The sequence below is a fragment of the Carica papaya genome, chromosome 7, assembly GCF_054855325.1.
Source record: "Carica papaya isolate Zhongbai chromosome 7, ASM5485532v1, whole genome shotgun sequence".
Lineage (NCBI taxonomy): Eukaryota > Viridiplantae > Streptophyta > Magnoliopsida > Brassicales > Caricaceae > Carica > Carica papaya.
This window is the reverse complement of record NC_142315.1, coordinates 13,821,254-13,893,342: the sequence shown is the minus strand read 5'-3', so window position 1 is coordinate 13,893,342 and position 72,089 is coordinate 13,821,254. Positions and strand designations below refer to the sequence as shown.

The window sequence follows — 72,089 nt, the reverse complement described above, 5'->3', positions numbered from 1 at the left end:
GTCTATCAAATTGTTAAAATCTCCCAAGTATCAAGTGACTAGCATACATAGGTACAATGTTACAATATACCTCATCATGATATTCTCCGATGGAGAATGACACTATGACTTGCTTGGTAACTTGGGCTTTACCGCACTCATTCAACCACCGTAACCGGTAGGGAGCCAAATGCTTGATGCATGTTAACCCTACTCTTTTTACGAATAGAGTGTTTGCCACATTAGCACAACTACCATTGTCAATTATCATTCCACATACCTTACCATTGACAAGACATCGCGTATGAAAAATATTTTTCCTATGCTCGTTGTCTTCACTCCTAATTTGCACGTTGTGAGCTCTTCAAAAAATAAGAGCATTACTCCCAAGTAGAGTATCTTCGATGGACTAAGACATAGTGTAGTACCTGCAAGAAATGTTAGTGAAAAAAAATACATTCTCTCCTTCACCTACCCTCATGTTTACTTGACAATCTCTTAATTGACAATTTTTTCTATCGAGTTGAATGTTTGGAATAAGAATCACTTGAATCAGATCTATATGTTAGTCCTTACGACACAACAAGAAACCTTAAAATGATCTGATTTCTATGGAAGCTTATAAATAAGCACACAGAAAAAGAAACAATGTGTCTCTTGTGTATTAAGCAACTAGTATCAATTAGTCACTTAATTTTGTAATAAAACAAATGTAAAATAACAGAAAGAAACTTAGATCACAAAGATTGACAAGACAGATTGATGCATAGGGATCCGATCAATCCTTATGGATATAATTAAAAAGTGTATTTATTTATACTACCCCCAATTTCTCAACTATGCTCTATGATTGGTCAAGTTTTTTTATGCAATGCTGATGCAAAATTATAGAAATGCAATTCGAAAATTAAACGTGGACAATGTGCGGAATGAAAACAAAATTTTTCACTCACACCCTTAGGGTAACATACTTTGCCTTTGATTTTTCAAAGGATTTTTGTCACCAATTAGGCTGTTATTATGCTTTTGTGATGCAAAATGCAAACAATGTGTTAATTGCCTTATGGGGTGCAATTAAGATATTTTTGATGTTTTTTATATATATAATTTTTTTTGAATAATAAACACAAACTACTTGAATTAAACGAATATATATGAATTCAAGTAGGATGCAATACGAACAAATCAAAAATTAATTTGAATTGTTAATGACCAAAATGTTAAAAGCAAATAAAGACATATTTGGATTTCTAGGAGCCTAAGCTCTAATAGTAGGTGACACAGGAGGGTATGGGAGGATCGAATCAACTCTTATAACTCACTTAACGTATATAATACTGAAATTATAACCACTTAGATAACTTCCTCCCTCTAATTGAATCTACAATCCTATAAAGAATGCAAAAATAAGGAATAGGAAAAATAAACAAGGAAAGAAAAAATTCAATGGACTTACTGATAAGTGATCCCTGATTCTTAACTCAACAAGACTTCTGAAGACTCCTGCTTTCCCAAAGAACTTGAAAAAGATACTTTAGCAAAAATGGTAAAAAGAAGAAAAACCTAAGCTTTCAAGAATTTTCTTAAATTAATTGTAATTGGTGTGTTTACAACTTATGGGCAAAGCCTATTTATAGTCTTTTTTAGGCAATTTAGATGAGTACAAACACTTGAGATAATTTAATAAAATAATACTTTAGATAAAATTCTATCTAAATCTAGAATAATTACATAATAAAATAATTTTTCTATTACAAAAAAATTAATTAAATAATCATAAGGGATATATTTACAATAAAATAATAATTAAAATATCCTAATACTTATCTCATGTGATTTTCATGTAAAACACATGTGGAAATTAATTTAGGCATGTGAGATTTAATTTAAAACATGGGTATTTAAAAGTGAGTCCCAAAGCCTTTTAAAATTTTAAAAAATAAAATATTAAATAATTAAAAGAATTGGGAGAGCTGGTTTTGGGGCAACTCGATCGAGTTGGGCCAACCGGCCCACTAGAGTCACGTGGGAAAGGCCCGCGAGAATCGCGAGCTAGTGTAGTTGGGCTGGCCTCAGGCCCGTTGCTAGCCTGGTCGCGTGGGGCGGCCAATGGGGGCCTGCCGACTGCAGGTCTTCCTCTCTCAGGTCGTGATTTGCGCGCTGGACAGATTTGTGGGTCGTGTGGGATTGCTGCGGGGCGTGGGCTTGGGCCATGTGCATGTGCCCTCATTAAGCATGGATCAGATGGCCAGCATACATGCGGGCTAGTGCGCGCATGTGGGCTACCCCTTGTGCGTGCGCACATGTGTACGGGGAGCCTTGTCTACACATGCGTACGAGTCTACCTAAGACGTGGCATGGCCTGGCCTTTTGCCTTTGGGTTTGATCTTCTTGGTCTGTGGCCCACTTTGACCATAAGACCTTGAGGTCTTCTCGAGTTGGGCCTAAAACTTGGGTTTTCTTTCTATTCTTCATTACTTGGGCCTTAAGTCTTCTACCTTAGACAAACTTGACCCATCTCTCATAATAATCCCAATTTGGAAAGTATTCAGAGATAAAATTACTTTCCTGTTTTGGGCATTCCTTATTGATGTAACATTGCATCTTTAAAAGTAATTCTGAGCTGTCTAGGATCACATCATTCAATCATTTAAAATCCTTTCAAATAGATCCTTTTTAGTTTGAAAAAGGCCCTAACTTCGAAATTTCTTTTTAAGGAAGCCATAATTTAATAATTTTATTTATATTTGCATTTCATGGTGAATTTTGTGATTCTTAATTTAATTAATTCAAACATTTTTTTAAAATATTTCTCTTTTAATTAACAAAATTTACTTATTTTTAAAATTTAGGCTATTACCCTTCTAATTGCACCAAGATGGCTACCAACTATAGTAACAATACATTGATGGCAGCTGTTGATAGACCATCGTAGTTGTAAGTGTCGAGCCATTGGCATTAAATCGTTGTTTTTACTTGTCCAACCTCCCTCATGAAATTGCAACATAAGAGGAAGCCTTTTTTAATTCCTTGTATCTAGAGATTATTTTGTCTCATTCTCTAGCGATCATTAATACCGTAGAAGAAAACTTGTTCAAAAATAGCTCAAATCCACCTCCTACTTCATCATTGTGTCCTTCTTCTTCACTCCTTATTTCCTTGTCTTCTTTATTCATGATCAATCTTATTAAGATACTTTATAACTTCTCTTTTTAGATCCTTCATTGACTATGGTTGCAACTATTACTATTCTATTTGCAAAGGTCAGTGTTGCTTCTAGTGTAGTCATGATATTATTATCATTATTGACGTGTAGATTATATCCAAGATGTTTCATTTTAGTCAAGGTTTCTTCCCATAATAGCCCTTTTAGCCTGTTTTCTTGGTATTTTGTGTTGCAGCTAGTTCAAATCTTGATTAAAGCTTAAACTTAAACTTTAGGCCATAAGGCCTTGGTATTACTATATTAATTATGTTAATATTGTTATCCTCATTGTCGATTATCGTAACTATTTTTCATGTTTGTTATCGGAGATAATGACCCTTATGTTCACAATGACTATGGTCTACCAACCGCGACCACCACATGTTGTTGTTGTTATTATTGGTCAACTTAGTGAAGTTGCAAGAGTTTATTTTTTCTATTTTTATAGTTTTAATTTTCTTTATTAATAATTGTAGCGCCCGAACCGAGGAGGAAAAAAAAAAAAAAAAAAGCCACGTCGGCAGCCAAGTCTACAGGCCCGGCCAACCGGGACCTGCCACGTGGCAAAACCACGTCGTTCCAAAAAGGGCCACGTTGACGATCCGCGTGGGCGCGATCGGACGGCCCAGATTAAAAGGCAAGGGGTTATAAATAGAACCCCCACACCAGACCACAAACCCTAGCCGCCTGCCGCTCGCCGGAGAAGACGAACCAGAAGCCGGCCGCCGCCACCCGCCGCCGCACCGGAGGAACTTCCGACCGCCAATCGAGGTAAATTTCGTACCCCCGACTCGTTTTTCCACGCTGATTCCTCCTTCGGTCAACTTACAGAAAATAGAATAGTGAACACAACAATCACACGAAACAGAAACCGGAAAGGGGCTCATCAGAAGAGGTTGTGGGTTTTGGGCCGCGACGGCCCCACCGGGCTTTGCTCACAATTTTTATATCACCGTGATCACCACTCTTTTCTCTACAGGTTGACCAGAGCCGAATCACCAAAACACGAACCTCGTCAGAGAGCCGCCGCACCCGAGAGCGCCGCTGCCGGTAAGCTCCGTTTTTCCGAGATTTTTTGGCCCCCCGAGGGCCCTAGGGTTGTTTTCTCGCAGGGACCGATGCGAGTGTGGCCGAATTCGGCCAAAAATAGCCAACTCGAGGCGAATCGCCGCCGCCAGCGGCGGCGCCGTCGTCGGAGCACGGCGGAGCCACCGTGCCGGAGTTGCGATTAGGGCCGAAAGGGGCCCTGGGCCTAATTTGAGATTCTTTTGGAACACGTGCAGGTACCAGAAGTGCGTTTCAGTTCTCAAGTGTCTCTTCCTGCATATGGTTCTGCCATAAGACCTTGATGAATGGAATTTCTTGATTGCAGATTACTCTACTCTTCCGGTCTACAATGCCTACTGGTACCTCTTCATAGGATAGATATTCCTGGAGTAAAAGGCGTTCATGGGATAGGATGTGTGAGGAGTCCAGATTGTACTTGCGTAGCATAGATGCATGGAACACATTATGAACCTTAGATAGCTTTGGAGGTAGTACCAGTCTGTAGGTAGTCGTACAAATCCAGTCTAAGATCTCAAATGGTCCAATGAATCAGGGATTTAATTTTTTCCTCTTGTCAAACCTACTGATCCCTTTGAAAGGAGTGACGTTAAGAAACACTCAGTCACCTTTTTCAAATTTCAAATCCCTCTTTCGGGAGTCTACATAAATTTTCTACATGCTTTAAATTGTATGGATGTTCTTCCTTATTTTAATTATCTTAGCTGTAGTCTCATCTACAAGATCTGTGTCGAATAATTTTCTATCACCCGCCTCTTCCCAATAGATTAGCGATCTACATGGTCGGCCATACAATACCTTGTATGGAGCTATGTTGATGTTTGCCTGATAGTTGTTATTGTAGGCAAACTATATCAGAGGTAGGTGATCATCCTAATGGCCCCCAAAATCTTAAATACAAGCTCGGAGTATATCTTTCAGTGTGCGAATAGTTCTTTCTGATTGCCCATGGTTTAAGGATGGAATGGGGTGCTAGGGGACAATTTTGTTCCCATGGCTTGCTGAAAACTAGACCAAAATCGAGAAGTGAATCTGGGGTCTCTGTCGGATACCACTGACACTGGAACTCCATGTAACTTGACTATCTCTCGAACTTGGTGAGCTAATCTAAAATTACACAAATGACATCATGTCATGGGTGTACTTTAGGCAACCCTATTACGAAATCTATTGTGATATATTCCCACTTTCACTCCGATATCGGTAATAGCTGAAGTAGCCCGCCTGGGCATTGATACTCCGTCTGGGCATTGATGCTCTGCCTTAACATGTTAGCATACTAGACACTAGCAACAAAGTCGGCTACCTCCCTTTTCATCCTGCTCCACTGAAAACGGGATTGCATATTTTGATACATTTTAGTACTTTCGAGATGTACGACGAACTTAGAGCTGTGAGCATCTATCATGATGTCTCTTTTTAGTTCATTATCATTTAGAATACACACCATATCCTGAAATCTGAGCAATCTATCAACAGAGACTCGAAATTCTGGACGTACTCCCTGTTTTGCATCTTTCTTGAGGGCAGCTATTGTAGAATCTATTAATTGTACTTCTTTTATTCTCTGTATCAATTAAGGTTGGACTATATTATTGATTATCTTCCAGTGGGTCAAGCATGCAACTTTCTTTTTAAGTCTTGAAGTCGTACCTGTTGTACGGCCCCTATTACCCTGTACTTTTTTTTGTTTAATGCATGAGTTACTACGTTGCCATTGCCTGGGTAATACAAAATATTACAATCATAATCCTTGAGAAGCTCTATCCAATGCCTCTAATGCATATTCAAATCTTTCTAAGTGAATATATCTTTCAAGCTCTTATGGTTAGTAAAAATCTCAAAAGTCTCCCCATACAAATAGTGGCGCCAAGTCTTTAAGACGTTGCTAATGGCAGTAAGTTTTAAGTCATGGATGGGGTAATTTTTCTTATGACTTTTCAATTGCCTAGACCCATATGAACCTTGTCATGTTGCATCAGAACACAACCCAATCCTAAGTAGGAGGTATCACTGCACACTGTATAACCCTTTATTTCACTAGGTAAGGCCAACACAGATGCAGTAGTCAATCACTTCTTGAGTTATATAAGGCTCTTTTCATAATCTACGTTCCATTCAAACTTAACATTATTCTTTGTAAGCCGAGTCAACAAAGTGGTTAGACTAAAAAATTCTTCTACAAACCTGCAGTAATAGTCTGTCATTCCCAGAAAGTTATGAATCTCTTTAATCGAAGTCAATTTCTCTCATTCAAGTACTGACTCAACTTTTTTGGGATTCACTGATACTCAATTCTTTAATATGATGTGTCCTAGAAGGGTAGTATGCTCGAGCCAAAAACTACACTTGCTCAATTTGGCATACAATTTCTTCTACCTAAGAACCTATAAAACCTGAGTCAGGTGGTGAGCGTGTTCCTTTCTACTTTTTGAATAGATCAGGATATCGTCGATAAACAAAATGACGAACTGATCTAAGAATTGTCTTGAAACCCTGTTCATCAAATCCATAAAAATGGCTAGCATGTTGATTAATCCAAAGGGCATGATCAGGAACTCATAATGTCCGTACTTGGTTCTGAAAGCTGTCTTGGGAATGTCCTCTACCCTGATCTTTACCTAGTGGTAACCCGAACACAAATCTATTTTGGAGAAGACATGAGCACTCTATAACTGATCAAAGAGATCATCAATTCTGGGGATGAGATACCTAATCTTAATCGTGACTCTATTTAATCCCTTGTAGTCAATACACAATCGTAACGTCCCGTCCCCTTTCCTTGTAAATGTGACTCCGGCACCCCAAGGAGATACACTATGCTAGATGAACCCACTGTCCTGCAATTTATCAATTTGTTTTCTCAGTTCTTCTATCTCGATATGGCTTATATAGTAAGGGGCCACCGAGATAGACTGGGTGTCAGGCTGGAGATCTATGGTGAATTCAATTTCTCTATCCACTAGCAGTTCGGGTAGTTCGTTAGGGAACACATTAAAACAGTTTCAGACTACTAGAATCTCTTAAATGCAGACTTCTTTCTTAGGTTTGCCTAATATAGAGAAGACAATAGAGTTAAACACTATGAAATGAGAAAATTACATTTAAAATTTTTATTAACTTGTAAATGGCTCTTCGTTAGGAGGATTGAATACAAGTTTCTTATTGAAGCAATTGACGGTGGCATGGTACGCTGCTAACCAGTTCATTTATAGGATTACATCAAAGTCTCATGTGTCAATCTCTATTAGAGCCACACTTAATTTTCTATCTACTATGTTTATGATACAAACTTTATATATATCCTCCCCATAGTAGTGTCCTACTTCTAGAAGTGGACACAAACAACACATAAACAAGTCTTCCGTTGATATATTTAAATTTAATGTAAAAGTGTATGAGACAAACGAATGTAAAGCACCAGTATCAATCAAAACATATGTAAGGTGATTACAGATAGTGTACGTATCCTGTATCATATCTGGCTTGGCTTCAGCATCCTGTTGAGTGTGGTTATAAGCTCTTCCCTGGATAGAAGGTCTGGCCTGATTTTGGTTCTACGAGCAATCTCTCGTGTAGTGTTGGATACTTTCACATATGCGACAGATATTATTGAGATGATAGCAGGGGCGGCCCTCATGATCCTTGTCACATTTCTAGCAAGTCCTACCGCGTCCTATTACTGGAGTCTGAGGAGGAGCCTGAGTCACTGACCTAAGCCTCTTGTTATGCTAAACAGATGCAGTGGATGCTGGTCTACGGTGAAAAGCTGGGGGTCTGGGATTTTTCATTACTGGGGGTAAGATGAGAAGGTTCCTTTTCACTAGCTGTGCCTTGGCCAGAACGGCTGAATAGGTACTGAGCTCAAATACGTACAGTTGTTGTATGATTTCTGGGTGGAGGCCCCACTCGAACTTCCTTGTCTTTCTTCTTTCATTCATCATGCTCTCAGGGAAATATCGGCCCAACTCTAGGAACCTTTGAGCATACTCCAACACAGTCATCTTACCCTGGATTAGGTGTGCAAACTCTATCTCCTTCAAATTTCGGAGGTGCTCTAGGAGGTACTCTATATTGAAGGTCATCAGGAACTGTTCCCAAGTGATTGGAACAGGCAGGGTGGCCTGCTTGACCTGCCACCAGCGGTCTGTCTCTCCCATAAACATGTAAGTGGCAAGTATAACCTTCTGTTCAGGAACTACCCCAAGAGTTGTGAAGGCCTTCTCTATCTCAACTAACCAAAACTCGACCTCTTCAAAAGAGAATGTCCCTGCAAAAGTAGATGAGTTTAGTCTCTTATACATCTCAATGTAGTTTGGGTCGATCATGGGTGGAACTGGGTCCCGTGGAAGAGGAACTAGATTGTGCTGGAGAGGGACTAGGTGGCCCTGTGGTGGTGTCGGATGATATGATGGAGGCACTAGATTGTACTGTGGAGGTACCAGACAGTACGGTGGAGGAGCAAGGTTGTACTGAGGTGGCTCCGGATCTTCCTGCTGCAAGGGGGCTCAAATTGTGGTTGCAGGGGTGGGTCAGGCAGCTTCCTCCTTTCCTCTCAAGCCTGCTGGGCAAAGATGAGTCTCTCCAACATCTCAAAGAGTCAGTCGACATCCTCTCGAAGTGAGCCATCCTGGACTGCTCGGTTTAGTGGAGGTCTTCCTCTCATCATTTCTTGTACCTGTATTTAACAAGAAAATGTTGAGTGATAGTTTTGTATTTTGTGTTTTTAAGTCTTTTATAAGGAATGGTTCTGAGGAACGCAACTTTGATACCAACTATAAAGATCCAAAACCCTATGTAAAATAAATTTGAATTAAAGATGCGAAAAAGTATAATAACGTTATGGTTTATATTCCTTATACATAAATTAGAATGCCCAGTAGGGCGACAAAAATGTCTATTTCATAGCGATTCATTAAAAAAACAAAATAAACATATGAAAATAGTAAATAAATATTGTAGGGAGGTTAACCTCCACTAACTCTTGATAGGATCCGAATGGCACTTACTCACCGCCATCCTACTAATTAGGATATGAATCTTAATCTTCTTGATCTAAAATGGTTAATAGAGATGATCTATACTAGCCCAATAAGAATATCACACTACTCACCGATACAGAAATTGAATGTTAGTAAAAAAAACATAAAATGACTAATTGAGCTCTTAATTTAAGTAAGTTCATTTATCATATGAAAAATCATTTATTGCATACTTACCGTTATGAGATTTCTAAAATCAACCTATAAAGAAAATAACTCAAATAATATTATGATTTATTATACAAGAGAGTTAGAACAACAACTTTCATTTTTATTTGTTTATTGGTACCTCTGCGGGTCCATAAGGATGTCTCTCTATGCATGAATCCAATATCTAACCTTGTCAATTAACCGGTTGTCCCCATATCCCCATTCGGTATGAGCACCAAAAATGTCATCTCTTGATACCTTGTTTGGTATAAGGGTGGATTGGGTCGTCTCCATACCTTGTTCGGTATGAGCGACAAAAATACCATTTATCGATACTCCATCCGGAATGAGGTAATGTTCACGATAGGGTTATCTATGTACCAAGTCTATGCACCATCTCCCAGAATATCCAGTAAGACAACCATTTATTAATTCACATAATCAAGCCATTTTTCATTTGTATATTAATTTCACATTTCACAAATCAACCGTAAATCACGCAAAACAAGTGATATATGTGTCAAGAAAATATAACTGAATCATTTAACTATTTCAATATATTATCATGTATTTAAAGCTGTACAAGTAAATAGTCAATGAAACAGGACAAATAATTAACTAATCGGTTCTGCCTCCATTAGTGACATGTAATTATTCTCAAAGTTTTCTAAATTTCACAAAATATAATATTATTGATTATTAAGCTTCAATTTCATAACAGGGAATAGGGTAAGAGATTCTTACCCGAATCGATGTTCGAAACACCGTACTTTTTACCGCACCTCTTGGAGGTCCCCGAATTTCTTGAATTTTTCTGCGGAGATTAAACATGCTTCACGTACCTAAAAAATACTCTAAAAATCCAAAATCGGTGTTAAAAATCTCTTCCGGCCAATTTCGAGATTCCGACACGGCAGTGCCGCCGTGCTCTAACGACAACGCTGCTTTGCCTCGGCCTTGCTGTTTTTGGCCAGTTTGGGCCGATTTTGTCCGACCTTACACTTATCCTTGCACAAAAATACGTTAGGGAGTCTCGGTTGGCTGAAAAAATCAGGAAACTGAAACCTATCGGTGGTGGGGTCTTCGGGTGCGGCGGCTCCGCCAGCTCTCCTTCGCGACCGAGATTCCTCCTTTGGTTAACCTACAGAAAATAGAACGGTAAATACAATGATGAAAAAATTACATGAAACAAGAACCGGGAAGGGGTTCATCAGAGGAGGTTGCGGGTTTTAGGCTGCGGTGGCCCTTCCGGATTTTACCCGTAATTTTTGGCTCACGCACCGTTTGTTTTGCTCCAATATGGCCACAAGGGTGCTCGGAATCGAATTCCAAGCGGGTAGGAGAATTTTTACCTTTTTTGGTGGTCGGAGGTAACTTTGGTGCAGCGGTGGTCGACTTCCTTATCCGGTGTCTGGTCCTTCTTCTCCGACGGGGGGAAGGGGGGACTGGCGGCTAAGGTTCGGATTCTGTGTGATGCGAAATATTTATATTCATCCTGCGTTAAACTGGATCGTACATCGCAATCGATCTCGTCTTTCCGATCGCTCCTAAGGAGAAAACAAATCTAGACTGTTCATCGCGTTTGATCTCGATCATTCAATCGCACTTAGGGGGAAAACAGATCTGGATCGTCCACACGCGCGGGATCGATCCTTGGCCATCCAATCACGGGGCATACAGATCGCTAGCGTGGTGTCCCGCATGGCACCGACGTCAGCGTGCTTTGCCACGCGGCGCGCTCTAGTTCATCGAGGTTGCTGACTGGGCGGTCCTACGTGGTCGAACTTTTTTTATTTGCACTTTACCTTCTTGTTTTCAATTTTTTTTTTTGAAAAAAAGACCTTAAAATCTAAATTTCCACCTTTTTTTCCAAAATTATTTTCAGTCTCATCTCTAATTTATTTGTTCTCAGATATAACAAAAATTAATTTAATTTAATTTATAAAATATTTTTTATATATTTTTAAAATACTAAAATTTATTATGGGCTAATTTTTATACCTGGGTATTACATGTATATTTTTAAGCTCGCTCGGAAAGCTTTATTTCTAAAGCTTTCTGTTGAAGCTTTAAAATATATATACACATATGCCTATTTACATCTTAAACAATTTTTATTTTATTATACTTTTTGTTGTTTTAAAATTTTTATTTTATTTCCTTTTTTTAAAATTTTTAATTGACAAAATATAATAAAAAAACTTAAGGATCCTCTTTTTGATTTTGATCAATTAAAAATTCAAATAAAATTAGAAGATGAAATTCAAATAAAATTTGATGAATATTAGTAAAATAACAATAAGTTCCATATGCTTCACTAATGTTCATCAAGGAAGAAGTTTTTCAATTTACCTAGGAGATCCAAAAGTTCTTGAATCCACTAAGAGAATTAATATTCATCGAAAGATAAGATACGAATCCATAGCGCCTATGAATTTATAGTATTTTAGATATTAATCCTAAAAAGAAATCTAAAAACTAAATTAATTATAAACAATAATTTTCAAAGTTTAAATATTAAATTGTAATTTAAAGTTTGAATATTAAAAATTATAATTATTACTAAATTAATAATAAATTTATGGTAACATTGAAGGGAACAAATCCACCTGCAAAAAGTGAGAGAAGGTTCTCTAGATTTAACTTCTGCATGGGAAAAAGGTGACATTAAAGCCCAGCAATAAATAGAGATGGTCTCAATTTTTTTTTTCAACAAAAAATTAAACTTGAAAAATAAAATTATTTTTTAAGGAAATTATTTATTTATTATTATTATTATTATTTAAAAAAATAATTATTATTTGTTATTAGCCCTGGCCTAAAAGAAAAACCTACTGAAATTTCTTACTATATTAATAGTAATTATTAGTATGACTATATTATATTTTTTATTTAAAATATCTAATAAAAATTAATATAATTAAGTTATTAAAATTTAAGAATTATTTTTTATTTATATAAATATTATTGTGTGCTTCACGTGTATATTGGTTTGAAGATTTTTTAATTATTTTTAATTAATAATATAAGATCAAAAGACAACTTCTCGTGACTATAATTAAGATCCAAATTATCATGTTTGCTACTTAGGAGTATGACAAATGCTTCTCAGCCACTTCAAGTATTCTGAAATTATTTTCTCAACTCTTAGAGAAATCTATTAATTTAAAGATAAAATATAAATAGTTACTGTTATTTATATATTTTTTAAATATGTATAATAGTCATCTATAAATTTTTAATTTAAAATTGTAATATCCGAACTCAAAAATCAGTATGGGATAATTTTTTTATTTATAAAAATTATATAAATAATTTATTTTATTTTATTTCAATTTAATTTTAGTGAATTTTTGAAAAAAAATATATTAGCGACAAAATTGAAAACAATTTTGGGGAGAATGGGTAAAATTTTCAATTTGGTGAGTGTTTTTGAAAGAAAAATTAAAAATATGATATTAAATCGTAAAAAAAAAGGTCTAACCACGTGAGACAGCCCAGTCAGCAATCCGAGTAAACCAGAGTACGCCGCGTGGCAAACAGGCTGACATCGGCACTACACGGAAAGCCATACGAGTGATTTGCGTGCCTGGTAATCCGACGGTCCAGACCTCATCTCGCGCGCATGAACGGCCTAGGTGCATTTCCTTTTTAGATGCGATCGGACGAACGAGATGGATCGTGATGACCGATCTGGATTCATCCACGCCATCAGCCTAAACCGAAAATCATCGAATGGTCATCCTCGCTCCATGTTGACATAAACGGATGACTTGGATCGAAGAGGAGAAGAGTATTTAAACTCCTATTTACAGGAGAACCTAACCCTAGTCGCTCAGCCCTCACCGGAGAAAAAGAACCATACATCGAGAAGGAGGCCGACCCTCGACCACCACCGACCGCCGAAAAAGGAAAAATTTTCTCCTCCCCACTTATAATTCAATTCCGAGTCTTCTTGAGAACATATCAGAGCAAAAGAGACGGCAGGTGAGCTGAAAACAGAGGGTAAAGTCCGGTGAGCCGTCGCAGCCAAAACCCTAAACCCTCTTCGATGACCCCATTCCTATTTTCCATTTCACACGAATTTTTGACCATCGTGTTCATTGTCTCTTTCTAATATTGGTTAGCCGAAGAATAATCTTAGCCGCGAAGGAGAACCAGCGGAGCTGTCGCATCCAGAGACCCCCCGCCGGTAGGTTTCGATTTTTTTTATTTTTCTGGCCAACCGATACTTCTTAACATATTTTTTTGCAAAAATATGTTTAATACCAATCGTTGGCGGTGAAGCTAGCGCCGGCGCATGGCGGTGAAGCTAGCACCGGCGCATGGCAGTGAAGCTAGCGCCGGCGCACGACGATAGCACCCTACCGGAACCTAAAAATTAGCCGAATTTATTTTTAACATCAATTTTGAATTTTTCGGGTATTTTTGGGTACATAACGAATATTTTGATTTTTGCAAAAAAAATTCAGAAAATTCGGGATCTACTAGGAGGCGTAATAGATAGTATGACATTTCAAAATATCGATTCGGGTAAAAATTCCTCACCCTACTCCCTGTTATAGTAAATTGAGGCTTAATAATCGAATATCTTGTGTTTGTGAAAAATTAAAAAAATCCTAAAAATAATTATAGGTCACTAGTGGTGTAACACCCTAATTCTTTTATTATTATTATTATTATTGGAATTATTTTTATTTTATTTTATTTTATTTTTTTATAATTGATTTATTATGTAATAATTATATAGTTTTAAATTTAGTTCAATTTAATTAAATGGAAATAAAAATAATAATGATGATAAAAATGATAAAATTATTTTTGGGATTTAATTGAAAATAATTTTGAGAAAAATAGGTGAAAATTCGGATTCTAGAGGTATTTTTCAAAAGAAAATCGAAAATCGGAGGTTAAAACACAATTTAGAAAAATTACGCCACGTCAGCAGCTCGGTTAGCAACCCCGGCCAACCAGGACACGCCGCGTGGCAGAGACACTGACGTGGGAGGCCACACAGAACAGAACCACGTGGGCGATCCGCGTGCGCGCGATCGGACGACTGAGATCCGTTCCCGCGCACACGGATGGCTCAGATCAAAAGCACGTGCGGATGGCCCACATTTCAGCGTGCGGACGGCCCAGATTGAATCAGGCATGGATGGCCCAGATCGCATCGCGATGGACAGTCCAGATTTATTTTCAATTTAATCGCGATCGGACGGTACAGATTAAATCATGATGAACGGCTTAGATTAAAAGGGAAAGGTTATAAATAATCTCATTCACACCCAACCCCAAACCCTAGTCGCCAGAGCCCTCGCCGAAGAAGGCAACCCAGCTGCTGGGGAACCGACCGCCGCCACCCGCCGCCGCACTGGAGCACTTTTCGGCCGCCAAACGAGGTAAAATTTCTCTCCTTGGCTCAAATTTCGATGCTGAACCCACATGTGGCCAAATCAAAGCTAAACCATCGGCCAATTGGCCAGAAAACGCCGCCGAAGCCCAGCGGCACTGCCGCAGATTTTCTTGATTTTTGCCTCCGATGAGGCCCTTCCTGATTCCTGTTCGATGTAATTTTTACACTACTGACCATCGTCCTTTCCTCTATAGGTTGACCGGAGCAAAACCCGAAATCGTGACTCGCACCAGAGGAGCCGCCGCACCCGAGAGCTCCACCGCCGGTAAGTCTCAATTTTCTGTATTTTTTTGGCCCACCGAGAACCCTACGTGTGTTTTCTCACAGAACTAGTGCTAGTTTAGTTGAATTCAACCGAAAATAATCGAAAACAGCCAACCCGAGGCGGATCGTCGCTATGTGCGGCGGCGCCGTCACCAGAGCACGGCAGAGCTGCCGTGCTAGAATTTCCGAAATTAGTCGAGTAGGCCCCGGGTCTGATTTGGAGTTTTTTGGGGACATGTGTAGGTACCGGAAGTGTGTTTCAGTTCCCGAAAAAAAAATTCAATGAATCTAGGGACCGCCCGTAGGCGCAGTGAAAAACTGGTCTTAGACTTCGAATCAAGTCCTTTCTCTCACCCTATTTCGTATCACGGCATTAAAGCTTAATAAATGATAAAACAATATTTTATGAATTAATGGATATGTATAATTAATTAAGGTTGCTAATGGGCCTGAATCTGATATATTTTCAGTCAGTTACTGTTTTAGTTATTTTATAGTTTTAAAGGCATTATGGTGTCTGATCTATTTATTTTATAGTTTTGAATGCATGAATCACTGTTTACTTCACTATTGCTTGATTTTGTGAATCCGATGATATACCTATATTGTTGGATGCTCGTTACTGCTTTAAATATTCATGATTATGTGATAAACAGAAAAGTAAGAAAATAATATAAAATGTATGTGAATGGATAAATGGATAAGTTGACAGCCTCACTAAATATCCTGGGAGATGGTGGACGGACCGGGTCCATAAAGAACCCTACCGGGAACATTGTCTATCATACCGGACGGGGTATGGAGACTTTGAATGTTTTGGTGCTCATACCAGACGGGATATGGGGACGGCCCGCTTCACTCTCATACCGGACGAGGTATTGAGGTTTATGATTTTGGCGCCCATACCGGACGAGGTATGAGGACGACCCTGTAGTTAAGTTATTAAGGTGAATGGTTCACGTGTAGTGGGGACCCCTATAGATCCCCATGGATACTGGTAGGCTAGTAAAAGAGGAAATCTGTTACCTGATTATTGAAATATTAAAAGTATGACATGTGTTATGTTACAGAGTGCGTATGATTTCATCATATTATAATGTTATTATTTTTATAAGTTATTTTCATGAATCTCACTGAGGTAAGTGGACAGTAAAGAGTTTTATTATTGATAAATGAATTTGTTATAAATTATGCTCCATTGGTCGTTTTTGTTTTCTACCAATCTTTACTTCTGTAACAGTGAGATAGTGTTACATCTTTACTGGAGTAGTGTAGCTCATTCCTTACTTAACCATTTCAGATCAGGAAGACTTGGTTCCTAAGCCCGTTCCGCAGGAAGACGGCGAGTAGATACCTAAAGATTTGATAGTTTTCCTTATAGTATTCATTTCTAGTATTTACTTTAGTTAGCTTATTCTTTCATATGTTTAATACGTTTTGGTTATTGTATAAGGGATGTTAATCATAATATTTTATTTCGCTTCCGCACTTAGAATTTTTATATATACGTTTCTTTTTAATTTCTGGGGCCATTACAAGTGGAGTCGGAAATTGGTTAGTGTATGATTGCCCTAACTCATCTATGTTACCTATTTATTTCCTTATACTACATAAATTGCTCATTGTTCCAGTGTATAATTTAAATTATTACTTTTAATTTGCTTTCTCATTTATTGATTGCTAATCGTAATTTTTATCTGATTAACTAATTTGAAATAAAGGCCTTAATTACATTCTTACTTATTGAGGTATGAAATTGTATTGTTTGTTTAAATGTCGTTTGATTGATTTGTGAATATAAAATAAGATATTGGTATGCGATTGGTGGTTATTTTTTGATGGAGATCTATATATGAAAAGCTTATTGGGTACCCTGAAAAATGGTAAACGGACCCAATACATAAGAAACCCTACTATAGACATTACCTCAGTGGATGTGGCTTCAGTCCCATATCGGAAGGGTTTGAGAGATGTGGTTCATCCTCATACTAGACGGGGTATTGAGGCAATTGTGTATTTAGCGCCTATTACCGGATAGGGTATGGGGACGACTGGGTTAATTGACAAATCTATATATTGGGTTCACAAGTAGGAAAAATATCCCTATAAACCACCAGAGGTACCAGTAAGTAGGGAATGAGGTAAGTTTACTATTATCGTTCATGTAAATGTATCATAAGAATGATATTCGAATTTATTGACTTCATAGATTGTTTTTTGAAAACTCGCAATCTTATATGGAATAAACAATTTCCTTTATGTTAAATAAATTTACTCAAATTAAAGGCTCCATTAGTTGTTTTATAATTTTTATAAATCTTCAATTTTCTGTCTTGGTGATTAGTGTGATATTCTTACTAGACTAGTGTAGCTCACTCTTCTACTAACCATTTCATATCAATAAGATTAAGATTCAGATCCTGATCAACATGAAGGTTGTGACTAGATTAACCTCCTGGTTAGTGGAGGTTAACTCCTAGAACATTTATTTACTTGTTTTAAACCATTTATTCGTTTCTATTTACAAACTGTTGTAAAAGAGATATTCTCATAATCCTATTACGCGTTCCAATTTACTGTGTAAGAAATGTAAACCTTAATATTATTTTTTGTTTTTGTATTTAAAATATAAATTTATGTCCTTTAAATTCCGGACTTCTATAAAAATAATAATATAATTATAATAGATAAAATATAATTGAGGTAATAAGAATTATAATACTTATCTACTTAAATTGATAATCATATGTGTATATATGTATAAAGCCTTTGATAAAGTATAGGCCATGACGGTCTCAATAATAATTCACAAGGCCGGGACCCATAATGACTACTTGCTAATAACCAAATTCAATGATGGATTGCTGATGCTCTGACCCATCATTCTATATGAAATATATATATATATATATATATTTACTTTTTAATATATGGAAATATTTTTAAAATTTTAAATTATAGATTTATATAAATATAATGGAAAAACACAAATGCATATTTTTAAATATCTTATTCTGTTCCGTATATCTTGTTATTTCTAATATATAATTTATTTTTTTAATATAAAGAATTTGTACATGATAAGAATTAGAAAAAAAGTTTTTAGTTATTAAAATAAATAGCTATGAATTTGTACATATCTCTTGTTACATATTATTTTGAGGTTTTATGAATTTTCAAATTCTGCAACTCGTATATGTTCATACATTTTTCCTTTTTATGACTTCATAATTTTTAATTTAATTTAATAATCTCATGTCTTCTTATAAATGAAGTTTATAAGAAACTTTATTACATGATGAATTTGAAGAAGAATTTTTTGTCATGTTAGGTTTTCTACAATATAACATATTACATTTTACTCAAGGTTTATAACACGTTAGCAGAATGAATTCATCAACAATATTTTCTTTGAAACAGTTTTAGTTTCTTATTTCAGGTATAATCTATGTATTTTTACTCAATTAATTTATTATACTGATTTAAATTTTTAATAATTCTATTATTATTATTGTTTCGAACCTCTACTTAAATCTTTGTCCACTAATAGAATTGTGTATATATATTAATGATAATAAAAAACATAAATTAATGGACACAGAGACTTGATCTCCCTTTGCTAATACAATCTCTATATATAGAAAGAAGGAAACTATACAAAGAGATTAATTAGGAAATAAGACTAATTAGAAAATATACAAATTAAGTACATGATTACAGAAACCTATTAAGGAACATAATCTGTCAAAATTATAAAATTAACATCACTGCAATTTTAGCTAATTATGTTGACAATTAACATGACCATAATTATAGCTAATTATGTTGACATTCCTCCTCAAATTGATGTTATGTGTCAACAAGCAACCATTTGGAACCCAAATAATGATGAAAAACGCACGTCATGGATTTTGTGAGTAAATCAACAACTTAATCTTGAGAAGGCACATGATGAAATTGTAGAATCTGTTCTTGTACAAGTTCACGAATATAATGACAATCCACCTCAATTTGTTTTGTACGTTTATGGTGAACAGAATTAGTAGCTTTGTGAATAACACTAATATTTTAAACATAGGGAGATGAAGACTTATCATAAGAAACACCAAAATCTAGAAGAAGCCAATGAAGCTAAACAATTTTTGAACCAATCGATGACATGGAGTGATATTTTGTTTTAGTTAAAGACTTAGCAACACGATCTTGTTTCTTGCACTTCTATGCAATAAGTATTGAATCGAAAAAGACACAATAATCATTAGTAGAACATCGTGTATCAAGCCACCCAGCATAATCAGTATCAGCGAAGGCAACAAGCTCCATAGATAAAGTGGAAGGAAAAAAGAGACCTTGACCCAGTATATCTTTTAGGTACTTAATGATTTAATGAATAGTAGAAAAATGTAACTTGTGAGGACCTGAAACAAATTGACTCACCACTTAAACTACATAAGAAATATCAAGATAAGTTGTTATAAAATATATGAGATTACCAACAAGACATCATAACGAGTAGGATTAGACAATGGTTGACCATCATCATTTGTTAATTTGACGTTGAGCTTCATTAGTATAGCACAAAATTGGTCGTTAAGGATATTGGCCAATTTGATTGAATCAGTAGTATACTTACATTGACATAGACATACCCCATCTTTAGATTGTGAAACTTCCAAACCCAAAAAATAAGTCAATTCCCTAATATCTTTCATGTAAAATGAGGATTGAATGCTTTAACTTATCAATATCATGTTGATCATTACCATATCATCCATATTTACAAATAAAATAATGACGCCATTAGAGGAATGAGAGGTGAATAATGAGTTATGATTGGAACTTTATTGAAAGCCAGCTTATGTGAACTCAGATGGCTTGGACTATTCAAGCAAGCAACCAAGTCAAGAAAGGAAACAACCCCTAAAAAAGTTAAAAGCTCATGAGAAATCTCTCCCCACCCATAAGAGACTTTTTCCCATTGAAGATAGATTTTTTTCTCTAGAAGGAAAGTTTCATTTTCTTCTCCATATCTTTCTCAAGTGGTAAAAACGAAACCATGATCAAGAAATTTTGGAAATCCCATCAAGAGGGAATCAAGATTATATCTTTTAAGTTTCCAAGTTAAGATCATATCTTCCTAAAAGAGCATATTCACATATGAAAAAAATTAAGGGAGATCAAAAATGGATTTTAGATATTTATCACAAGATTATGGATGTATTTGTTTTCCTAAAGAACCTAAATATTTTTATTAAATTAAGAGATCTTCTTTAAATTATAAGATCTTTCTAAATCAATCAATCCTTCAAGAAAAGAGAAAACTAAATCTCCAACCTTTAAAAGAAGATATATCTATGATTAATTAAGATATTTTTCATTTAGAAAAGTTTCTTTATAGGGAGATCATATCTATCCTATTTTAAAAAGTAATTTTTTAATTTTGGCAAGTTTTCTATTCTATTCTATTCTAAATTTATTTTCCTATGTAATTTTACAATTAATTTAGAAGATTATTTTTCTTATTATTCATACGGTCTACACTATAAATAGGTTATCAATTCACAGTTTTATTAATTCAGATTTTGAAAATAATAAAATTAAAGAGCTTATTTTCAACTAAGTGAGATTTTCTTTAACTTTCTTGTTGAGTGGGAAATTGGTGTTTACTAATCAAGGTAACTTGTGACGTTTTCATTATTCTATTTTCTTGAATTGATTTTAGGTTATCAAGATTTTTCTTGTGACGTTATAATCAATTCATTTATCCCTATTATCTTCATTTTCACTATTTATTGAGTGCTGGTCAAGTAGGGAAGATTTATTTAGGGTTTTGAGTTTCTTGTTGCTAATTTATATGTGAGATTTTTGATCATGTTAGTTGATCATGAGTTCTATATCATTATATATGAGGTTTTGGATTGCGCTATTAATCCTGGGTGAAGGTTTCATGTACACAGTTCCCTTCAAGTCACCAGGAAAAAAAGTATTTTTGACATCCATTTGATACAAAAATCATCTTTTTGTAGATGCAACAACCAACATAGTTCGAACTGTGGTCATCTTAACAATTGAAGAAAAAGTTTTCTCATAATCAATACTGTATTTTTGTGTGTATCCCTAAACAACCAGGTTGATTTTATACTTGTCAAGAGAACCATCAGACTTGAGTTTAACAGTATAAACCCATTTACTACCAACTATTGAGGCATCAGAAGGAGTGGGAACTAAGTCCCAAGTCTGGTTTGCCTCAAGAGTCAAAATTTCCTCATCCATGGTACTCTTCCAACACATAATTTCTGTTGTTTGCTTATAAGTAGAAGGTAGAGAAATGGAGTCAAAAGTACTAAGGTAGACAGTGAAAGGATCATACTATTATGGAGAATAATCGTACCAATTTGGAGGCTACCTAAAATTATAACAAGAGGACCGACGTGGTTGAGGTGAAGTAGGAGAAGGTGGTGCTAGTGATTAAGGAGCCGGAGCTTTCAAAAAATGATCAAGTTGAGGCATTAAAGACCTATTTTCACTTGTCCTTGATGAGTTAGTTTCTAAATTGCTCTCAAGATTAATACAATCATTTGAAAATGGAGGCATAAAAGAAATATATTCACTATAGGAGTTGTAGTAAAATGAGAAGAAAATAATACACATTTTCAAAAAAGGTTACATGACAAGAAATACACATTCTTTTTGCTGCAAAATCATAACAAAAATAGCTTTTATGTTTGTCATTGTAACCAAGAAAGACGTATTTAGTAGACTTGGGATATAACACCCCTAAAATTTTTTGCATTTAACGTGCATCAAACTCCGTTATTTTGGGTCTCATGGCCATTTAATCTTAGTTCAAATGCATTTTCTTGGTCCTCTAAAAAATAACAAGTAGTAACACTTTCAATAGTAGAAACAGAATATATAGAAGCTACAAGTTGCACTACCCAAACAGTTTGGCTATGAAGGATGCTTAGTAAGTTAAAACATCAACAAGATAGTACAACGACAATCTATTGTGATAATAAATCAACTGTTGTCTTAACAAAGAATCCAGTATTTCATTATCGTAGCAAATATATCGACATCAAACATCATTACATACGTGACTTGGTAAAAAATAAAGAGATTGTGGTCGAGTACTATACATCTGAAGATCAAATCGTAAATATTTTTAAAAAGTCACTTAAAACAGGTATATTTATCAAGTTAAAGAAGATGTTGAGATTAATTAAATCAAATTTAAAGAAAGATGTTAGAAAATTAAACTTGACTTAATTAACGTTGAAAAATTGAACTTGAATTAATTGACAATAAAGTAGGAGAAGGTGAAACACCAAAAAATAAAAGAGGAAAAATGCAAGAATGACAACAGTAAAGAGAGGAACGACAACAATAAAGAAAAAATGTAAACTAAAAATAATAAAGAATGGAAGACAAGACGACAATCTTTCTGCTTATATAAGTAGTTTTAGACACAAGAAAAATACAAAAATGTGTGAAGAAAAAAAATAATTGGGGATGTGAGGTAAAAAAATTTATTAAATAAGAATTATTAGTTTCAACAATCTAATGTATAACAAGTTTGGGATATGAAAATTTATTTTGTGATTATTGTAAAAATTATATTTTTCTATCGATCAAATATTAAATATTTGTTTAATTTATAAAGTTATTCTCTAACCAACTATAATAAAATTAAATTACCAACAAAAAATATACATATAAGTTTGTTATAATTGTTATATATATACATGATTTAAATACGAAACTTCTGAAGAGTTTTTCAACATTATTGATTGTTTGAATACATAATTTTAAAAATAAAATTTTGTTCTTGCTTACAAATTAAGAATTTGGTAAATAAAATTCAAATTCTTTTTTGGTTGGATTCGTTGCCGTTAAAAACTGTGTAGACCAATGTTTTTTTTTCTTAAAAAAAAAAATTAATGAGCATTACTAAATATTTTTATATATTAACGCAAATTGCAACTGCAAATTACAGACTTTACAGTTGCTGTCACAGCTTTTTATATTATATATTTTTAAAAAATTAATATATATACACACAAACTGCAGTCTGCATATATTTATATATATATATATACATAGTAACTTTGTATATAAATTATCATATACATAAATATTTTACTTTTTCTGAAAAACATATTTTTACAAATTGCAGATTGAAAGTCGGATTATTATTGGTGTCTGAATCAAACAAACTGATTTCAGTCTGGTTCTCTGATCTGAATTGGACAATGCGCATTTGCACTTAATTTACTGCAATATGTGCACTAATATATCTTTCTAATAATATTTAATTTAATAACATATTTTTTATATTTATCAATCCACATAAATAAAAAAAAGGTCTTAAAATAAATTTATATAAATAAAATGTATTCATAAGTATTCTTATAGTTGTCTGATCATTTTGGATTTCATGAAGATAATGAAGAACTACTTAGCCTCAAAGTAATACTTTATTTTAATGTAACAGGTGTAGTAGTATATGTTGTTGATACTTTTTGACTTAATAGAATATTTTTTATAAATTTATTAGCAATTTATAATTCTTTTATTCATAAAAAGATACTAAAACAAAATTGAATATATATTCAAGATATCGTTTGTAACCGTCCAAAATCTCATCCAAAATCCTAACTATACACACACCATATAATAATAAAATAATTTATAAAAATACTTAATGCAATAAATTTTAAAATAATAAATGTACATCTTTTACATAATTAACTCAAAATATCTAATATCTATGAGATTTATTTAAATTCTAAAATAAATATTTGTTACAAAAAAAATAATTAATTTTAAGTACTGTTCTAATTAAAATAAAATAAAATAATTTTCTAATAGATCTCTCATTGTTCAGGAGTGGGATTCTGATTATCCTAATTTTAAAAAAAAATGAATAATGAATAGGATGAGTTTAATTTGCTTAATAAGCATTAAATGCCAACAAATAATAGAGTAATCTATCCAAATTTGTAAAAAAACATAAAATTACTAATGTAGCAAAATTAAAAATACATTTTTTTTTCTTATTCGAAAAATACGTAGTATCAACACCCTAACTCTGTCATCAAACATTTTAAATCAGTTCATTCAATACTCTCAGGATTCTACATAAACAGTTTGGTAAACATTGAAACTCAATATTCCGATATCATAATTGAAGACATGCACAATTCAGTAAATATAATAATTTAGTATCACAATATCATAATCTAATACATAAATAGTTTAGTAAATACATAATTCAGTATTTCGTAAAGTATAAACATTTCAATGAACATCAGAATCTAGTATTTCAGCATCACAAGCTTTATACATGATTTACATTCATTCCTATTGGTCTATCTCTTATTAAAAATAGTTTTATAGTGCAATGCAATTTTTTTCAGTATTAACAAGAGTAGTAAAGATCTCATCTACCACGTGAATATGTCACAACTAATAGTTCACAATTCACAGTACACAATATATAATTTATAGTTTCACAATACTTATAATTTCATCGTGTCTGGCTAAAATTGCATTCACGGGTAGGGTTTAACACAGTTATACGCCAAAGGGCTACACACTCCCACCTTCGGTGATATCAGTTAAATGAATTTTTCACATCTTTTAATATTCTTTCTTTATTTCAACTCACTAATAAATTCTTTAATTTCATGATTTAATACTTTTTATACCTACAACACACACATTATAAATATTCATCACCCTAGACTCTTTTACATACACTTAACATATTCACAGTTAACACATAAGAACCAATACATATACAAAATCAGTTACAAAAAAGATTATAGTTGTGGTAGCTTGAAAATATCTCTAGGTTAATTTCTTATATTTGATATATTTAATTTTATTTTATATGTGTTTGAAAATATATAATTAAGTTAAGACATAGTGTAGAGTCAAATGAAAAAATAATAGATAAGGATGAAATAGCTGGAATAAGCATGAAGAGGCATGAGAAAATGTGAAAATATTTTAAATAAAGTGATATAATGAAAAGTGATAACTATTAGACAAAATAATATAACGAAAAATGACAACTTTTAGATGAAGTAATATGTGAAAAGTAGTAACATTTTAAATGAAATAACATATGAAAATATCTTTTAAATAAAACATCATGTGAAAAGTGATAATTTTTTAGATAAAGTGGCATGTTAAAAGGCCTTTTAGATAAAACGACATATGAAAAGTGGTAACTTTTTAAGTGAAGTGACATGATGAAATGTGACAACTTTTAGATGAAATAGTATGACAAACTTTCCCTCGTGACTCCCTATTCCTATAAATAGGGGATACGAGAATGGAGGAAGAGACATTCCGAATGAGAGAAAAATAGTATGAAGCATATAGGTGAAGGAAGAAAAGAGAATACGAAGTGTGTGATATTTGAGAGCATTTTGAGATTTTAGATAAAAAGCTTGAGAAAACTCTGCTAAATTTGTGAGAGCAGAGAAAAAAAAAGAAAAGAAGAATAAGGTTCACGATCAAAAGGAAGCTATAAACTATTAGAAAGATAAGTTTTTTCTTAAGTTTTGAAATTCGGTTTCTCTTTGATTTTTGCGATTAGTTTTTTAGAATAGTGTCGAATATTTTTGAGTCAAAAAAGTGACTAAAAATCATCTCAAAACTCTGTCGAATTTTTAGAGAAAAAAATCATAAATAAAGTTGTAACTCTGCCGAAAATAGGACTATGACTGTAAGGACCTAAGGTAAGTGGATATTATGAATTCATAACCTACATAGTTTTGAAGTATTTTACGTATTTTCAGTATAAAAATGTGCACATGTTTAATTTGTTTTCTGTATTTATTAAGTATTTATTTATTAAAGTTTTATTTTATTATAAATGTTATTTCACTTTGTATTTTCAAAATGTTATTTTTATATGTGTGCATCACTTATTATGGAAAAAAGTTATCTGAAAGCACCTGCATTATACTAGGCTTCACTCTAGTCGTACATAATCGTTTCGTGTTCAGGTGTATTGACGAAGTGATAAGTGTGTGGTATACATAACCATTCTGTGTTCGAGTGTATGGAAAAACAATCTGATCTGCGTGCCCTAACCGTTCTGTGTTTGGGGGGTTAGCAGTGTTTCAAAGTACTAATGTATGTCGTTCCGTATTCAGGTACATGGAAAACTAGTGATAAGTATCTGTGCCTATGCATAATATATTATAACTGATTGATCCTCCATAATAGTGATGAAGTATACAACATGCATCTGTTTTATGATTTGTGTTTTCATCTTCTGATTCGTATATGTTTTGAAAAGATTATATGATATATGTTCTGTTGTGTGTAAAGAAACTATATATTGAGCGTACTATATTGTGATTTCATAATATTACTTATTGGGATATTTTATTTCACCCCTCCTATCACCCTCTAAATACAGAAGATACCACTGCAGAGTGAGCGGTGATACATAAAAAATATCTGAAGCCTAAACTCTGATATTAAGGTTACTATTTCTTATTTTTATTTAATAATATAAGTAAGAAAATTTAAAATCTCGTACATATGTTTATGTTTTATATTTAAGGAATATAACGCTTCCGCGACTCTTTTATTATTAATAAATTTAAATTATTTTACTTAATTGAAGTTTATATGATTTAAAAAAATATGTTCTGGTTATTACCTTATACGACGAGGTGTGTCACAGTCCGTAACAATGACAATTCATCATTAATTTTAATAATAAATATAAATAAGAACACAAAAATCAGTAATAAAATTATGTCAAAATTATGTGCTAATTTATAATTTAATAATAAAATTATTAATTTTATTAAAACGTCATAATTTTAATTTCTTAAACAGATTAAACTATATTTGTAAATATTTATGCACTTACCTTATTTTCGTTCTAGAATCTAATTCTTGAAAAATTTTGTGAATGTGAAATCTACTCTGTTCACTGTGTGTTTTACTTCAGTCAATAATGTACCCATATTAGCTCGTAAATCACATTCTACATTGTCTAAATGAACCATCAACCTAAGTATAAGCAGATATTAATTAAATTTAAAGCGTTCAAGGTTTTCGGGCTTTGAAACTCATTGTGCGTACCCATCGGAATCTCCACACGTGCCACCACACGTCTCACTTGCGTCATACGTGCCACTGCCGGACCACCATGCGTCACCGCCAGAACCGCCACTCGCCGCCGCGAACTGACAAAAATACCGTAGAATGCGTCGCGCATACTGATCCGGCACGGATCCGCTGAAAAACGCGCCGGAAAGAGCCACAGATCATGAAATCACGTGTCGACCCGCAGCGCGCTGATCGTCTTCTCCGGCCACGCACCGTTGCACGTTCTTTCTCACATCTGGTCGCATATCACACCTCTCTGTTGTGCCGCCCTTACAGAACTGGTCCGCACAGCTCCTCTTCCGCCGACAGGTAAGCCGCGACCTCTCTCTCTCTCTCTCTTTATAGCCGGAGAAGAGCAGAGTCCCGCACGACTCTTTCTCTTTCTTCTCCGGTTGCCATCATCCTTCCTTCTTCTTCTCCCAACCAGGGGCGTGTACTTCTCTAGCTCTCTTTTTTTTTTTCTGTTTTGTTTCTTTTATTATTATTATTATTTTTTTATTTTTATTTTTTTGACACCCAACCCAGTTACGTCTTTGAATAACAATTAACATAATTTATTTTATTTAAAATGTATGAAGATTTCTATTATATTATTATCACATTTTCACCAAAATTTTATAGCAGATATCTTATATAGCATGTTTACAATTGTATCTAAAATATAATTATTTTTCAAGATTAATGAGCTACATGTTATATAATACATTTTGATATTACCTAATATGAAGTAAATTCTAAAAAACCCTTAAAAAAACCAAACCTAAAATCTTGCTTAAGCTTAAGCTTTAAACCAAAAACAAAAAGAAAGAAATTACAAGGCATCAATAGAATTCTTTGTTTAGTATAATTATGCTTTCTTCATTAATTAAAATAGAAGTACATCAGAAGTGTGATAGTTACGTCTCAATTTTATTATATACTGTTCAATTAATTACTAGAGAAAATAATTATGATTAGTTGCCGAATAACGATTACAACATCGATCTTCCTTTTAGTAACGTTTCTCCTTTATTTCTTAAGGAGTGAAATAATTAATTGATTAATTTTGTACTTTTTGACCTTTGAATATATAAAAAAAATAGTTTTAATATGACGTGATATTTTGAAAATTTTTAGTTCGGTCCGCACTATGAAGAATTACGGCACCATAACAACTCATTCCTACTTTTTGGTAATATATCCCATAGAGTAACACCACCCAACATAAATCAGGAAGTAATTGTCATTCCAAGCTATGTTCAGCCGCACATCTAATGTATGTATCCCCATATGGTACCATTCACTTGTAAAGTTCAACCATCATGTTTTGTATTTTAGCCGTAAGGAAAAGAAAATATTCATACAGCATGTATACTAGCTCGATTGTGTGTGTTTGTGTGAATATATTAAATCATGTACTACTGCATCCAACTTTTTCCATGATCTCTGTGTATTAGGATATGTTCCCTGTAAATCTTGTTTCTGTTCCTGCTTCACTGGATCTGTTATAAAAACAATAATGAGCTATAAATTTCCAGTAAGTGAAATTTAGAATTCTAACCCAACGAATTGAGATCAGTATCACCCATATTCGGATTATCCTCATCACAATCCCCAATTCACATTTCGGCAGAGCTCTCACAACCCTGCTACCCTCTTTCACTCACTCCTATTTATCTTCTAGAATTCCTCTACTATCAATTGCTATTAACACAACTCACTCCCACGCATAACCCAATCTCTCAATATAGCCACAACCTTTCATGTAGTTTTCTTTCCAGAATGCACTCCCCATTGCCACCATATGAATATTGTATCCCTGTCTATACCTTACCATCCATGGAAATTACACATAGCTACTCCATTCCTGGAATTAACACTGCATACACGGCAGACTTTGAAACTCATTTGCACATATATACATTCAAGACTCACATATTCTACATAGCAAGGTACCCATGCATTTCCAGATAAATGACAGACAACCCCTACCCTACTGAGATCAATACTGCACGGCCACCCAGGGCAATTTGCTCTGTCGTTCTTCCCTTGAAATGACATACACACCACATGAACCAACAGCAGGCCACACATGCTGCTTCCACTAGAGCACAGATCAGCAATAAAGATGGCAAATAGGATAATACAGAATTTTAGATGTAATGCACAAAATTATTATTCACTCGACAACCACAAGGTGGCTACTCTCACACACATCAACTCAACCCGACAGAAACATGAATTATCCTATCTAGGTTTTAGTTTTCCCCTTTACAACTTTTAGCCTCAAAATTCCCTTATGTTCTATCTCCTTAGTTCCTATTCTCTCCTTTCTTTTCCTCATTGCTAAAGAACAAGTCTCTCAATTCTTCTCTGTTTTTTGTCCACTATCCTAAACCCTTTATCGTTCTCTTATCCTGTGCACTTACTTTCTGAAGAGCAGTCTCCCATTTTCCTGCTATTTGTATGTTTCATTTTCACAAACTCCCCAATCAACCCTAAATCAGTTTCTGCATAGCTTCCACTTTGACTCTTCCTCTTTTCGTCCTCCTGTCTTGGTTTTACCTGACAGTTTAGCAATTCCCACACATCTCTCACACAAAACCCCTACGATTCTCCTGGGCATTCCTCTTTCCTCCCCTCGACTCCTTCAATCTATCATTATCTGTATGCGCTCTCCTATTTGTTTATTTTTGCTCCCTCACCTCAACTTACTTTCACCAGTTTAAAATTCTTCTAACTCTAACTAGCATTCCTGATTCTCTCAACCTCTATTCTCTTCGACCTCCCTGTTCATTTCTTATCACTCGCTCATCCTGATTCTATTGATCAGGATCAGGCTATGATCTATTCAACTTGTAATGGAAAACTCCTAGCCTACACCAGTTCAATCTTCAATTTATCCAGGGTTTACCAATTTATCATTTATGGTCATGGAAATGCCCAACCTCTTCCCTACCATGAGAACACTACAATAGTTGGTTTTCTTTAACTCCTAGTGAAACATACATCACATCTATTGCAAGAATCAAATGTACGAGTCTCAGACTCGAGGTTTGGAATTCAATTTTTTCTTACCTCTTGCTTCCAATAGTAGGATGTTTGCCTGTAGTAGCAGTCCTCCTTCGGACCCTCCTCGTCTCTTTGTCCTTTTAGTCCTTCGCGAATCACTACCCGTTCCTTCTTCGGCCAACTTCCCTGCTCTCACTCACTGTCTACCTTTCTCAATGCAGCTCACCTCCTCTTTTATGCTAGATTCAGATAAATCGCAGTCATTGAAAATTTTTGTGCCATCCCAGTCGTCTATTGTGGGATATTTTAATCTGCACCATTCGAGGTGCCTAGTCAGTACCACCAGGCTTCATCTGAGCCATTCTTTGCTCTAACGACATGTTCTGACATTGCCTGCATGTGTGGCAGAATCTGATTGACTCCCCAACTCATTGACTTGCTGACATGTTTGCTTTTTGGGAATTTCCAATTCTGCCCCAGTTCTGATTATTTCCTCTCATTTAAGTTCCTTCTTTTGAAATCTTTACCGAACACTCTCATTATTCTCAGTAAATTCTTCCTGTTTAATTTTCATTACTTGTATTTATAATTCATATTTGGGTTTTAGTTTAACACTGAGTTATATTGCTTTATTTATTTATCCGTACATACATCTACATTTCCTTTAAAATATTTTAAGATTTCGAAATGTTACAACATCTTCTTTTAAAAGAAAATTGGTCTCCAAAATTTAGTTACATATCTTCGAATAGTTGAGGGTGATTTGCTCTCATTAGGTCTTCCCCTTCCTATGGGTGATTTGCTCTCATTAGGTCTTCCCCTTCCTATGTCGACTCTTTTTTAGAATGGTGTTGCCATATAACTTTTACCATCAATATCTTTCAGTTCCTTAATGCCTTTTCCTATCGCTCAAGTATGCAAACATGCTTCTCCTCGTACGCCAAGTTTTTTTTCTAGGAAAATGACTCATTTTGTATGATATGTGATGGGTCGGAGTGGCACTTGCATAGCATTGATATGTAAAACACATTGTGAATTCTAGAGTATCCTGATGGAAGTGTTACCGTGTAAGAAGTCGTGCCCACTCTCTCTAGTATTTCAAAGGGCCCTATGAATCGGGGACTTAGTTTTCCTTCCTCTTCGAATCTCAAGAGACCATTCATTGGTGATACCTTTAGGTACACATGGTCACTTGTCTCAAAGGCGAGATCTCTTCTCTTGTTGTCTGTATAACCTTTTCATCTACATTGTGCCGTCTGAAGCTTTTTCCTGATCACGAATATCATCGCGGTGGTTTCGTCAACAAGTTCTGGTCCAATCATCTTCTTTTTCTCGACTTTGTCCCAACATATCTGTAACTTGCAAGGCCTACCATAGAAGGCTTCATAAGGAGTCATTCTAGTACTAGCATGGTGACTATTCTTGTATGCAAGCTCCATCAGGGGTAGCAGCTCATCCCAATTCCCACTGATATCTATGATGTACATTCGTAGCATGTCCTCTAATACCTGAATGGTTCTTTTGATTTGCCTATCTATCTGGGGCTGAAAAGTTGTACTGAAGTTTAATTTTGTGCCCGTGGCCTGTTGGAGACTTTATCAAAATTTAAAAATAAATCTGGGGTCTCTTTCGGAGACAATTAAGACGGAGATTCCATGAAATCTGACCAGTTTATCTACTAAATCAGTAATCCTCATGGCAAGAAAGTGAGAGGACTTTGTTAGTCGATCCATAATCACCCAAATGTTATCATGATTTGATTGGGTCTTTGGTAAGTCTATCCCAAAATCCATAGAGATGTGTTATCATTTCCATTCCGGTACTAGTAAGGGTTGCAGCAAACCCCTAGGTCTTTTGAAATTCTGCCTTCACTCGCTAGAATGTCAGACATTGTGATACAAATTCAACAATATCTCGTTTCATTCTATTAGTGTTTTCGTAAGTTCCGGTATATTTTTGTACTTCTCGAATGCATAATGAATCATGAGTTATGGGCTTCTTTGAGAATCTCTTTCTATAGCTCATTATCATTCGGGATACACACTCTATCCCTGAATCTGAGTAACCCATCGTTGTGCATAATAAATCCTGCTATCACTCCTTGCTCTTCATCTTTCCTGACCGACTATAACACAGTATGTGCCATTTGGCCTTCTACGATTCTTTGAATTAGGGTCGGTTGGGCTCTTATATTGGCCACATACCTCCCCTGTATTGTTCTTTGATCTATAATCGATGCATTGCTTCGTACAGTTCCCATTCAATTGATGGCATCTGAAACATAAGTCTATTTTTTAAAATACTTAAACTCTTTACAACTGATCAAAGAGGTCATCTATTCTCGGAAATGAATATTTGTTCTTAATTGTGACTTGATTTAGATCCCTGTAATCAATACATATCCACATTATCTCATCATTTTTCTTTACAAATAGAACCGACACACCTCACAGCAACACACTTAGCCTAATGAATTTCTTGTCTAATAATTCTTGTAGATGCTTATTTAGTTCCTCCAGTTCAGTCCTTGCCATCCTGTAAGGGGTTTTCAAGATGGGTTGCATTCTAGGTTGCAACTTGATGGTGAATTCAACCTCTTGATGTGGTGGCAGACCGAGGAGGTCTTCTAGAAAAATATTAGGAAAATCTTTTATCACAGGTATCTCCTGAAGCGCAATTCCTTCATTCTCGTTCCCTAACAAAGTGATATACAAAACTAAATTTTGTCTTTGTGAAACCACAAGCATAGGGAGATTAAGTAACAATTTAACAATCATAAGGGTAATTCATGTATGTATACGAAATGAAATAGAGAATACTAAGGACAATTCAAGTATCTGATACACATTCATATGTTAATCATGCTTTCATACCTGCTATCAAATGGCAAACGGTTCCTTATTGGGAATTTTAAATACAACTTCCTCACTAAAATAGTCTACATTAGCATAATATACAGTCTATCAGTTCACGCCTGAAATTACGTCAAAATCTCTAATATCTAATAGTATCAGGTCTACCTCTAATTCCCTACCCGTAATTTTTACCACACATAATTTATATATTACATCAATACATAACGCGTCGCTTGTCGGTGTAGATACCATTAACATACAATCTAGTGAGGCTGGTTAAACTAGATATAAATGTGTGTGAAGTAAACAAATGTATAGCTCATTGATCAATTAAAACTCTAGCATGATAGTTAGAGGTAGAAAGCGTATCTTGTATAATGTCTAGTGTTGCCTACGCATCTTGGGCTGTAATGGCGAATACTCTGCCTTGGACCATGGGTCTCTCAACTGTCTAAGTTTTAGATAGTTGCTCACAAAATATTGGGTGTTGCCACACTTGTAACATCCACGACTAGGAATAGTGCATGGGCGGTCCCCATGGCTCCTACGACAGCGAGTATAATATGGATTCTTCACAGAGGTCTGATGACTCAGAGCTAGATTCTGAACTGTCTTCTATTATTTGTCGAGTTGGCTAGGCAATGATTGTGGTCTCTTGTGGCTAGGCAATGATTGTGGTCTCTTGTGGCTAGGAAACCCTTTCCTATACTCAGCGTGCTCTCTGTACAATGTCTCTACCAACTGAATCTTCTCTAGCATTGCTTGATAAGTTGATAGAGCAAACATAGTTACCTGATGATACAGTTCTGTTCTCAATCATTTCTCGAATCTTCGGCCTTTCTTCAGTTTGTTCATCATCACATTAGGGTCGAAGCGTCTCAAGTCTATGAACTTTTCTACATATTCCACCACTAATAGTCTCCCTTGACAGAGATTCGAGAATTCCACTTCCAAACAGTTTCTCAGTTTCTTTGATCCAGTACTCCGCCAACAACGGATCGAAACCCTTATTGAATGCAGGGAGATTGAGTCTCTTGAACTTTTCAATATTACTGGTGTCAACTCCATCATGACTTGTACAATGATGTTGAAAATAAGGTGGCTCTAGTCGCATCTCTCTCTCTTGGACCATCACTACTAGTAATGTGAGCATGAACCATGAAAATATTATAATATTAAGTGGACCCATTACAAAAAGGAAAGTAAAAAAGATTATAACAAGTTTTTCAACTCTTCATCCAAAAATGGGTCAATAAGGGGGATGGGTTTGAATCATTAAAAGAAGTCCAACAAAAGAAGAAAGTTCATCAATCCAAGGGCATGATGATACATACACCTCAATCCAAGTGGAAAAGGAAGATCCCATAAGGGATTTCTTCTCCGAAACCTACCAACAATCTTCTTTCTTAAAGAGAGAGTCAGCCAAGGGGGGGATTTTCTTCCTAAATTGCATAAGAAATCAAAAAGAGGATATCAAATCTCGTGTCTTAATGGGAGATTGATCTCATGGATTTTGGGGAGATTATGAAAGCAATTAATCATTTCCTAAATTGGTCAAAATCTTTCTTAATTCTTCCCTCAATCATCTCCATAATTAATTAAGATCTTTCCCATTTAAAAGATGGCAGATCATATCTACCTTATTTTAATTAGAATCCTCTTAATTCTTTGTATTTTTCATTTAAGTTTATATTTAATTTCCTATATAATTTTTTATAATTAATTGAGGAAATCTATTTTTCCTTGTATGGCACATGGCCTACTCTATAAATAGACCTTCAATTTTTAATTATAATTATTCAAGTTTCAATCAATAAAATTATAAAATTTCTTTCAACTGGTAAGGTGTTTTTATCATTTTTGTTGAGTAAAGAGTTGGATCAACTTATCAAAATATCTCTTGTAGCATTTTTTCCTATTCATACTCTTTTAATTTCACAATGGTCTTAGTTCATATCACTCTATTAATAGCAGGTAAAGTAGGAAGAGTTGTTATAGAATTTAAGTCTTTGGTGCCTTAATGAACATTGTCTAAATTCTGGATTACAACATTGATCTTGGGTTCTGCATTAGCTAGGCTCTCAACGACTCGATACAATTTGTTGAAGTCATCTTAATTAGTACCTGGTTGCCCCGGGAGCAGCACCTGTGGCATAGAGGATGGTGTGGTGTGGAGGGTGGTCCTGGATGAGTGGTAGGTGGCACTAGCTGATAAAGGAGTGGTCTTTGAAAGGCAGAGAGTGGCACTTGGTGGAATGAGGGTGGCCTCTAAAAGTCGTCGGTGGATCTTGAGGAGCTAGAGTGGATCCCCATCAAGGGCGCCCTCTGTATCTCTTCATTGTTCTTTCATGTTTTCCTGCATTCTAGTCGATCATGTTAGTCTTTTCAAGCAAAGATAATCCACAAATTTATCGCATAAAATTAGGTCCTAGGACTTTATTCTGATACTAATTGTGACGACCGGCACTCATTCCTACTTTCCGGTAATATATCTCATAGAGTAACACCACCAAACATAAATCAACAAGTATTCTCATTCCAAGGTATGTTTAGCCATACATCTATTTATATTTATATGTATATAAACCATTCACATGCAAAGTTCAACCTTCATGTTTTTGTGTTAGCCGTAAAGAAAAGAAAATATCCGTACCATAAGTATACCAGCCAGTTTTGTGTGTGTGTGAATATATTAAATCTTGCATTACTGCATCCGGCATTTTCGTGATCTCTATGTATTAGGATCTGTTCCCTGTAAATCTTGTTCCTGTTCCTACTTCACCAGATGTGTAATAAAAACAGTAATGAATTACACATGCCCAGTAAATCAAATTTAGCAATCGAAAACAAAGAATTGAAATCAGTAACACCCATATTCGGATTATCCTCATCACAATCCTCTATTCACATTTTTGCAGAGCCCTCACACCCCTATTACCCTTTTTCATTTACTCCTATTTATGTTCCAGAATTCCTCTATTCCAAGTTGTTAACACTGCTCACTCACTCCCACACAGAGCCCAATCTCTCAAGATAGCCACTGCCTGCCTTGTAATTTTCTTTCCAGAATGCACTCTCCACTGCCACCAGATGTGAATATTGTATCTCTGTCCATACCTGATCACCCATGGAAATTACACATAGCCACTCCCCTCCTGGAATTAACACTGCACACACAACAAACTTTGACAGACACCCATGCATTTCCAGATAGATGACAGACAACCCAAACTGAGATCAATACTGCACAGCCATCCTAGGGCGATCTGCTCGGTCGTTCTTCCCTTGACATATACACCACACGACCCAACAGCGGGCCACACATGCTGCTTCCACTAGAGCGCACAGTTCAACAATAAAAATGAAAAATAGGATAATACAGAATTTTACATGTTATGCACATAATTATTATGCACCCTACGACCACAAGGTGCCACTCACACACACACATCAGCTCAACCCGACAGAAACATGAACTATCCTCTCCAAGTTTTAGTTTTCCCTTTCCCTACTTATACCCTCAGAATGCCCCTCTATTCTATCTCCTTAATTTCCTGTTCTCTCCTTTCTTTTCCTCACTGCTAAAGAGCAAGTCTCCCAATTCTTCTATCTGTTTCCTATCCACTATGCTAAACCCTTTGCTATTCTTTTATTCTTTGCCCTCACTGTCAGAAGAGCAGTCTCCCATTTCCCTGCTATCTGCATTTTTCATTCTCACAAACTCCCCAGTCAAGCCTAAATCAGTTTCTGCATAGCTTCCACTTCAACTCTTCCTCTTTTCTTCCTCTTATCTTAGTTTTACCTGACCGTTTAGCAATTCCCACATAGATCTCTCACACGAAACCCCCACAATTCTCCTGGGTATTCCTCTTTCCTCTACCTGACTTCTCTGATCTATCATTAATTGTGTGCACTCTCCTATTTGTTTATTTCTGCTCCCTCACCCTCAACTTACTTTCACCAGTTTAGAATTCTTTTAACTCTAACCAGCATTCCTAATCCTCTCGACCTCTATTCTCTTCAACCTCCCTGTCCTTTTCTTATCACTCTCTCATCCTGATTCTATTGATCTGGATCAAGCTACGATCAATTCAACTTGTAACGGCAAACTCCTAACCCACACCAATTCAGTCTTCGATTTATTTAGGGTTTACCAATTTATCGCTTTTGCCCATTGATATGCCCGATCTCTCCCCTACCACTAGAACACTACATTATTTGGTTTTCTTTAACTTATGGTGAAACATACATCACGTCCATTACAAGAATTGAATGTACGAATCTCAAATTCGAGGTTTGGAATTCAAATTTGTCTTACCTCTTGCTTCCAAAATGGGATGTTCGCTTACAGTAGCAATCTTCCTCCTGACCCTCCTCGTCTCTGTTGATTTCCAATGAAAATTCCTCTTTCTAGTCCTTGACTAATCGTTCTGCCCGTTCCCTCTTCGGTCGACTTCCCTGCTCTCACTACCTCTCTGCCTTTCTCAATGCAGCTCGCCTCCTCTTTTATTCTAGGTTCAGATAAATCGCAATCATTGACAAAGTTTGTGTCATACCAGCCGTCCATTGTGGGATATATTAATCTGCACCATTCGAGGTGCCTAGTCAGAACCACGTGTTCTAACATCACCAGCTCGCGTGGCAGAATCTGATTGGCTCCCTAACTCAATGACTTGCTGACATGTTTGCTTTTTGGGATTTCAAATTCTGCCATATTTCTGATTATTCCCTCTCGTTGAAGTCCCTTCTTTTGATATCTTTACTGAACACTCTCATTATTCTCAGTAAATTCTTTCTGTTTAATTTCCATTACTTGTAATTGTAATTCATATTCGGGTTTCGGTTTAACACTGAGTTATATTGCTTTATTTATTTATCTATTATTTCTTTACACTATTTTGAGGTCCCAAAATGTTACAAAGAATTTTTTAAATTTGAAAGAAGAATTTATAAAATAATTTCAATGGCAAGAGATTTTTTCGAATAATTATACAATTTTATATATTATTACACTTAATACATATATTTTAAAACAGATATTATTAATAACAAAAATTATGATCATTTACAATCTATTATAAATTCCTTTGAACCCTTTATCGGATTAAATATAATAATATTATTATCATAATTACAGTTGTTTTCCAAAGCATACGCTGTTGAAAGAATTCCTGTTGGGAAAATGCAAGTGCTAATATAATTTAATGATAAAATGTTGGATATCCAAAACATATAAAATTTAAGATATTAGACCAAACAAACAAGACTTAAAATACATAAAGGAAACAAAAAACGAACAACAAAATTCCCACTTTCTATACTAATGATGGAAACCAAAATGCTCATTCAGAGGAGATCAGCAACATTTGAAGGCAACTCCTCAATAACCACGTTATAGAACTTCTGGATGTCACCCAGCATTCTCTCTTCATCCAAAGTCACAAAATTAATAGCAACTCCCTTCCTTCCAAACCTACCACTGCGCCCAATCCGATGAAGATAGTTCTCAGGCTGTGTAGGTAGGTCGTAATTTATAACAAGCGACACTTGCTGAACATCAATACCACGAGCCAAAAGATCTGTGGTAATCAGAACACGGGACGATCCAGACCTGAACTCACGCATGATTATGTCTCGTGTGTTCTGGTCCATGTCACCATGGGTTGCCGAGACTGTATGATCTGCAGCACGCATTTTGTCAGTCAGCCAGTCAACCTTCCTTCGGGTGTTCACGAATATGACACTTTGTGTTATTGCTAAGGTCTCGTAGAGATCACAGAGTATCTCCAGCTTCCACTCCTCCTTCTCAACATTCACGTAGAACTGCTTTATACCCTCCAATGTGAGTTCATCTCGCTTCACAAGAATCCTCACAGGTTTGTTCATGAACTTCCTGGTGATCTCAAGGGCCTCTGGTGGCATGGTAGCAGAGAATACTCCTACCTGAATTTTTGCTGGCAAAAGCTGGAAAATATCATATATCTGAAACGAAAACAAGTCAGAATTACAACTGTCAAAACCATATAAAATTATGTGCCAAACCAAAAATACCTCCTCCGGAACAAACATAATTACAATGATAAAGAGAGATTGCATTTTGATCAGTATATCTGACAAAAATGAAAAAGAATACCTGATCTTTGAAACCACGTGATAGCATTTCATCTGCCTCATCCAACACAAACATTTTTATGTAATCTGCTCGAAGTGACTGCCTCTTTAGCATGTCGAAGACACGACCAGGCGTGCCAACAACAACGTGAACCCCGCTGGACAAAATCCGTTGGTCTTCACGAACACTAGTCCCACCAACACAAGCATGCACCCGAACACCAAGGTAGTCTCCCAATGCTCTCATAACTTTCTCAATCTGTTGAGCCAGCTCACGCGTTGGAGCTAGGACCAATGCCTGGCACTCCACCAAACCATAATCAAGTTGTTGAAGTACTCCGGAACAGAAAGTGGCAGTCTTCCCTGTTCCAGACTGGGCCTGTTGAATCACATCAAGTCCTTTGCAGAACGGAACAATTCCCCTTTGTTGAATTGCCGAGGGCTTTTCAAAACCTACAAACAATATGTTTGTCAGCAACTTCCGTACAACTGTTTCCAAAAACAGCAACAACTCAAATGGGGCACATTTGTGACAGGGAACAGGTGAACCATTAAAACTCACAAATGGGGGAAGCTGGAGAAATAATTCTCATAATGCAGAATGATTAGTTAAATACCGCAAAGCAAATACAGCTTGAAAAACTAGTTGTACTTATAGAAGTTCAATTAGCCTACCATATGCATAAATTCCCCTCAGAAGATTCTCTTGCAGACCCATGGAGTCAAAAGTGTCATACACCTCATCATAACTAGTCCAGAAATCCTGACCATCAGCTGAAAGTCTGTTTACACCAATTTATCAAACCACCTATTAGCATCTGTCTTACAACTAATACAGCAATTAACATTTGAAGTTCAGGAAAGAAAACAAAATAATCATAGTTTTTTTCCTTTGAAAAAAAAGAGCCATAACATCCTTCCACATGAATTGAAGCTAGGAACTAGAGATACAAGGGATGCACGGAAAGGGAACTTACAAGTCATTCATCTTGGAATCATATTGACGAGCATCAAACTGTGATCCCTCTGGTGCTAGTCCCGCCATGACTGCATAGCAGAACAAATTATTTAACAAAAAGAGATGGACAACCAAAACATCCAATTTCAACATGGCAACATATGCAAAGGGAAAGCAAGCACTAGAAAGCAAATAAGTTTTAGTGGTAACTATTTTATTCTTTTAAATGCATCTTGTTCATTACATTGACTAAAGCTAATCTCTTTAACAAGGATTGCCCAAAAACACATATTCCGAGAATAGGGATGAATAAAAGAACTTCTCAATATTGAAGTTAGAACATGTGGAATGACTCTTCGGAATCAAGGACAAGAAAGGGAGACAAAAGAACCTTCAAAAGCTACTACTGAAGGTAAATCGTAGAGCCCACAAATATTCAGCACTAGTTTTAATCTAAAATACATGCTTACCAATATATATATTAATAAAAAGAAGAACAATGCATAAAAAGAAAAATAAATTTATATATATATATATATAGAGAGAGAGAGAGAGAGAGAGAACTAGAAACAATCAAATAGAACTCATGAAAATCCGCAAATGTCAAATCAGTAACCATAAAGCGAAATACAAAAGACAAATCAAAACGAAAAACATATATGTAGAACAACAAACAAAAACCGGAAAAACAAAAACATACATGTAGAACAACAAACAAAAACCGGAAAAACAAAATAAGTCGTGAAAAAAAAATATTCCAAAAATAAAGCGCATACAAAAATGAGCAACATTAAGAAGAACAGATAGGAAGCGTCTGATCAAAGGACAAAGACAGACCTGATGACAATGGTGGTAGGAAATAGACGATGAATAAAGATTAACTGAAGTGACGCTTTTGGTTAAGGGTATTTCCCAAACTCCTCGGATCTACGCCGCGGAGTTGAGGAACGAGGTTTTTTCAGGAACAAGAGAGGGAGATGAAGAGGGAGACAAGTGAGGGTTGAGGGTTATATACATCGAACCATACGTTGTCGTTTTTCAAGGTTCAACTCTACACGAACTTACGAATTTGACCGTCGTGTCATAACGAATATTGACAATTAATTATTTCAATATTAATTTTAAAAAATAAATTAATACATGCATATAAATAGATATTTTTTATGCATGAATTTTTTTTTTCTCTTCACCATAATGTTGAATGTATCTGTTCTTTCTCTATTTCATTAACAACATCATAGCTTGCTATAAAAATATTTTTATAAAAACTCCGCTCTTTGATTTTAGAATTGAATCTTATAAATAACAAAATACACGTCAAAATCTCAAAGTCCCTTAAAAAGAGTGTTTGAAGAAGAAGTCAAATAACAATATTGCGAAAACCTTTTTCGAATAAAAAATCATCTTGTCAGCTGTAATCAAATGTAGAAAGTAGATAGTTTGACTGAAACGTTCTTTACACTTGCAATTCACACACGTAATACCTCTGTTAAGTTAGACAGTAATTTCAAACAAAAAATTATTTAATTGCACGTTGGCACAATTGATATTGTAAGATACGATTTGATATAATAAGTAAAAGTACAAGGATAATTTTTTAATTAATGGGTTTATCAAAATTTCTAAATGAATTTCAAAAATAAAGTTTATTGTTAATAACAGACAAGGTGGAGGTGGAGGTGGAGGTGGAGGTGTAGATGTACCAAGGTTCAAAGCTTCATAACCAAAAAATAAATGCAGCTTTGTATATGACAACGGATTAACACCCATTTTTCGTCCCTCACTGGTGCAAATCTGAAAAGATTAGGATATTAGTTATGCAACTACAAGAAAAAAGTGTTTTGCCAAACACGCTTTACCACTGACTTCTAATTTCTTCCTTTCAGATGCTATAAACAAGGACTTTCACTCTACATGTTTTGACAGCAAAATGTGCACAAATGGCTTCCAAACTGAGAAATCACATCTACAAGACCTCCATAGCCTCCCACTGCTATCACCTGAGAAAAGAAGGTTTCAACAACATATTAAATTTAAGCCCAAATGAGCAGAAATTTTGAATAGTCAGTTCCAGGTAACATTCCTATAATATTTTTCTGAACATACCAAAAACTGAGAATTTATAATTGAACCAGTTCCACTTCTATATTGAATTTTATGGTAATGAATTTCATTGTATAGATAGGATTCCAAAATCTACCTAAATTAGAATTAAAAATGCAACTAGATCCTACTTTACTTCTACCCCATTCATTGATTCCTATTTCATTTTGAGCTAATTAGATCACTTAATTTTCACATTAGTCTGAATACATAGAACAATAGAATAATTTGACATTTGAACTACCTTAATTCTACTCTGAATGCTGGGATCGAATTCCAATTCCTACCAAATTAGGAACTTAAAGTCCCTCCTATAAGCAGAAGTGATTCAGAGAAATCTGTGTTATTTTCTAGATATGAAAACTACATAAAAAAAAAATAAAGTTTCCTTTGATTCTATTCCCATTCAATTTCTAGCAAATTCCTACTTTATCTTTTATATTAGTCTTACTATGAAAAACTTAGAACATAAATTTTTACGTTTAACTAACTATCGTCCTATCTTAAATTTCTTGATGGCGGGACTTTGATTCATATCATCAAGATAACAGTTGAATTTGCAGCAAGAAAATTCCAGTATAGTAACTCAAACAAAACAAATTATTTTCTGAGACATATTTTCTTAGATGCATATTAAGATTAAATGAGAACTAGAACTAGAAATTGAGTAAAAAATAATTATGTAGGAATTATAACATACGTAACATAAATGTTAGCATTAGTTAGGAATGAAATAGGAGTTGAATCCAAAGGATCATTAATGTTCTATTCTCATTCCAAAACTTTAACAAATTTCTAATATATTAACGTTTTAAACCAACATAAGGGAGTAAAGTTTTGGAGTAGATTCCAGTTGCTACGATTCAGTAAAGAGTGGAGAAGACAACCATGTGAGAGGGCGAGAGAGAAAGAGAGAGAGAGAGAGAGAGAGATCAGCGAGAGAGATGCAGCAAGAGAGAGAGAGAGAGAGAGAGAGATGCAGCTTCATGTAAAGGGAACACAAAGACAGACAAAGAACGGCTTGTGCACCATAATCGTTGCAGGGGAAGGACGATAAGATGCACATGTAAGAATGGGCATCAGTTGCACCTTTAGGGAGGGAAAGTTTTGAGGAGATTTTTGGGAGATTTCCGAGAGGTCTGGGGAGAGATTGCGCGACTTGGGGAAAGAAAAATCAGGGGTGAAGAGCACTTTGGGGAGCTTTTCTGGAGAGAAAGGGAGGTTTTCCTGGACAAATCAGAGAAAAACCTGAGGACAAAAGGAGAGAGAAACCGAGCTTTGAGACCAACAGGGAGGAATCAGTGATTACGAGTTAGACTGAGAGTTTATGAGAAAGACTTATCTGCAAAAGCCACAATCTTTGGTTTTCATTCAACAAGCAGCATCCACAATCAAGGCTTCTGGTGCTTTAAGGGAGGTAGAGAGAGGAACTGTGGCGTGCAACGGTGACGACTGTTACAGTAACATTGGTTTTGTTTTGACTATATTTTTATTTTGGTCTGCACAAACCAGATGAACTTATCTGCACGGCCATGTAGCCTCCTTTAGGGACGCAGTCATCGAGAATAAATCGTTCGATGTTGTTTGTGAAAGGAAGAAGGCAAATGAGATAAGAGTGAGCAAAAATGGGAGGAGTTGCAGGGTCTCGATTACTTTCTGGGAAGATGAAGTTAAATGGTTGCTTTGAGCCCTGCAATAGTTCCATTGGACCAGAGGCAGAAAGGCTTGGAGCCGAAATAAGCTGGAAAGAGTCACAATTTATGGTTGGCCATGGGAAGATAACAAGAAGGGAGGGTTTCTAGTCGTCATAGAAGAGAAATGGGAGGTAGTTAAGTGCATTTTTATTCCAGAAGGCCCACAAACCCATGGATGATGGAGAATGATTGTAGCATTGTTCAGAACGATGGGGAGGAAATGTCAAGCACCCAGAAAGGGAAGTCGAAACATTGTCCAAAAGCATTTGCATAGCCCGGAAGAAGGTCCAAAAAATCCGCCTCTTATGCTATGTTGTCCAAATTGCAGAACAGAGTTGAGGGTCACACTGGAGGTGATGAGAGAGGGAAGTTTTGTCAATACAGTGAAAGATAGCCCTCAACAAGGGAGTCAAGTAGGGAAGACAAGACCCGATTTCAAGATGGGTCGAGTCAAATTTAAAATTCAAAATAACAAATTTTGGTTTCCTCTAAAATGCAGGGATATGGTGTTGTTTTGAGTATGTTTGGGGCATGAACGGGCCTCGGGTTGAAGAGCCTAATTTTAAGCAGAAAGCTAGGTTGATTACTCGATTCACATGGGTTGAAAAAGGAAAATGGATCAAATAGGCTGATTTGGGGGCAACGGGTTAGAAAGATTAGGTCCGAGTCCATTCATGCTTGGAGACCCATGACCTGGAATGAGAAGTGGAAACTCGTGTTGCACATCAAGGGAGATTGAGAGAAGTCCTGCACAGCTGAGACGACAAATTTGGAAACAGATTCTGAAGATGGAGAGGCTAACAGAGGAGAGGAGTCTATCGGTGCTCGAGAAGAGATAGGAACGTGTAAGGAGGTGGTGAAATCTTTTCGAGTGAGCGTCAAAAGGCCAAGAAGGATGAAGGGGATCCACCCAGCCACTTGCAGGGATTCTAGTGGCGTGCCACGTGGCTGTTGAAAGGCCTTGGCAGGACAATAGAGCGGTGATGCAGAGGGGAGAGGTGACAGTAGATGTTGAGATGGGGGAGAAGATAAGGGATCTGATTGAGGAAGAAAACTCTAAATGGGTTTTCCAGAATATCAAGCAGATTAATAGCATGCTTAGTGTTATGTTTGACAGTTTAGAAGAACATGCCACGATGCTCTTTACAAATAGAGAAAAGAAAGAATGAGCGGGTGAGAGTGGAGAGGTTAAAATCAAAAGTAAAAAATAAACAAGAGGTGGAGGGTCCTAAAGAGTTAAGAAGATTGTAAGCAGGTATAAATTATGACAGCTCAAGGAAGGGAGATAAAGAAAGGGAAATGTGATTATTGAGGATAGTTAAACTATTTTTAGTTGTATCATCTCTTAGAATATTAGAGGAATAAACGATCACAATATGACAGCTCAAGAAAGGGAAATAAAGAAGGGAAATGTGGTTATTGGTGATAGTTAAACTATGTTCGGTTGTATCATCTCTTAGAATATTAGAGGAATAAACGATCACAAGAAGCCACAGATGATAAGGAGTTGCATGAATAGATGGAAACCTGATCTAATATGCCTTCAGGAATCTACGATGGAATCCATCTCAAGTGGGATTGTCCATGCCCTTTGGAAGACTAAGGGAAGGATCTACCTGCAAGGGGGACTTCTGGAGAGATTCTGGTTCTTTGGAATGAAAGGATTCTTTATTGTGAGGATGTTTTGTTGGGGGATGCTCTATTTCATGCCTCTTCAAGGATTGTAGAAATGGATGGAGGTGTTTACTGGTGTGTACAGCAGAGTTGAAGGAGGAGAGAGGGGTATATTGTGGAAGAATTTGAATGACTATAAGCAAAAATAGGAGTTTCTGTAGATTATTGGATGAGATTTTAACATAACTTTGAGAAGACGAGAGATCCAGATAGCATTTCTCGAGGATTTGTGCTGACACTTCAAGGAGACTCTAGACATGATTGAACTATTGGATTTACCCCTCATGGGAGGTAAGTGGACATGATCCAATCAAAGAATCAACCCGCCTTGTTCCAGAATTGATAGGTTTTTGGTCTCATTTTCCTATCAATTACAATCAACAAGCATATGCCAAAAACTTTTACAGCGCACTCTCTGACCATTTCCCCAATTGCCTAGTCCCTGATGGGATTAAATAGGGTCCTTGCCCCTTCAGGTTTGAAGACAAACAGTTAAAAATTAATATTTTTTATGACAAGATAAAGGAATGACGGAGAGGGGCAAGGGTAGATGGTAAGACTAGCTTTAGAATGGCTCAGAAGATGAAGGTGGTAAAGGCTGAAATTAAGAAGTGATGGAAGTAGGAGGAAATAAAGGTATGATCACTCAATCTTTACTACAAGATATTGAGACCCCTGATAGGATGGAGGAGGGTGGTCTATTAACCCAAGACTTGGCTCAAAAGACATATAGAAAATTTGAATTGGCAAATAGATTACAAATGAAGGATCTCTTGGAGACAAAAATTGAGCGCCAAATGAATTAGGGAGGAGGTTATAAACATGAAATTCTTCCACTGCACCGCAAATCACCATAAGATGATCAATTATGTGGAGGAGATCGAGATAGATGTCAACTAGTGAAAGGTAATTAGCAACTGAGGAAAAGTTTTGCAGGTTATATCATGAGGAGTTTAGCTGGAGGTCCAAGCTAGATGGTTTGAGCTTCACATCTTTGGATGAATAAAGCCAGGCAGTACCTGAAAGATAGTTCACTAAGGAGGAGATTCTTAAGGAACTCATGCCGTGTAGATAGGATAAATCCCCTAGTCTTGATAGGTTCAACATAGTTTTCTCTACAACAACCTTGGCACGTAACAAAAGAAGATATTCTTGGGCTTTTTAAGGAGTTTCCTGAATCTGGATCTTTTGTCAATCTTTAAACCTCTCCTTCTTAGTCCTCACACCAAAAGTGGAAGGGGCGCCTAACATTTCAGATCTATCAGTTTAGTTGGAAGAGCTTATAGGCTCATAAAGAAAGTATTGACTAGAAGGATAGCTAAGGTGATGGATATGGTACTAGGCAAATGTTAACATGCTTTTCTGGAAGGAAGGCAGATTCTGAATGCGGCTCTTGTTAACTAATGAGATTGGACATGATCTATTATACAGGAATAGGGAGAGTGTCCTATGCCAGTTGGAAATAGAAAAAGCCTATAATCATATAAATTGGGGACTTCATGATTATATGCTGAAGAGATTAAGTTTTGGGAACAAATAGTGTAAGGGAATCAACCTATGTATTTTTACTAATTCTCTTGCGGTCATGGTGAATGGAGCTTCTTCTTTGTTTTTCAAAGCTTCCAGAAGCCTGAGACAAAGTGATTTCTTGTCTTTTCCTCTATTCATAGTTGTCATGGAAGTTCAAAACAAAATGTTGCTTAGAACCAGAGACATGGAGCTAAAAGGTTTAAAGGTGGGTGAGGATAAGCAGATGGAGGAGGTAACTCACCTGTTTTTTACTGACTACACTTTGGTACTTTGTGAACTAGAAGAGAGAGTCATGCTTAACCTCAAATGTATTTTACTGAGTTTCCAAGTGGTTTCTATACTCAATATTAATTTAGCCAAGTCCGAGCTAATGAGCTGGGTGGTGGGAGGGATGCTTTCTATTTGACAAAAGTCATGAGATGTAAAAATATGGAGTTGCCCATTAAATACTTGAGGTTACCCTAGGGGTGAAATGTAAGAATGTAATGACGGAATCTGGTGGCGTGGTTTGACAGGAGATTGGTGAGATAAAAGAAAAACCTCTTATCTAAAGGGGGGAGACCTCATTAACAGTACAATTACCAATATCACCATCTATTACATGACCAATGACAATCTCTACGAGTGTAACCAATAAACTAGAATCAATTCAATGTAAATTCCTCTCGGGTGACTCAGTAGATATGAAGAAGTATCACCTAATAGCATGGGAAGAGGTCAAAAAACCCATGTATCAGGAAGGTTTGGGGTTGAGACCTTTAGTGGAGGTAATCTGGTCTTACAAATAAATGGTTTTGTAAATCCATGAATGAAAACAGTACCCTTTGGTGGAGGGTGATTGAGGCGAAGTTTGGGACCTAGATGGAGGATGGTACACCAGAACATCAACTAGACCACATAGGAAAGAAATGTAAAAACAATATGCATAGATAAGAACAAATTCTAGGATTGTATCAGGCAGAGGGTTGACATGGGGGGCAAAGTTAGTTTCTGCATCGATGCTTGGTAAACAGAGGGATCACTCAAAAAACAGTCTTTCCAAATCTCTGATATTGCATGGGCATAAGGATATCTCGGTACACGAGTCATATAGAGATATTAGGGGGAAAGGAGAATGGCATATGGAAGTTATGAGAAACCTCATCGATTGAAAAGTTAATGATTTATACTCGGAACAGATGAAGATGAGACCTCATCTGGATGGTTTATCCTTCAATTGTCTTGACAAGGATAGCAGCTTGGATTTGGAAAGGAATTTCACTACAGATGAGGTTTTGGATGGTTTGAAGGCGTGTAATAAGGATAAAGCCCCTTGCCCTGACGGTTTTCCAATGGGTTTTCTGTTATTTTTCTAGTCTGCGTTCAATGTTGATCTGACGAAAATGTTTGATGAATTTCATAGCTCCAGTAAATTTGTAAAGGCTATCAATTCTACTTTCATTGTATTGATTCCTAAGGTGAGTGGGGCCTCTTCAATTAAGGAGTTCAGACTCATTAGTTTGGTGGGCAGTTTGTACAAACTAATTGCAAAAGTTCTAACCAGAAGAATGACAAGTGTCTTGAACAGATTAGTTGGTAGCTCACAACACGCCTTTGTGGGAGGCCGTCAGATCTTAGATGCTGCACTTATAGCAAATGAGATTATTGATGAAATGCTTAATAAGAAGAGGAGAGGTGTGCTCTGTAAACTGGATATGGAAAAGGCGTATGATAACGTGAATTGGGTTTTTGTTGATTACATGCTGAAAAGATTGGGTTTTAGTGATAGATGGAGAAAATGAATTACTACTTGTATTACCTCGGTGTCTTATGCAGTAGTCATAAATAGGGGTCCTTTAGAATTTTTTAGGCTTTCAAAAGGATTGAGACAGGGGAACCCATTATCACCACTTTTGTTTATTGTGGTAATGGAGGCTTTAAATAGAATGCTTCCAAAAGCTAGAGAACTGGATTTTTTTTTTGGGCCTGCACGTTGGGGATGGAAGGTGTAAGGAGCAGATCACATATCTATTTTTTACTGATGACGTCATTCTTTTCTGTAAACTGGAGAACACTGTGGTGATGAGTATTAGATGTATTTTAATGGGTTTTCAAGTGGTTTCCGGTCTGAAGATAAATTTGGCAAAATCTTAATTTATAGAGATGGGTGATATGAAGCATCATGTGAATTTGGCTTTGAGATTATGGGCTGTAAATCATCAAATTTTCCTATTAAGTACCTTGAGTTACCTTTGGGTGCCAATTACAAAGATCAAAGGGTCTGGGAACCAGTAATCAACCATGTTGAGAGGAGACTTGTTGGTTGGAAACAGGGGTTGCTTTCTAAAGAAGGCCGTTTGACTTTAGTAAAAAGCACACTGAGCAACTTGCCAGTTTATTACCTATCTTTGTTTACAATTCCGGCTAGTGCTGCAAAAAAATTGGAAGCTATACAATCAAAATTTCTTTGGGGTGATTCTGTGGATGCTAGAAAGTTTCATTTGGTCGCTTGGAACGAATTGAAGAAACCTTTACAGAAGGGTGGACTTGGGATTCGGTCTTTGATCGAGATGAATCAAGCTTTGCAGGGTAAATGGTTATGGAGATTCATGAATGAGGATAACGCTATGTGGAGGAAAGTGATTGCCTCTAAATATGGGCTTGATGCGTTCAGGTGGCTGACTCTTGGGAGGCAGAGAACTCACAGTAAATATTTATGGAAAAAAATTGAAATGGGTAAAGCAAGTTTTATAAACCAAATTCTTTGGAAAATTGGAAATGGGTTTCAGATCAATTTCTGGAATGATCATTGGCTGGAAGGAGGTCCACCCAAAGATAGATTTCCCAATGTTTATGGTATTTCCACCCACAAGGCTGCCCGTGTTTCGGATTGTTTTGAGAGAAATCAGGATGGAAAAGGATCTTGGGAGGTGGTGGTGAGTCGTAATTTAAATGACTGGGAGTTAATGGAATATGAAAATTTGATGATGATCCTAGCTGGTATCAATTTGGGTAACAATGTGGATAAGCCTTGGTGGAATATCACAAAAAAGGGGTGTTCACGGTGAAATCCTGGTACAAAAAATTGATGCAGCATGATGAGCCAGCACAATTGACTGATATTGAAAGGAATATTTTCCCGTTCAAACAGATCTGGAAGGCAAAGGTGCCTCCTCGGGTTTCTTTTTTTCGCTTGGGAAGCTAGCAGGGAATGTATATTAACAATTGATAAATTAAAGAGAAGGGGATTCACTTTGGTTAATGTTTGCTACGTATGCAAACAGGCTGAAGAGTCTTGCTGTCACCTTCTGCTTCACTGTCCTGCTACTTATCCACTGTGGTGTGGGGTGTACAGATGCTTAGGAATCAGCTGGGTCATGTCAGGATCGGTAAGGGAGGAGATTGGGGCTTGGGAGAGTTTGAAAAGCTGCTGTTTTTTTGCAGACATTATTCCTCTTAGTATTTTGTGGGTTGTATGGAAAGTTAGGAATTCTAGAGCTTCTGAAGGAATTGAGGATACAAAGGGTTTTGATATACTGAAAGTTAGATGGCTTAGGACCCTAGAATTTTTGCTTTTGGGTCATCCTCCGATTATGATCCAAACGTTTAGGAATACTTTCTGTTTGGAGGATTAAGCTGTAAATAATTGTACATGATCTGCACCAGTTGATGCTTATAGCAATACATATTATACTTTTACTTTCAAAAAAAAAAAAGAGAAAGCAAGGACCTCACCATCTCTTCCTCTCTGTTGCTTTCTTTTCCATCCAAACAAGAAAAAAATGGTGAGAATTCACTGCTTTTTTTTATATTTTCCCATCATTCCCCTCATTCAACATGTTAGATGAAGGAAACTAACAATAGGAAAATAGCTATAAGAAAAATAAAGAGATATTGCGAAACCTTATACTAACACGGTAATAATTTAACAAAGTACATACACCCGAAGAATGTAATGACACAGAAAATGCTGACTGTGGAGCACATTGGATTTGTGAAAGTATTGTTCCATTTATGTCAAAGCGAGTGACTGCAGGGTCTGCTCCAACCGCTAAAATCTGAAATGATAATACATATAAATATAACATGTATTAGGTGGAAAGAAAAATAAAAATATTAAAAGAACTGAATGAAGAATTCCATAAAAAGAAGCAAAGTAAGACCTAGCATATGAACCAAAAAAGTTAGGAAATTCTTTTGATATTGAATTTCCTTTTTAGCCTTTCCTTCAATTAGCTACTAATTTCGAAATATATGAAGCTAGCCCAAGACCAATCACATTTCTAAAATGCCTTCCCAGAAAACTGTCGGAAACATTTTAGATTGCTCAACTGCGACCCGTTCCTTTCCACTTACTTGATTTCCATCAAATACTATATCCTGTACAGGCACAGAGGTCAAGATCCTTGAAACACATTCAGAAGCAGGAAGGTTCCATATTGATAAACTTCTGCCGCTGCTGCAAGCCTGTAAAGTAAGATTAAGAATATGGTTACACCTGAGGACTAATTTTATTATAGACTAAACAAATGCTTAGACTTGCATATTTTAAGGTTCACATGCTTAGACTAATTTCATCATATTATATTTATCTTGCAATAATGCAGGCAAAAAAAACTAGATACATCTCAACGCTAATGAAAGAGAACAAAACTCTAAATCTGTGGACAGCAAATAATCACTGACAGGCATACGAAGACTGAAAGGAATACAATAATAAAATTTAATCACTTGAATGCTTACCAACCAGCTCTCACTACCATCAAGTGCAACACAACTAACACAGGATTTGAACCCTTTAAGCTTATCCGTCACTGAATCAACTACTTTAATACACTTCCCACTTTTGCAATCTGGTCAACACCATAAACATTTCCCTCAGCAAAATCACTTATAAGTGTATGGTTAAAAAAGATTTTTTGATATAAGAGGAAATATTATTAAAAAAAGAGAAAGCTCTTACCAAAACAATAGAGGACATATAAAAAACAGAGAAGCACAACGAGACAAAAGCAGAAATATCTAGCCATCTAACCCCTTTGCAGGAGTACATAAGGACCACAATCAGAAGAAACTGTGAACCATCATTAAAAGGGAAAACAAAGAACTCTCCATGTAAAAACATATGCAGCAGTTAAAACCATTGCTTGAAGTACCTAAAATTTCGTTCCAACCATTGTCACCCATAACGTAGCAAAAATTGTCCCTCTTCATGACACAATCATAACTCTCCCAAGACCACAGAAAGTAGATATCAAGATTTGAGGAACGCATCCAAGCTGATTTAGAAAGTAACGTAAACTGTGTAACTACAACTACAACTACAACTAGATCTAGTCTTTACAGGATAGCAATACGTTCCTTGTACCGAATATATTTGTCAACTTAGTCTATCATCTTAATAATATATGTTGGTTAACTATATGAGACATGTCCATTGCATGACTATGAAATTATAAAAAACAGAATTAGAATGGAACCTGCTTAAAAGATATAACATGACAATATATTCTGCTTAAAAAACATTGAGAAAATGAGCTAAAAGCTTTAGTTCAATTGGTAGTAAAGCAGCAGCAATTATAGTACGAGAATAACAAAAAATGTGTATGAGATCTTATTGTATAAATAGGTCACTAAGAAAAGCAAATCAGTTTTTATTTGAAATTTATATACTGGTAAGATGATTTGAGGAATATGTTGTTATTTTAAAAAGATATCTAACCAGAAAATAATTATATCTAAACATCAAAGATTAAATGTAATTTTTTCCTAAAAATTATGAAATAGACAAATCCCTAAATTCACTAGAAGTTACTTGCTGACATGACAATAGATTAAGAGGGTGTTTTGGATTACTTAAAGAAATATAATTAAACAATATGGTGTTTTTAGTTTACTTAAAGCAGATAGATTCTTATTTAAAATATGTTTCTATAAAGTATTGACTGCAAACATAAGTATTTTTTGTTAAACAAATTAATAAAAATGTATATATTTCCAAAATTTTAAAACTTACATCATTATATAAATTTTTTTTTTTTTGAGATAAAAGTAGTAGATGTATTAAGAAAGGGCACCAAAAAGGTACCGCTCATGTATAAAAGTATTACATATCTAAGAGAATATCGATAACAGGTCCAATGTCGTCGAAAGATAATAAATTATGACCCAAAAAGATGGAAGCAAAACAATGTAACCATATATTCTTAATATTTACAATAGTATGTTCTTTATCATTAAAAGTTCTATTGTCTCTTTTTTTAGAAATAGTCCAAAAAATAATAAGGGGTATAAGGCGATTAACATGATTGTTTGAGTTTAAACCTTCCCAAGCTAGGAGTTCATCGTGAACGGATCCAGCCACAACCCAAGTAAAACCAATCAGATTAAAGTTCATGGACCAAAGATTTGAGGCAAAGGGACACTATGTGATTGCAGCTCTCGGCGTCACACTTACAGAAAAAAATACCTGTTAACCATAATTTTTCCTCTTTTCATCAAGTTATCTAAGGTCAGAATCTTCTCTTTACTGGCTTCACAAGCAAAAAAAGCAATTCTGGGAGGAGCACCAGTCTTCCAGATAGATTTGAAGGGAAACTGAGAGTTATTTGCAACGATGCACTGGAGATTGGCACTAGAAAGCAGTTTGCAGAAGAACCGGATAGTGAATTTGCCATTTTTCTTCCATTCCAGATCAAACAGTCAGGTCTGTCTAGAATTTTTAATGTCAGCCATCAGATCTAGGAATTTCCCATATTCTTCCAACTCTCAATCATTCAAATTTCAGGCAACCAATACATTACACAGTCCATCAATGTCAAAAGCATCAGAAACCGTTATATCTTTGCGTTGTGCAATAGAATAAATTGCCCAAAAAACATATTTAAGTTTATCCTTACCGCACCAACGGTAATTCCAGAAATTTACCCTACACCCATTACCAATTTTCCAGCAAGTGTTAAGACATCAACTCGGTGAATATGGGTAAAATCCCCTTCCAAACACTAGTCCCATGAAATCTATTAGGGAAGATAAGACTGCCATTTTTGTCAAAGTTCATCCATTTGAGATCCACAATTCTTCTCCACAAGCTGTTAACATCATTGAAGTATCTCCAGATCTATTTACCATGAAAAGCCATGTTGATAATACTAATAGATCTTATACCCAGGCCACCCATTGTCATTGGCAGCTTAACTTCATTCCAATTGACCAAATGATATGCTTTTTTATTTTCCGAATCACCCCAAAGGAACCTATTCTAAATGGTCTCTAATTGTTTAGTCACTCGATTCGATACCTTGAAAACCGATAGATAATATAAAGAAAGATTAGAGAGTGTGCTTTTAATGAGAGTTAATCTTCCACCTTTTGAGAGGAAATCTCTTTTCCATGTCACAAGTCTTTTGTCAAAAAAATCAACAATTGGTTCTCAACCCTTGTGATCTTTGCATTTGAGGCCAAGTGGAAAACCAAGGTATTTGATAGGGAGGTTCTTTTCTTGACAGCCCAAAACAGTGGCCAATTGATCACTTTCATCCGAACTCAGACCTATACCCACCAACTCAGTTTTATTCATGTTAATTTTAAACCAGAAATAGCCTGAAAACAAAGGAGAATGCATCTCAAGTATAATAGGTATTCAGTTTTTGGCTCACAGAAAATCAAAGAGTCATCAGCGAAAAAGATATGTGATAATTTGATTTGCCTATTCTCCTTTCCAATGGTGATGCCATTAATCATGTTCAAATCAGTGGTCCTATGTAACAACTTGCTAAAAGCCTCCATAGCAATAATAAAGAGTAAAGGGGAAAGTGGGTGGTCTGATGACATCGAAACGGAAACTGTTTTTGGTCGGCCGACTGACGATTTTCACTCTTGAGTCTCTTGGTTTGTTTAGCGAAGATCAGCAATGGGGGAGAAAGGGCGAATGGTCTACAGTTAGGGTTAGGTCAAGGAGTGAGAGAGCGAGAGAGAAGGGAAAGAGAGAGCTTGAGATAGAAGAAAGGTCAAGGAGTTAGATGATAGAATGGTCTACGGTTAGGGTTAGGTCAAGAAGTTAGATGAGAGCTTGATTTAGATAATTATATATATATATATATGCTAATTCAAAGTGAATATCAAGATTATAGTTTTAAGACAAAAAGAATAAGAACCTATAAAATTAGGAATGAGGTGTTTATTATTTATTTCCTTAAGTTACTTTTAAGAACTCAATAAGTAACTTAATTTTATGTCACTAAAGCAATCTCAAACACTCTAAATTTGTGTAACAACCACTCGTAGATGAGAGTAACTACATAGTTCTATTAAAATTATCCTGCTGTTAAATGAGCAGACAATAAACGTTCGCATAAACTCTTTGCAGAAAACTTGATTCACCTAAGTGCGTTAACATTTAAACCAGCTGTAAAATCACACTAAAATAGACGTAATGAACAGAATGATAATCTTTTCTATCTCAATCACTTGAGATCTAAAACATAAATTACCCCATATTCTTGCAGTCCCATCCTCTGATCCAGTTATAATCTGGAAATCAGAAAAATGAAAGCATTCCAAGTATCAATAGAAATTTTACCTTTGAACAACAACAGAGCTGCATATATTACCATTAAGTATAGTAGCATGTAATAGATTGTTAATCATATAAAAATTGCTTGTAAGATTTGAATTATTTGGGGTGTGGACAAAATTTATTTATTTAATTTTCATCTAAAACTAACCATCAGAAGTATTTGAACAGATTGAATAAGTTCATGGAAAAATCAGTATGCTGCAGAACAACTCAGGAAAGCATATGCAACTAGAAATAGGAGCTTCAAGGAAGAGTCAAACAGCACTTGGAGAAATTAAGAGAATAATGAACAAGAAAAAAAAAAGGGTACAAGTGTATTTTTAAGCTTAAACATTATGTAATTAGACCTTCTATAGGTTTTAATTTTTCTCTTTTTCCTTGGGTGAATGCAATACTAGACTTGAGGAAAGAATCTAAGTCAGGAGAAGTAGAATGAACTTGAGCTAATTAAAAGAACATTGTTCCAAACTTAATGGGAGTCTAAGCTTATGGGTTTTGATTCTACTGAGCTGCTAAAAGGTAAGTATTGGTTCCACCACAGCCATTAAAAGGTAAGAAGAAGGTTCAATCTAAGTTGTAAAAGACAACATTTATTAGTTCTGTCTCAGACATTAAAATGTGTTGTATTGGTTATAACTTAGTCATTAAAAAGGTAGTGTATAGCTCATGCCTTAATCACCAAAGGACATTTTATAATGTTCATATTAGTTAAGCACTGAAATTACTGCCTAGTGGTAGTCAAAGCAGCGAATATGGGTCATTTAAGGGACAAGTCATGGAAAATCCTTTAGTTATTTATTTACATTAATTTGTTATATAATATCATATTTTATTTTTGGTTTCGATTTTTTTTTTTTTTTTGAAACAAAAACAGTATGTATATATTGTTATGAGTACCTAAGGGGGTGCAACCCATTTACAGTAATTACAGCTTTGTCAACCCGAGTCAGAAAAGTTCTAAAAGCCTCGGTGACCTCTAGTGGTTGACCCAACAGCAAAAACCCAAGGATCCTAAATCATTTATTCTTTAAAATATCAAAATCCTTAGTATTATCAACACCATCAAAAACCCTGATATTTTTTTCTTTCCACACTGTCCACATAATGGTGAGAGGGATCAACTCACCGTAAGGATACCTCCCATGCATATTTCCACCCCAACAGCTCCTCCCTAACTGACCTGCCATAACTCAATCAATACCCAAAGTTCTGTAAGCCATCATCCACAAACTGAAAGCCATAGGGCACTATAATAGCAAATGGTTACAACTCTCTTCAGCCTTTTTGCATAAATAACAAGTATTAACCAACACTGGCCCCCTCTTCCTTAATTTATCAATTGTCAGTATGCATTCTCTGCAGGCCTCCCAAGCAAAGAAAATCCTTGGTGGGATTTTAACTTTCAAATCTGTTTGTGAGGAAAAGGATCAGCATTATCATCAACTCTATCCATCCATTTATACCAAGATTTAACTGAAAATAGAGCATTCTTAGAGAGAGTCCACCTCGGGTAGTCATTGTTATCCTTGAGGGAAATGTTTGATAGTCACAGTCATTCAGTCTTCTAGAGACAATAATCTGTCAATCCCCAACAGCTCCATTACCTCTTCTAAAACAGTCACCAACCTTCACATTTCTGTTCTGAGCAATGGCAAAGATCTGGGGAAATTGTCTACATAGCGGACCCCCCACCATCCAAGGATCCAACCAGAATCTGATATTATTACCATTACCCACCTTCCAAGCAGTACACCTCTGAAATATGTCCTTCTGCCCCCAATCCGCTTCCAAAGATTCCTTCCGTGGGACCTCAAAGCCCCACCTGCATACCAACCACTGTCATCCACCTCAAATTTGGCAACTAAGATCCTCCTCCATAATGCCCCCTCCTTTGTCAAAAATCTCCACAGCCACTTCCTCTGTAAAGCCTGATTAAACTCCACCAAGAGGATGTTGCATTCTGCTCAAAACAAGTTCCCAGGTTAGTTTATCTTTGAAGTTAGCTCCCAATGGCATCCCCAAATATTTGATTGGTAGATTTGATTCCCTACACCCCATGACCTTAGCCAAACTCATCTCATTATCCTTACCACCTATTCGAATCATCTCCAATTTTGTCAAATTAATGCTTAGCCCCGAAACCACCTAGAACCCCATCAAAACACATTCTCATATTCAATAGTGTCTCTTTATCTGTTTCACAAAAAATTAGAACATCATCGGCAAAAAACAAGTGTGTCACCTCCTCTTTATTGGCCCCCTTTCCAATACTCACTCCTTTAAACAAACAAAGCTGACGCGGGAAGGATATGGGGAGGACTGAATCAACTCCTATAATCCACTTAACGTTATACAATACTGAAACTTAACCGCTTAGAAAATCTCTCCCTCTAATTGAATCTATATTTTTAAAAGAAATGCAAAAACAAATATTAGAGAAAATAAATAAGAAAAGAAAAAAGGTCTCGAACTTACTAATAAGTTAATCCCTGCTTTTTGGCTCAATAAGATTTCTGAACACTCCTACTTCTTGAAGAACTTGAAGAAATTAGATTAGTAAAAATGTTAATAGAAGAAAAGCCTAAACTTTTAAGAATTTCTCTCAAATTGATTGTAATTGATGTATTTACAACCTATGGGTAAATGTCTATTTATAACATTTTCCGGAGTACTTCTAGATGATTACAATCTCTTAAAAAAAATTAATAAAATACTATCATAGATAAAACTCTCTCTAATTTTAGGATAATTATACAATAAAATACTTATTTTATCTCATCTAAATACAAGATAATTAATTAAATAATCTTAAGAATAGAATTTACATTAAAATAATAATAAAAATAAGATAATACTTTATTCCATGTGATTTCCATGTAAAATACATGGAAAAATTAATTTAAACATGTAGGAATTAAATAAATATTAAAATAATTAAGATATATCCTTATTCTAATTAATAGGGCTGTTGGAAAATTATAATAATAATAAAATAATACTCTCGTTTATCCAAATCTTCAAGATAGCCTTTCCTTCCTTGGACACCCGCCTTGTGTAGACTTCTTCCTCTAATTTCTTCATATTTATCCCATTAAATTAATTAATTAGGGTTGTTGCAGCTGTGGAAACTTTTTTTGGAGTAGAAAAGATTAAAATAAACAAATCCTTAAGTGTATCCAAGAGGAAGTGCCGCTCGGGCTTCAAGGCCGGTCGGATTGGGCCATTTGGCATGCGGACGGGTAGTTGGGCCGCACGGGGCTTGCTGTTGGGCATGGGCGTCGGGCCGCATGCGTAGGCACATGTGGGGCGTGGGCTTCGGGCCACACGTGTTGGCCCATGTGAGGCGTGGGCCGGATGGCTAGCGCACATGCATAGGAGTGTGCGCATGTGGGCTGCCTTCCCCTTGCGCGCACCAAGCATGCGGCCTGCTTGGTCCACACAGGTGCACGGGTTGTATGTGCGATAAAAGGCCTTCCAAGACCAATTCTTAATTGGGTCATGGGCCTCTTTGGCCGCGAGTCTTGACTCTTCTTGGGCCATGACTTATTCTCCAAATTCATTAAGCTTACTTGGGTCTTAAACTTCATTTGGGCAAACTTGGTCCATTCCTTAAAATAATCCCAATTAGAAAAGTAGTCAGGGATGGAATTAATTTTCTATTTTGGGTGATCCCATTTTAGAATTAAAAGGATGTTGACATCGCTTTCCTGTTTGGGACAAGACCTGGAAGATTCCTCTTTGATGCGGGATTGCATCATTGGAACTAAATTTGAGCCGTCTAGGATCACGTCAAAAGCTCCCTATCTTTCATCAACATTCTGAATAGTAGTGGAGATAACAGGTCACCTTGTCTAAGATCCTAAGAGGCTTGAAAGAAATTAGAAGGTCCCCCATTGATCATTACCTCAAATGAAGTTGTAAAAATACACCACTTCATCCACTGCCTCCACCTCACCCCAAAGCCAAGTCTCAAAAGCATATAGTCAACAAATCCTCAATTAACATGATCGTGCGTCTTCTCCATATCCAACTTGCAAAGAAACTCCTCCCTTTTATTACTAACAATATCATCCACCACTTCATTTGCAATTAAAGCTACATCCATAATATGTCTGCCTCCGACAGGCATGTTCGCATTCACCGACCACCGTATCAAGTACTCTAGCCATTCTCCTCGCAAGAACTTTGGCAATCAACTTATACACACTCCTGATAAGGCTAACTGGTCTGAATTCTTTAATGTTTGCAGCCCCTCCAACCTTGGGAATTAGAACAATGAAGGTTGAATTTAAAGATTTGACAAACCTCCCTGAATCATGAAATTTCTCAAACACAGCCTTCATATCCACCTTGATCACATCCCAAAATTCAAGCAGAAAACCCATATTGAACTTGTCCAGACCCGGAGCGTTATCTTTATTGCAGGCTCGAAGATCTTCAAGGATCTCCTCCTCGGAGAAGGCACTCTCCAAATCAGCCTTAGCATGCTCATACAGACTAGGGAAGAATAATCCATTCAGGTTCAATCTCCACTCTCTTTCCTCCTTATATAACTGAGCAAAGTATCCTTGACTGCTCTTCACAGCTCCTTATTTCCTTCAACTTGCCCATCCCCAAACTTCAGGCTAGCCACATAATTATTACGCCTGTGGTGACTAGCTAAACAGTGAAAATATTGGGTGTTTCTATTCCCCTCCAACACCCACCTATCCTCCTCTGTCAGCTACCCATCTCCTTCCTCTTGATTTCAAAAATTTTAAATATATATTATCTTTTTAACATCTATTTCACCCCCTCTAGGCATTCATTATTTGTGCCAACAGTTAGACGCTCAGTTAATGCAAGAAAATCGATAGGTTTTACTTGTACTCAATAATGTCGAACCACCTATATATTCATACGGTGTTTACATAGGTTAGTATGACTAGTATACTTAAATAGGAAATAATAATAAAACAAAGCTTCTAACTAAAAAAGAAATACAAATAAGAACAATAAAAAGTCTGTTCTAGTAGTTTATACCTTAAAACAACATAATTATATAAATATCTATTACTGCATCACAAGAACAATGGTATCACAAAAAGAAAAGGGAAAAAAAACCTGATTGGTAGAGTTACGAGCAACTACGCAATGTAAGTAGTCGGAATGTCCCTTAAAAACCATTTTTATCTTACTTTCCTCCTGAGAAGATCATAAAAGAAAATGCTGAAACCGGTCTATCCCCAGAGAAAAATGAGAAACATCAAAGATATATACAATGAAAAGACAGTTGCAATAATTCGCTAAAAGACACATGTAAACATGAGTAAAAAATTATTGAACTTGATCAAATACATACCACATCCCAGCAATATGCACAGGAGTCACCAGCAGCTGAAAAAATGTTTCCCATCTATTGTAGAACAAAATGAAATGCATCAGAACATTTATAAGAGAGTAAATGGCAACTAGAAAAAGAAGCAGGCAATAGTTACAGAATGCAAACCAAACTAAATGATTTGAGAAACCTGAGTGTTAACAGCAACTGTGTTATTTTCTGGAATTGGAGAAAGAGCACCCCAGGGACCTCTAGTAAGTAGAAAGGACAGCAAGAAATAAAAATAAGAAGCTTAAACAAACGGAATTAAACAATTACAAAAAGAAAGAAAACTTCATAAACAAATAAAATTAAAGCTATTGAACAGCAAGGGAGGGAAGATTTTGAAATAATAAAATATCAAATGTTTGTTTCATCAGCCGGATGCCCCACTAGTAACAAAAAATATATTAAAGTGCAATATGAAGCTGTTGAACTGGACCTACCATGACTCCGTACATAATATTCTTTTTGAGAGAAAAAAATTAGCAACATAACATGGGGGTTCGGCCTGCCTATAAATAAATATTTTAACTTCATTGTTTGTTGGGAAAAAACCCTATGTGGGTATTCATGAGGATCTCTAAGTCAAGAAAAGAAAAACTATCAATAGGAAACTTAACCATATTGGAGAAAAACCATACAAGACATTTATGACATACGAAGATGAGTTCTATATTTCTAACACTCATCACCAGCTGGAGCACTTATATCATATGCACCAAATTCGTTACAAATGAACTTCACACAAGCTCCCCATATATAGCTAATTAGTTTGCTGATTTCACATAAACAGTCTGAATCACATTTTTGTAGAAGCTTTTCTCGATTAAAGTGACAATTAAAGTCAATGTGTTCTGCACTTAGTAATTGATAATAAATGTATTAAAGCATTCTATTATGTGAGAATATTATGTAATTCATGGACCAAGGTGTAGATAGTTTCAGTGAAATAACTTCCAGAATAACTACCCTCCCATTGCATAAAACTTGCTGCTGTCTTTCTGACAGATTATGAATGAAGAGCTATTTTGAAGTATTGATTGTTTTCTTACGCTAGAGATCGTCAGGTTGCCTTTTAGTGAGCCCATAAATTGGATTAAAGACTGATAAAGGAATAAAAACTAAGAAACATTCACTAATTCCCACTAATCTCTACGTTCGTCATCCCATAACAAGATCTACCCATAGAGACCCTAACAAACAACCCCAAAGGAAGGTGATTGCTTGAAACAGCATATCCAGATGTGTGGTTGGCTTAGTTCTAAATCGTGTGCCTTGTATATGTTCAGACAGAGCATGGGAGATTTTCTCTTTTTATTGTAAGTGTATTTCTTTTGTTGTGATAAAAAAGATTCGAATATTTTTTTTCTTTGGGAAAAAAGATAATAAATTCAAAGAGCACCAAGAGGGTGCAACCCGTATATAAAATATTTATAACACTACCAAAGTGTTTATGAAGTCCCATAACCTCACTAGAATATAGCGCTTGACCCCTAACAAAAAAACTCAAGAGTTTGGAACCATGAACCTTTAAACCTACCAAAGTTATACTCCATACTGTCAAAAATGCTACTGTTTCTCTCTTTTCAAATAGTGGAAAGGTAACCATAGGGATAAACCTAACAGATTATTTATCACTTTGAATATCTTTCACACCAAAAGCTCCTCCCTCATAGCGCCCGCAATAACCCAGCTCAAGCTTAATAAACTATAAACCAAAGACCACAGCCGATCTGCATATGGACACTATTGGAGGATATGATTATATGTCTCTGCTCCATTTGCACAAAAAATACTGATTCACACAAAATCTTACACCTCCTAGTCAGCTTATCCAGTGTTAAAATGCATTCCCACATTGCTTCTCAAGCAAAGAAAAAGCCACCTGAAGTTGGTTTTGCCTTCCAAACAAGATTCCATTGGAGTTTCTCGCTTCATCCTCGCTTCTGGTCAAATTCAAGTAATATAATTTGGCTCAGAATATTATTTCAAGAAAAAAATAATTTGGCTCAGAATAATCCCTTAGAACTCAAATTTCAAATTGGTTGATCCTTAGTCCCATTGGAAATCATCATCAGACAGAAAATTAAGAAGCCTCATACAGTCACTAATGTCCCAGTCATTCAAGCTCCGAGTTGATTCAATTGCCCAAGTGCCTATCCCGGCCTACGCCTTGTATGAATCCTTGAATTTTTTTTTTGAAAAAAATGTTTGAATCCTTGAATGAAACATCCTTGTTATAAGAAATAGCAAACATAGCCACAAACCACAGGTAAAGAGCCCCACCTTCCATCAAATCGTCCCTCCAAAACCTCACCTTCTCTTCTAATCCCAGTCTCTATCTGATGAATTTTTCAAACAGCCCTTTGCCCATATTTATTCCCTTCCACATCCCTACATCGTACTGGGGTTCTTGACATACTCACCAAAAATAACTAACCAAACTCAGCCACTGTCAACTTCCACTGGCAACAATCCTCTCCCTCATGAATCTCTGGAAACAATCCTTATCCCGCAAGAATCTTTGTTGAATTGCCTCCAATCTCTCAACAATACTCCATAAGATGGTGGACAAGGACATGACAGATGGGGGACAAGCAATGGAGCTTTTGATGAGGGTAAGTCTTTCCTCCTTCAAAAGTAAGGCACCTCTTCCATCCTACCAAACAAAACTAAATTTGCTCATGACCTAATCCCAAGGCAATGACTTTGCCTTTGCACCAAGTGGAAATCTCAAGTATTTGCTCAGAAGATTGACATTCCTTGGCTAGATTCTCACTTTCCATAATGTCACCCAGCTAGACTAATTTTGACTTTCCTATATTAACGTTCAGCTCAAAAATGGCCCGGAAGCATAACAGAATAAGCTCGTTATCGAATATATACCTTCGGTTCATAGAACAAAAGAGTGCCATTAGAAATAAGTACGTCATTTCCACATATTCACCCATCTCCCCCACTTCCAACCTTCTAAAAAATTGTATATCCTCAATCTTGGGTAATAACTTGTCTAAAGTCATAATAAAGAGCAAGGGATACAAAGGATCTCCTTGTTTCATGCCCCTGGACACCTTGAAGAAAGATGATGGGCTGTCATTCACCAATACCACAAGGAGAAGAGATAATGCAAGGCTTCATCGAAGCACGCCACTTAACCGTGAACCTCATACCCTCCAACATATAAACAAAGAATTCCAAGTAATGTGATCATAAACCTTTTCAATGTCAAGTTTGCATGACATCCCTTGCATCCCTTTCTTAAGAAGATTGTCAACAACCTCATTCGCTAGCAGGGCAACATCAAGTATTTATCTTCCCCCCCCCCCCCCTCCTCCTCCGCAACAAAAATATGTCGGCACTCACCCACAACATTTCCTACCACTCTAGGCATTTTCCTCGTCAAGAAACTTTATAATGAGCTTGCATATCCCCTTCACCTCACTAAACTAATAGGTCCAAAGTCTCTAATGTTAAAAGCTCCTTGAACCTTCAGTATAAAGACCAAAAAAGTGATATTCAATCTCTTCTCAAAGGATCCATATTTGTGAAACTCCTCAAATAAAGAAATAATTTTTCCCTTTAAAAGTTCAAATTTCGATGGAGAACCCTCACGTTGAACTCGTCCTACCTGGTACTTTATTACCTTTACAACTCATGAAAGCATCACGGTCTCAGAAAAGGGCTGCTCAAGATATATATTATCCATGTTGCTCAACCTCTTGAAATCAAGGCCATCCAAAAAACATTCCATTATGCATCTTCAGTGTATAGCTCTTCAAAAGAAGAATTGACATTCTCCGTCAATGCCTCATTCCCTTTGATCACATTGCCATCTCGATGTAATTACATCTCTGATGGTGGTTGGTTCGATTGTTGAAGAATCTTGTGTTTCTATCCCCTTATTTTATCCATATGGTTCTAGACTATTTTGCTGCTCAAACTCTTCCAAAAGAAGAAAGTTCTTTAACTCCATTATGATTTTAAGCCTATATCCAACATCCTTAATGGAAATCCTCCTTCATTCTCCAAGAAACCAAGCCTCTGTAACTCATACAATAACTCATCCTCTTCAGGCTCTCACCCCCCAGCTCCTCCTTATCTCACCTCTTAAAATTGTCTTCAGTCTTTGCTAGCTTCTTACCAAACTTGTACTTGGCAAATCCCTCCACCTCCATCTCTCCCTACCAACTCTTAGTTTTATCAAGAAACCTTACACTTTTACTCATTTTATTCTGCTTTAGTTACTTTTATTGTGTATCCAATCTATTCTAATCTTTGCGTAGGCTCAGACTTGGTTGTGGGGACTAAGTACTATCACAGGCAAAAATTTGGAATGACCTTTGTCCTTGTGACAATCTAGCATCAGAGCTGTGTTAGCTGACTAACCATAGCTCGTGGCGAAGTAGTGTATGAACATGTCTTACGCTTAGAATGGCTAATAGGCACAAGCCCTAATGCTATGCAACGTATGGTGGAACACCTAGAAAATGACGTATAGTCGATATAGATCCTCCAAAATTTGGTGGGAGAACTAAATCGATTCACATTGTTTGAAAAAGGGGACAGTCTCATTGGTGGAAGGAAGTCTCAAGTAAACTCTTCAAATGAGGATTGGTTTGTGCTAAAGAAGCTCGTGCAAATTCAGCCTAATACTAATCAAACATTGAATTATGGCTTACATTCAAAGAATTTATTGTTCAAAATTACGCTCCCTAAAATAGATGGGTTTTGCAATGATAAATCATTATTTTTCCTAGTGCATTTGATGGTGGGTTCTTGTGGGTTCTTTAGAGAGTGCAAGCGGTGAAGCAACCACGCTACGAGCTTTTGGGCCTAGGCAATTTTTTAATTATAGGGGGTATTATTGTAAAATTGGATTTTCTTCGTTTCTTCATATATAGGAGAAGAGCTAGTCACAAGAGGCAGTTCCTCATGGAGTAGGTTCATCAAACAACATTGAAATTCTTTGTGTTATTTCGTTTTTACCTCTTTCACTTTAATTTGTGTATATTGCATGGGTGATTTCTCAACATGAAGTTCCTACAAAGATGAAGGTCACTAATCCTAAGCCCTTCATTGGTACTTGAGCAAAAAGGATTCCAAAAATTTTCTTGTGGGATCTAGATCAATACTCCAAGGTTCCTCATGTTCTTAATACTGACAAAGTAATGATAACAACTATTTATTTCTCAAGATGCAAATTATCTCAAAAAAAAATTCTCAAGATGCAAAACTTTGGTGGAGAACTTGAGTAAAAGATACGAATCGTGCCAAGATAGAGAGGTGGGAAAGCTTGAAATAAAAAGTTGTATATGTGCATTAATATTGGTACCAAGAGGGTACCACCTATTTACAAGCTTGAAAGCATAATTAAAGTAGTTTATACCTTGCAACATAGCATTGGTTGCCAAAGACTCGATCAAGAAATCTAAGTAGACTGGTATTTTCCAGACTATGTGAAGAGTCCAATTCCCAAATGTTGGATATTTGAAGTACATTGGAAGAAGACGAGCTATACAATTTTACTTTCAGGCTTCAATCTTGAGTGTATATCGGATTGGGGGGACAAGGAGTCAAAGATTTGCAAAACGTGATAGTTGCAGCCGATAGCCTCTTCGATTTTTGGTCCTCCAACCAAAATAATGTGAACTCAAGGAAATCAAAAAGCGAAAAAAAAGGAAGGGAAATGGCATAACATGACAAAGGCAAGGAAAGTGCTAAAGAGAAGACCAAAGTGAATTCTCAAAAGAAAGGTAAATTTATTTGGAGTTGCTTTTAGTAATGGTCCTCACAAGGCCAAAACAATTGTCCACAAAGGGGAAAATTTTCAAATTTAGCCAAAAATGGGAATTCAAGCAAGAATCATGTGAAGATTCCAATGTGGTGAACCCCCTCTAGTTGTTGAACATGCAATCTACACAAATTAATCAACACTTGATTGGCTTGTTGTACGGAGATTTGTGGTAAACAACAAAGAGTTGATGGATGACTGACATGAACCAGACACAAAACTCACCAAAATGTAACAATTCCTTGGGGTTACAATTGTTCAAAAGGACAATCTATGATTTATGTGACTGATTTATGTTCTAGTTTTACTAGTTCTTTTTCTTTTTTCAGAGACTGCTATGGATGTATGGCTACATAGGCTGTTTGAAGAAAGTTCATGAGGGTTTTATGAGAAACATTCTGTGTTGGTCATATTATATTGACCAGAACTGTGATAGGTCATATGTCTCAATGACTAATGGGAATTAATGTTATGGATCTGGCAAAGCTGTTTTCTTTGATTATGGTCTTGAAAAAAATGACAGTAGGAAACATTTTTAGTGGTGGGAAACATTTTTGTAACTTATTATTATTATTTAGTCTTCTAAATTAATTTAGGCAATTAAGGGAGGATTTGAGTAGGCTCATTCATTAAGATTTTTAGAAACTTTTATTCCATTTGTAAGTTTGCTTCTTAACTGTAATTAATACATGTAAAAAGTTACAACCTATGTAATAAAAAATAAGATAAAATTGATTATTATTTGCCAACACTATTTCCTGTCTTATCTCTGCTTGAGTTCCTTTTTGTTCTAGCTTCGTGCTCTCCTATAATCTATCAATTGCTCCCCTGTTGTTCTTCACCGTAATCCTAATCCCCTGTTGCCTCTAAAATCATTCCTATTTTTCATCATCAATTCCTCTAATTTATTCTGTTGCACATCAGTTAGTCCCATGCTCTAATTCCTCTAATGTATTGTGTCTCACATCAATTCCTCAATTCCTCTAATTCATTCTACCGCACATCAGTTAATGTCATCCCCTAGGATGTGCTGCATCAATTATATTTCTGGAAAACTACATAAATAGCTTATAGCATAGCATATGCAATCTAAAGCAACTATAACAAAGCAGGGAGGGAAATAGAGGTTATCTCCTCAAGATATTAACAGAAAATTAGAATGATATGCAGTACTATGTTTTACAGGATAATTTCAAAAAACACTGAATAACTTCTTTTAAAATAAAATTCTTAGTAACTAACTTGTGTTGGGGATTCATCAAGTCAAGTACGGGCTTCACATGATTCCCTGCAAAAACAAAAGATGAACTAAAGCAAACAAGATCACTAATTCATTATTAGTTTTCACAAAATCCAACATGACTCAAAGTGATTGAAAAATGTCGGATGAATATGGCTCAGTACAAGATGACAAGTTCTAAAGATTGAAGTTGTTACAACAAATATAGGCACCTGATTCAAAAAAATCGTTTTCAAACTTCTATCGACTTCAAGCCCTTCCAAAGTACTTGGCTTAGCTTATTTGCTTGTCAACAAAAGCTTATAAACTCCAACAGCATTTTCAATTTCCTAACGTGTCTGGTAACTATCAAAGGCTTATGAACTCTTACAATGAAAGCTGGTAGGAAGTAATTTTATGTTAGATAACTTACATACTCTCTTAAAAAACCGGTACTATCCAAGTAAATGTCCGTGATGTACTCATAATTAAGAAAGTTAGATATTCTCAAATGCAATAAAATTGTAAATTTTTGTCATTTTATCATAAGTAAGAACATATAAGCCATATTTTAAACAATACTAATGGCCTATCAGCTCTTTCTCTTCAAACAATTCAACAGATAGTTTCAAAAGAACTTACGCAAAAAGATAAACTATCGAGCCTCTTAAACCTGATTTCAAGATATTAAAAAAGAAGTTAATCCTCAAACCACGAATCTCTTATCTCCAGAGAAATGTTGATACCCAAAAGCCATTCAACAAACAATAGGGTGAAAGTATCTTCTGGCCATATGATGTAATTTAAATAATAAAGCGGCAATCTTGCGAGGAAAACAAAAAAAAAAAGCATGGCATCAATTGCCTGCATTAAGCAAGAGTCACATATTCATTACCCTGTGAACAAAGAGGCACCTCTGATTCAATAAATTCCTTCCATTTCCATCCTCTAATCCGACCATCATCTCCACAACTTCAAGTAAAAATAAGAAATCGTCAGCAAAAACAAAAAGCAATATTAGGTTCAGACTCTATTGTAAATCAGAAATCGCTACAATTAACAATAAGGCGTGCTTTGACAGCGAACTAGTGCCCTGTGATCTCAATACACGTTATTATTTTCCAACCTGAGCAACAAAGCTTCTTCAGTGTCTCCATAGAACTTGACATCATAAGCAGGCCCATCGTGGCCTTTAAGGAACCCCTCCGGTTCGGCCACCATCAAGCGCTGACCGCTCCTGTAGCTAAAATTGTCCAACTTGGAGATGAGAGACATCATCGAGTAGGATGTTAGGGTTCCGTCGCTGGACGCGGCGACAATGTAGTCAGGACTAGGACTTTGGGATGGCGCCCATACGGTCCTGAATATGGTTCGAGTTTGTATCTCTCTTTCCTTCAGTATGCTCTCCCTATATGCGTCTTCGTCCCAGTTAGTTGCATTTCCATACATTCTTTCCTGGCCTTTCCGAGTCAGTTTGAAGGGTTTTACTAGTTCCCAACGAAGATGTCACAGCGTCAGGCTATGCCCTGGTATGGTGTCTGCTCATAGTGATGAAGAGGAAACGGAGATGGTTAAATCAAAAATTTCTTTCCAATCAAAATCCTAAATTTGCACAAGATTTAAATTTTATGCAGTAAGTAAATCGTCCCTATACTTTAATAGTGTTATATTTTAGTCTTAAATAGTATGTTTAATACAAATTAATTCTAAAAAATTTTCTAAATTGCTAAGGTGGTTCTAGGTCCAGTTTGATTTTTTAATTCGGACTAGATTGCTTGGTTTCATCCTCATCTTAGGAAGTTGGGCAGCAATAAGATCTGTTAGTTTTAGTTTGAACCAGTAAACATAAAATTTTAAAGAAATAATATATATACATAATACAATATATATCATAACCCAAAAAGTGTGAAACCCGTTATGATGATGCTGTTTCTTTTCTTTTTTATCTCACCATAGGCATTTGCATCCACTATTTGCCTCTCCTTAGTGTCTGTGGCCTCTGTTGCCTTGTTACTCTGATCTCTCTCATCTACATTTTGTGTTTATTCTCCATTTTTTTCTTATGCTCTTGCATGCGTCTAATATCCTCTCATCTAGCATCTTCTACTTTACATCTCAACCAGTAGCAATGTTAAAGTCTCTTATCTTATAGTATTCTACCTCAACCTTTATTATGCACCTTTTTTGTGGTTTTGTATGATTTTATGTTTAATTATGTTTAAGTTTTTAAAAAAACAAAAAGATATAGGTCTATAAATATTATTAATTCATATTTTATTATGATTATTAAAAATATTTTTTTTTAAGTTTATAACAAATTGAAATGATATTAATCCAATTTCAATCTGGTTTATTCTTTAATTTTTATTCTGATCTGATCTAATTTTAGAGTATTGGGTACTCCTAAACATCAAGTCCTTCAATAGAAAAAGCATCGCGAATTTAAATTTTGTTTAAAAATCTAAAAAGTGACTTCAGAAGATGACTGATAGGAAAGAGATAATAATAACACAACCAACAGAAACGAATCTATGGAAAAGGCACTATTTTCCACTTGACTTTAGTGTTTTAAAGGGCGAATATGAGATCGATAGGGAAAGGCTCAGTACTAAAGCTGGAGAATCTACTAGAAGGGGAGATGAATGTACAATAGAAAGACCTTTCCTCCAAAACTAAAAGACACACAAAAAATTCCTTTTGCCTTCTATATCACTTATATAAAACTCTAAAATTCGAAATAATCTCTTATCAAACTCTTCCTTTATTTATGGTAAGAAGGTGATACGGAACTCAAGATCAACAATACAATCCAAACCTCACACAATTTTAATTAGCATCAAAAATTTATTTTTCAAATAAATATTACCTACTTAACCTACTATAAATAGATGATAGGAACTAATATAATTGAAAAAAATAAAGAATTAGTAGAACACCATAAGAATTATCTTGATAAGTTAAACCAATCTCTCACTAAATGAGAATGATGAAGAATACCTCACAAGTTGAAAATTAAAACTTTATAATTTTATTATTTTAAAACTTGATGATTATAACAATGAACTGAAGACTTATTTATAATTGTAGGCTACGTGAAATACAAGGAAATAAATATTATAATTCAGTTATAATAAATTACATTGAAAAAAATCAAAACTATCATAAGAATAAAATTATATTTAGGAAAATTAAAACCATAATAGTGTAAATATGTTATTCATTTGTGGAAACCTCTTAAATGATGAATATCTTCATTAACTGTAGATGTTTTTGAGTGAAGAAATTTGGAAAATTAGGATCCTTTTATGGTAGGGGGTGGGGAATTAATTGGTCGCTAATAGTCCTAAACTCATGAGCTTTAAGCTTCCTTTTAAGGGTTGGGATTTGTTTTTCTTTTTCTTTAGATTGTGGTTGTCTTTAAGAAGAAAATTAAAGTCATTGTTGATTAAAGGGATGGAATTAGTTGTGATTTTAAGAAGATGTGGGGAAAGCAAGAGGAAACTTTCCATTTAGGAAGGAGTCTTTTTTAAGTTGGGAAGACTTCTCCCATATGGAAAGATTTATTTTTTTCTCACAGTTTTCCCTTCCATTTAGATTAGGATGCATGTACCATCATATCTTTAGCTGAATTAGCTTGCTCTTATCCTCTTATGGATTTCCTTGCTTGAACCAAGCCCATCATCCTCACTTATCCATTTTTTAACAAAGAGTTGGAAAGATTGTTTAAGTCTTTTAGTCATTCCTCTTGTAATAGGCCCACTTGACATCATAATACTCTTCCTAAGTGATCCAAGTCCATCCAAATTACTTGGAGTTTGTCTTGAAGTCTCTTGGTCCCGTGTCTTCTCTCTTAAATGGGTCTTGTTCCATGGTTCCTTCACTTGGCCGCCCAAAAAGTCTTCTTGGTCACCTATATCTTTCCCTCCTTAGTTTGAATTATTTAAATTGTGTTTGGAATGGCTTATGTCATCCATGCTCA

General features: G+C 35.7%; 2 protein-coding genes and 1 long non-coding RNA gene across 8 annotated transcripts; all 3 read right to left on the bottom strand.

Moving 5' to 3' along the window:
- Nucleotides 1-35,079: 35,079 nt before the first annotated feature.
- On the bottom strand, nucleotides 35,080-37,966 carry LOC148252985 (uncharacterized). Its single transcript, XR_015813112.1, has 2 exons — nucleotides 37,430-37,966; nucleotides 35,080-35,467 (listed from the first exon to the last, which is right to left on the bottom strand). It is a non-coding gene; the product is annotated as an uncharacterized LOC148252985 (long non-coding RNA).
- Nucleotides 37,967-38,285: 319 nt separating this feature from the next.
- Nucleotides 38,286-42,097, bottom strand: LOC148252984 (eukaryotic initiation factor 4A-8-like). 3 transcript variants are annotated; one of them, XM_088207454.1, is made up of 6 exons: nucleotides 42,047-42,097; nucleotides 41,884-41,974; nucleotides 40,200-40,269; nucleotides 39,898-40,004; nucleotides 39,245-39,675; nucleotides 38,286-39,093 (listed from the first exon to the last, which is right to left on the bottom strand). In XM_088207454.1, the coding sequence occupies exons 2-6, from the start codon at nucleotides 41,948-41,950 to the stop codon at nucleotides 38,458-38,460; spliced, it is 1,311 nt and encodes a 436-aa protein (XP_088063580.1). In that variant the 5' UTR covers nucleotides 41,951-41,974; nucleotides 42,047-42,097; the 3' UTR covers nucleotides 38,286-38,457. The 3 variants fall into 3 exon arrangements, with proteins under 3 accessions (XP_088063580.1, XP_088063579.1, XP_088063581.1); XM_088207453.1 differs by lacking the exon at nucleotides 42,047-42,097 and having other exon boundaries at nucleotides 41,884-42,026; XM_088207455.1 differs by lacking the exons at nucleotides 41,884-41,974; nucleotides 42,047-42,097 and adding an exon at nucleotides 41,018-41,178.
- On the bottom strand, nucleotides 41,879-70,217 carry DWA1 (DWD (DDB1-binding WD40 protein) hypersensitive to ABA 1). 4 transcript variants are annotated; one of them, XM_088207457.1, is made up of 13 exons: nucleotides 70,062-70,217; nucleotides 69,237-69,648; nucleotides 69,006-69,082; nucleotides 68,134-68,179; nucleotides 61,249-61,309; nucleotides 61,080-61,133; nucleotides 60,842-60,922; nucleotides 55,653-55,692; nucleotides 51,904-52,013; nucleotides 51,517-51,627; nucleotides 51,102-51,218; nucleotides 50,414-50,468; nucleotides 41,879-42,180 (listed from the first exon to the last, which is right to left on the bottom strand). In XM_088207457.1, exons 2-13 carry the CDS (start codon nucleotides 69,557-69,559, stop codon nucleotides 42,086-42,088), a joined length of 1,170 nt encoding a protein of 389 aa, XP_088063583.1. In that variant the 5' UTR covers nucleotides 69,560-69,648; nucleotides 70,062-70,217; the 3' UTR covers nucleotides 41,879-42,085. The 4 variants fall into 4 exon arrangements, with proteins under 4 accessions (XP_088063583.1, XP_088063582.1, XP_088063584.1 ...); XM_088207456.1 differs by lacking the exon at nucleotides 70,062-70,217 and having other exon boundaries at nucleotides 69,237-70,002; XM_088207458.1 differs by lacking the exons at nucleotides 50,414-50,468; nucleotides 70,062-70,217 and having other exon boundaries at nucleotides 51,075-51,218; nucleotides 69,237-70,001.
- Between the last annotated feature and the right edge of the window lie 1,872 nt (nucleotides 70,218-72,089).

What these genes read in the sequence shown, in the direction of transcription:
- DWA1 (XM_088207457.1), bottom strand. Translation starts at nt 69,559, where the DNA reads ATGTATGGAAATGCAACTAACTGGGACGAAGACGCATATAGGGAGAGC. An exon ending in CTCGTAACTCTACCAATCAG is followed by an intron (nt 55,693 to 60,841) that starts GTTTTTTTTCCC and finishes TCTGATTTCCAG; the next exon opens with ATTATAACTGGATCAGAGGA. An exon ending in TGTCATTACATTCTTCGGGT is followed by an intron (nt 50,469 to 51,101) that starts GTATGTACTTTG and finishes ACAGTGAAGCAG; the next exon opens with AAGGTGACAGCAAGACTCTT.
- LOC148252984 (XM_088207454.1), bottom strand. Translation starts at nt 41,950, where the DNA reads ATGGGTGTTAATCCGTTGTCATATACAAAGCTGCATTTATTTTTTGGT. An exon ending in TTATGAAGCTTTGAACCTTG is followed by an intron (nt 40,270 to 41,883) that starts GTACATCTACAC and finishes TCTGCTATGCAG; the next exon opens with TCATGGCGGGACTAGCACCA. An exon ending in CACGTGGTTTCAAAGATCAG is followed by an intron (nt 39,094 to 39,244) that starts GTATTCTTTTTC and finishes TTTTCGTTTCAG; the next exon opens with ATATATGATATTTTCCAGCT.